At 32.3% G+C, this 72,089-nt stretch overlaps 3 long non-coding RNA genes across 12 annotated transcripts; 1 reads left to right on the top strand and 2 right to left on the bottom strand.

Moving 5' to 3' along the window:
• Positions 1-21,563: 21,563 nt before the first annotated feature.
• Positions 21,564-22,421, top strand: LOC149535441 (uncharacterized). The gene is made up of 2 exons (XR_016357198.1): positions 21,564-21,735; positions 22,067-22,421. It is a non-coding gene; the product is annotated as an uncharacterized LOC149535441 (long non-coding RNA).
• Positions 22,422-36,348: 13,927 nt separating this feature from the next.
• Positions 36,349-37,761, bottom strand: LOC149535440 (uncharacterized). The gene is made up of 3 exons (XR_016356962.1): positions 37,517-37,761; positions 37,034-37,187; positions 36,349-36,820 (listed from the first exon to the last, which is right to left on the bottom strand). It is a non-coding gene; the product is annotated as an uncharacterized LOC149535440 (long non-coding RNA).
• An 8,233-nt stretch (positions 37,762-45,994) lies between these two features.
• On the bottom strand, positions 45,995-50,476 carry LOC149535439 (uncharacterized). Of its 10 annotated transcripts, none has more exons than XR_016357361.1 (4): positions 50,246-50,449; positions 49,758-49,911; positions 47,884-48,037; positions 46,524-47,724 (listed from the first exon to the last, which is right to left on the bottom strand). It is a non-coding gene; the product is annotated as an uncharacterized LOC149535439 (long non-coding RNA). The 10 variants fall into 10 exon arrangements; XR_016357362.1 differs by having other exon boundaries at positions 47,884-48,042; positions 50,246-50,448; XR_016357363.1 differs by having other exon boundaries at positions 47,884-47,994; positions 50,246-50,445.
• Between the last annotated feature and the right edge of the window lie 21,613 nt (positions 50,477-72,089).

Below are 72,089 nucleotides of genomic sequence, written 5' to 3'. Positions count from 1 at the left end.
TATTTTGTGGAGGGGTTCTAGGGGCATATGTATGCCTTTTGATTCCTTTGTCATTACAAAACATCTCAAACTCATTTGATGTAAATTCTTGTCTTGTACCAGATCTCAAATACTTTAGAATTTTACTTGTTTCCTTCTCAACTCTTTCTAAGTACCACTTAAACATTTGGAAAGCATCAGATTTCTATTTTAGAAACATAACTATCATCATTCTAGAGTATTCATCAATAAGAAACATAATATGCTTATCTTCTTTGTAGCTTTGCACTTCATTTGGTCCACATAAGTTAGTATGAACAATCTCTAGTATTTCTTTTGAGGTATACACTTCATTTGGTCCACACAAGTTAGTATGAACAATCTCTAGTATTTCTTTTGAGGTATAAGCTTTACTCTTAAAGCTTGACTTTATTATTTTGCCTAACTAACATTATTTGCACATTATATTATCAGGCTTTTTTAACTTAGGAAAACCTCTAACCTTTCTCATGTTACTGATACTAACCAAGTTATCAAAATTAACATGACATAAAGTCTTGTGCCATAGCCACACATCATCAAATTTTACAATTAGAAAAGTAGCATCCTCTATGTCAAGATAGAACAAATTACTCCTAGTTTGATCACCCTTTCCAATCAGTTTTCCATTTATGTCATATATCTTAGCAATCTTGTTTTCAAACTCAACCTTACATCTCAAATTATTTAGTTGTGACACACTCAAGAGATTATAGTTAAGTCCTTCAACATAGTAAGAATTATCACATAAAATCTTATCTATGATTTTGATAGAACTTTTCCTTTTATCAAATATGATGCATCATTACTAAATTTTACACTATTTCCAACATAACAATTCAAGGTAATGAACTTACTTTTGTCTCCAATCATGTGATGTTAACATCCACTGTCAATGATTCATCTATCATTCTTGTTCACACAAGTCACAAGTGTAGTTGCCTCATCTTCATTAGATTCATCCTTCATTGCAACATATACCACTTCATCATCATGTTCATTAGATTCATCTTTTTTTCCCTCTTTAGAAATGTACCGTGACTTCTTGCCTTTGTCTTTGTAGTTCTTGTTGTCTTCACCTCTTCTACTTTTGTATTTGTCACCACCTCTATAGTTCTTCTTCTCTAGACATCTAGCAGCAATATGACCAACCTTATTGCAATTGAAACAAATGATAGGTAATTTACCTTTGAACTTGCCTTTACCTTTGTGGAATCTTCTTGCTAGTAGTGCTTCAAGTTGTTCTACATCCTCCTCATCTATATCACTTTCACTGGACACATAGTTTATTCTTTTTCTTCTTCTTCTTCTTCTTCTCATTAGGTTCTTTCAATGATGCATTAGCTTTGAAAGTAGATTCAATATTCTTAGGTTTGTAATTATCAAAATTAGATAGCTTAAAAGCTATGAGTCTACCTACCAAACCTTCAAGTGATAGATTATTCCTTGGTATGCATCTCAGTTCTTGGATTGTAGAAACTCTAATAGCAAAATAGGCAATAGTGTTCTCAAGACTTTTCTTAGCACAATATCATCATCTATTTTTCTATTAGCTCCTCTTATTGCATGAACAACTTATTTTATCCTTGCAACATATTGAGCAATTATTTCACCTTCTTCGATTCTCATATCATCAAACTTACCTCTGAGACTTTTAGCTTTGGCTCTTAGAACATTAGTGTCTCCTCCATAGATAGTGGTTAAGGCATCCCACATTTTCTTTTCACTATCAAGACCTTTGATATCATCAAATTTGACATAGCTTAGCGCAGAGGCAATCTCAAGCATTGTCTGGTTATGTTCTTTCTTCTTTTTCATATCCTCAGTAGTTGGTGCTCCAGCAAGATCATCATGCTCAGTGGTAATGGTAGATTGTGTGTGATCTCCAAGTCTTCCAAGATGTAGCTTCATCAAACTTTTCCATGTAGGAAAGTTATCTCTGTTAAGCTTGGGTACTTCTCTTTTTGACATCTTGATCTTTGTGCTTCTAGTACCTTCAAACTAGTCCTCTTAAGCAGATGGCTTTGATACCAATTTTTGGAATACTTTAGAATAACTAGGGGGTGGGGGTGAATTAGTTATCCAAGTTCTAGATGTATAAATAATTTTTTTCACAACTTAGCGAACCCATAAGACATTTATTATCATGCATGCATCCATAAGATTATGCAATCACTTAAAACTTGTAGGTTATTGTCAAATCAATTTGCAGAAATGAAAACTTGAATCTCAAAAAATTTAAAAACACATTTGACACAATGATTTATGTGGAAACCTAATTTGGTAAAAACTACTAGTAACATGCTACTCTTTCTCACTCTTTTGGAGTGATGCCCTATGAAAGGCAAACCCTGTTAAAGGTTACAATACACACTGTTAAATGTGACCCTGTTAAAGGATTTCAATCACCCTCTTAGGAGTGAGGCTTGTTAGAAGACTTCAGACCATTCACTTGGAATGTCACCTAGTTAAAGGATTTACAAATGACTATTAGGTTAACCTTAGTCTAAAGGATTTACCCTAGACTACTACAATTGTTAGAGAGTAATAGTAAGGCTTGATCTAATAACAACTTACAACTTCATTTATAGATTATAGATCTCTATTTCAATCCTCCATTCTACTTGGCCTTCATACATTTCAACTTTGATAGCTTGTTCACCTTTCAAGAATTTATACCCTTAAGCCTTCTTGCTTAACATGCCAATGTATACTCTTCTCTTAGGTCACTTGATGAACCAAAACCCTTGACTCCTTGTCTTCCTTAGGTTGTTGTGCATGGAAACCTTTTCTTCTAACTAGCCATTCCTATAAATAGGAAATTAAGATCTTTTTCTATTGATTCCCCATCATCTAATTTAGGGTTAGAATAGAATAGGTAGGATACAATGAATCTAACCCATATTTCATATCTCTTCTAAAAAATTCTCCTTGAATCCTCTTTGAATTTGCCTAAAAATGGTTTACCTTGAATCTTGTTCCATTAGCTCATCGATCTTGTCTTCCACCTAGTTCACGTAATCCAAGCAAAAAAACTTATTAGCTAAGATTCATCAAATTCATGATCTTTAAAATAATGTAGCCACTCAACATTATCTTACTTTTGATGCCCGACACATGCTATGTTGCTTGGCATCCTTTGTAAAATCACTCAGCATGAACTAAAGTTTACTAGTGCTTGACATCAACTAAAATTTACTTGGCACCCATTGTTCTACTCAAAATACACCAAAATAAACATTTACTCAGCTCCAACTAATTTTCTAGTTGGCTTGAACTGACTTTTCTTGGCTCCTACTATCCACTCGGTCAAGCTTTGCAGAGAAACTGTGTAACTTGTTCTTCTAAACTTGCTTAGTGAAACTAGCCTTTGTAACCTTAAGTAGATTATCAATACATCATGTTATCACTATCTTAATTGATCCTTGTACTTCTTTACATAATCATAACTCAACCTTTCCTTTAGGTTCTATTGTTACATCTTTTGAACAAATCATCTTCATCAATCAAATAAGTGATAGTACTTAAATCATATAAGAATTTTTCTTACCAACAAATAGTAGGATTAAAATCAATGACAAAACAATGACTTAAACATATATATTGATCATATTTATATCAATTTTCTCTCAACAATCCCCTTCTTCAACAATTTCCTTCAATCTATTCTCAACACCTAAAACACCAATCAACTCCCAACCGAAAAGTCCAAAGATACTTGCCTGAGAAGGTTTAAGCAAGAAATGAGATGACACTTTCTAATAGCTAGGCAATTTTTCTTACTTTAGCTAGGTGATACTTTTTTCCTAGGTGATACTTTTCACTATAGCTAGGTGATACTTCTCAGTATGGCTAGGTGATAATTCTTAGTATGGCTAGACGATACTTTACCAGTGTCATACAATATTTTAAACTATTATAGTGCAATACATTCCACTATCATAAGATCTTTCTCCTTAAGGCATGCAATACTCTTCTAGTATCACTCAATGTTGAACCACTATTGCCAAGGATTAAGAAAAAACAACTTGACAAACAATTAGAGGGGAAAAAGAGTTAAGACCTCCACACCGAGGAGTACTAGATCCACAATAATCAAGGCTTGGACACTCAAACACATGAAACATAGGACACCATGCAACATGAAGCAAAAAACATCTATCCATCTAATCTATAATAGCATATGAAGGAACATACGAAAAACAACATCTCAATGAACATACATGGTTCATAAACCAAACATCATATGAAGGAAAAGATAAATATCTAAGCACCAACACAATGGAAACTCATGCATGGTTCCTCCGAATCATAATAGCTTCATGAGACCTCAATGGCCCTAGCCATCCCTGGCACATAACATCCCAAACTGCCAACTAGATAATCAAAGCTATCTTATGAGGGTGTCACTACTACAAAAGTAACTAACATCATAAGAACAAGATCTAACATGCTAATCTAACACACATAGTTACTCCAATTAGTACTGAATCAAATCATCTAACCATGTGCCATAACATCATAATAAAGGAATGCATCAAATGAAAGCTAATATCATCTAAACATGATATCCATACATTCCAATAACAGCATAAATCACAAGGAAACATACTTTATAAAATGTGAAATACCAAGTGAACATCAAGCATCGGTCTCAACTTGAAATAAAGAATCTCTATACACTAGTTTCTAGCAGTGGTATAGGTAGCTATGCCTCCCAACCACGTGAAACCCATAGGTCTAATCCCATCTTTTTGATGGAGGTAATGATCCAACCGCAAACACACATAAAGAAAACATCCATAGCTAACACTCATGTTGAACAGTACTGAGTACTAAAACAAAAATCATGAGTCAATACAAGTACAACAGGTCATGATCAGACACTCTATGGGTCAACTATGTAGGGACTTGCTGGAGGGAAAGTCACTTGGCATCGGGTAGCCCAAGCTAGTATTGGCAACATTAACTCCCAAATGGAAGGTGCATATCTTGTGTCCTCAGACTTAACTTGGTGCTCACATATCAAGTATCCTCAAACTGAACTGGGTTCTCACTTTACCTTTTTCATTATCTTAGATTTATTACCCAATAATTTATTTACTTATCACTCAAAAAAGCCTTCTTCATGTCAATTTTGAGAAATAGTCACCAAGGTTGAGGTAGAAGCCCCTTGATGGTGTTACCCTACCCTACCCATGTCCATCCAATGATGAGTGCCTGTAGGCATGCATATTCCCAACCTAACCCCAATGAACATAACTCCATTGAATATAATTAGGAGTTCGAGCTTCGCAAATCACTTGACGAATGCACATGCACATGCTTGTGTGTGGGTGCACTACCATCATGAAGATCATAAAACAAGAGTTAGATGAGAAAACAAGAAAAATAACACTTAATTGAATATAAGTTTGGGAGTACAAATTCTACACAAATCCCAATAAACAATAAAACCACCAAGCACCATGAACTAAATCAACCAACCTCAATTTGGGAGTATAGATTCTACATGAATCCTAATAATGCAAAAAAAAAACCAAACATCATGAACTCACTCAATTGGCCTCAATTCAGGAGTATGGATTCTACACGAATCCTAGTGTCCATGAAATGACAACAAGGGTTCAACTAGAAACCATAACACTAGGTATAGAATCACTCAACCAAACACAAGGTTAGGAGTACAGATGTGGCACACATCCCAATGTAAACATTAAAGTGCAATAGTGATTTGATGAACATCCTACAGATAATCCAAGTCCATGACCAACATCATGCCAAGAAAGCTCGAGAAAACTAAGTGGCATGCAAATTGAGGTAAAAACCTCAAAACTCAAAAACTTCAAAATTAAAACCCATTTGGTCCGAGGGCACAAAAGCCATGAATATCAAACAAATTATGATTTTGGAGTCCATATGTAAAATTGACTAGCATAACGGTGCAAAACCCAAAATCCCCATACCAGAAAATAGGAAAATACTCATACTTGCCCAACCGAGTAGAGATAACATGTAGAAATGGAGGGGAACACTAGTTCTTAGCCTCCTAACAAATGGCTATCAAATATGGAAGTAGAAATGGAGTTGAAACAATAAAATAGGAGAGCCCTACCTTGCAGCCAAAATGACAAATGTGGAAACATGAGCAATAAAATAAAAACCCTATGTAAACTGCCAAAAGTCGTGGCAATCCAACGTCTCCCCAAGCTGAATCCAATGAGACTGATCTCACGATGATCCCACACCCATAGCTCCCACAAAAAACATAACAATATTTTCTCATGAAGAAGATTTGGAATTTTCTCTCAAATTTCTATTTCAAAAAGTGAGAAGTGAGGAAAAAAATTCCTTTTTGGATACTTATTCACTTTTCAAGTGAATAATCAATTAGGGTAAATAACTAGGTCACCTAGTTAAACTTTAAATTAACCCAAATGAAAATAGGCTATTCCAAGTAATTAGAATTCAACTATGACAAAGTTTTCAGGAATTAAATAAAATAAGATATAGCCCAAAATACCCTTAAACCAAAATCACAGAATTCCTTAATTACTTTCATGACAATTGTGAACATCTAAATGCACAAACATGCTCACAGGTCTAATCACATAATGTAAGTGAGTTTGGATTTATTAAATCAGAAGAAGGTTTAATTTAATCAATTAAATAAGATACATCAACCATAGAGTGATGACATTGGTTAAATATGAATAGCTAAATCACTAACTCCATGTGCCACTACCAAGGACATAAATCTTGCACACTAAACAACATGATCAAGTGCAATTACACATAATAATATAGAAAAAGTGATAAATGCATTAAATAACCTTATTTAACCATTTATTTAATTATACTGAAATAATACATTTACATCACTCATTTTCACATAAAGCATCACTAAGCAAGAATAAAGTAAATAACCATATCATTAAATCCAACATATAAACATAATTAGAGGATATGTCCAAATATCAAATAACCATCATAAAACATACTGTCATCTCGAAAAGGGCATCATCATACAGATATGATCAATTGAACAACATCGTAATCTAACATGGACAATTCATTTCTAATTATTTAAGCATTTAATAAGGGTTGTTAAACAACATTAAAAGACACTTAAAACACATAAGTGAACATGGTCAAATACATGACTAATCACTACTATAAGAACCTAGTATATTGTAGCTGGATAATAATTCATAGTACAACCTTTGCCTACATCTTAGGGTAACCATAGAACAACCTCATGATACCACATTAATCCTAGTATCCACTAGCTCAAACCTTAGTGAAACCATCTAACACATCATAATATCATAATTTTTTTATAAGAATAATCAAAGAAACTAATATAGTAACATAAATCCAATCACTGCAAGCGTTTAGACCACTCGTGGTCCCAATCATGATGACTCACTAAGAAAGATTGTCAAGGTTACATATATCAGGATGACTTACATAAATCAAATGGGAGAGGCACTACATGTTGTCTTTATTTCCAATGATTAGTTCTAGAGGGTGATTTGTTGTCAGATTCTTGTTAGGAGTAGGATTTACTATCTCAATTCTTATTTCTTCTCTTGGTTCAGATATTTGTTGTTCTATTTGCTCAATAATTTGTACATTATTCTCCAAGTCATTTTTAGTTACAAATAAAACTTCAACATTCTCATGGTTATCCTTTGGATCAACAATAGTTAGTAAAGCTAACTCTTCTTTTTCTTCCTCTTTCTTAACCAATTTAGGATCATTATCTTTATCATTATTATCATTCAAGACTTCATCATCATCATTATAAAGTAATTTCTTAGGAAATCTAGATAAAAGATGACCAAGTTCTTTACATGTCCAAAAACCAAATATTTTTATAACTTTTGACTGTCTTTTCATAAGAAGATCAATACCTTTGATTTTTTCTCTTTTTTGGATCTAGATTTTTCTTTACATGTGCAACAAAAGAATTTTGGATATGGAAAATCAATGCTTAGTTTTGTAGATAGTTCTAATATCTCACCAAGAAGCTCTATCTTTTGAATCTCAAAATTATCTTCATTTGGTTTAGGCCTTTCTTTTCTGAAGTGACTTGTCAATGATCTCCCAAAGCTACTAAGCTTTATCTTCAAGAATTTGATTCTATGATATCAATTATTAGAATATAAAGGCCACCGACATAACTAAGAGGGAGGGGGGTGTGAATTAGTTATACAACTATTAGACCAATTAACAACCTTATTAATCCTTAACCATATGAACAATATAATCAGCAACCATAACAAGAGACTCATTCACAATAACATTAGATATGTTAACTAGGGAAACCCTTGATTAGAGGCAAAACCTGGGTGGCAATGGTACCCACAAAATGATGTACTAATATAAATATTTCTTGTTCGAGGATAGACCTTGTTAGGAGTCAATAAAAACATTCAATACATATTTGTCTATATTAGGAGACTTTGAATGCCTATTAGGAGTTGTAGAAGGCATGTGGGCCCACTATCCAAAAAACTTTAGGAGCAAGACCAATGAATCCACTGTCCAAATGATCTCTATATTATTCCTTGAAGAATAATAGAAATGAACTGTACTTGAACTTCTTCTTCCTCTATCATGTCAACTAGACTACTCTTCTTCTTTAGATCTTGATACTAGATCAAAAACTTTGCATCCAATAATCCCTTGGATTGCTTACTTAAATTTACCAAATACTTTTCTCTTGTTCACATATCTCAATCAAAATTCATATCCACCATATATCATGAACAAGGAAAATGTCTTTCAATTATAATATGTCCTCAAAATAGTTCCTTGAGTTGGCCTTGAAGCTTTCCTAATTAACTATAGTAGGACTACATTAAGATAATTAATTATTTCTCAATCACAAACTATTGTTGGCTCACAATCTCTACAAATTCTCACATGTGTAACTCTAGATTTTGCACACTCACTGATGCCATCATTGGACTATCCTCTATCACTCTATAACTTCACATAACTTGATTCTATCTCTGCTAGGAGATACAATCCATTCATTAGAAACTACTTCTTAGGTACTCTGTCTCTATATAGCTCTCTATAAATCAAGCATATCTCTTGTGTGTCTTTGAATTACTTGACGTGCACTTAACCTTGTCACTAAGACACTATGTAGAACACATTTTCAACCGTGCTTGACCTAAAAATCAATTCTATATCCATATGACCTCAATTTCTATCTGTTATTCTGCCAATCTTTACAAAATTCATATTATGTTGTAATCAATGAAAAACATAGTCATGAATGCAACATATCAATTGACAATCATGCTACCAATCTCCATATACTCTAGAAATTCTTATGATACCCCCCCAAAGGAATACCATTAGCATTCATGTTAATAGTTTTAGTAGTATTTATGGCCCATTGACTGAAATAGTGAGTGGGGATAGGAAATTATTTAAATGGATTGTAGGAGTAGATAAGAGTGTTAATCTAAAGAAACATAAAGTTACACAGAAAAGTATTTTAGCACTTCTTGATTTTAAAAAGGTGTTTCAAGTAGACTATGATGCTAGTGGTACTACAATAGGATCTTTTTTGAGCCAAGAAGGTAGCCCTCTTGTTCATTTTAGTGAGAAGTTGAATGATGCTAAAAGAAAACATTTTATTTATGACCAGGAATTTTATGCTATATTACAAGCATTGAAGAAGTGGGGACACTATCTTCTTCCTAAGGAGCTTTTTTTTTACTGATTAAGCTTTGCAATATTTGAGTAGTCAAGGAAAATTAAACCAAAGGCATTTAAAATGGTTTGAGTTTTTGTAGAGTTATACATCTATTTTAAAACATAGGAGTGGAAAGTCTAATAGAGTTGTTGATGCTCTTAGTAGAAGATTATTTTTGTAGAGAAAGATGCAAATAAAGCTAGTTGTGTTCATAGAAATCAAGAATTTTTATCCAAAGGATCCTGATTTTGATGAATTTTGGAAAGCTTGTACATAACATGTTATACTTAAGAGGATGAGGTGGTTGGATTTCATAATCTAGGATGAAATTATTTTCATGAATGTCAATTGCAGAATCCTAGAAAGTCTAGGAGAGACAAATTCATCAAGGACAAGCATAGTGGAGGATTGGCTAGACATTTTGGTAGAGATTAAACCATTTCTTTTATTGCTAAGAATTATTATAGGCCATAGTTGCATAAAGATGTAAAGAAGTTTGTAAAGAGTTGTTGAGTATGTCAAATAGTGAAAGGATTAAATAAAAATATGGGGTTATATGAGCCATTGAATGCACCACAAAAGCCATGGGAGGATGTCAAAATGGATTTTATTCTTGGTTTACCAAGGACTTAACAAGGGCATAATTTGCTATTTGTGATGGATGAAAGAATTTTAAAGATGGGATATTTCATTCCCCACAATAATACTAGTGATGTTATTCATGTGGCCAAGTTATTTTTCAGAGAAGAGGTGACACTACATGGTCTACCAAAGAGCATAGTTTCATATCAGGATACTAATTTTGTTGGGTATTTATGGCATACATGACAGAAGAAATTGAAGATAGATTTAAAGATTAGTTCATCATATCATCCATAGACTAATGGGTAAACAAAAGTTGTGAATTAAAGTTTGGGGAATTTTTTGAGATATTTGATTGGAGATAAGCCAAAGGGCTAGGATCTAATTTTACCATATGCAAAATTTGTATACAATAATTCTATCAATAGAAGTACTGGTAAATCACCATTCCTAATTATATATGATATGAATGGATGACCTATTGGGGATTGATCATGGTTAAAGAGGGAGGAAGTTAAGGAGGAAGTTAGCTTCCTTGGTTTTCCTTTGAACACATGTGACAAGATAGGGCCACTTCTAAAATTACCCTAGGTGTTTGATGCAAGAGCATCTTAAGTGTAAGGGCAATCTTGCATCACCCAAATTTTTTTTTTCATTGTCAATAATGGATATTTCAATATAGAGTTACTAATAATGGAAACATACTATTTTTAATAAATGGCCATATGATCTTTGAATGTTTTTATTTCATATATGGAGCCTCATCTTAGTCATATCATATTGCTAGTGGAGTTTTATTATCATACCATATGTGTTGCAGAATTTATTGAGGTTTTTGGGTACAAAAACTTTAAGCTCAAAATTGAAGGCCTTAGATGCTACGAACCATGTTCATGCCTGGGATGATTGTAACTTGCACATGTCAGGCACTATAGTCTAGGAGCTGATGATTTTGAAAAGTACTTATAGTTGAAAATCAAATGTGTTGTTTTAATGTTATCATCTCAAGAAGTTTGGGTACTTAAAAACATAATTAGGGCTGACCTTATGTAATACATTAAGAAATAACTTTTAATTGGAGTTTTTTTAGCCTTAGGGGTTAGAGTTGCACCACATTAACATTTTAACCATGAATCATGATGTAATAACATATAATATCAAATGTACTATCTACTTACATGAATAAAACACATAAACATGTAATAAAGACATAACACAAGATTTGGTAATGTAGAAACCCTTCAAGGTGAAGGTAAAATTGTAGACAAGATGGCACCCAAAATATCCTCACTATTATAGCAATATAGTGCATGTTTGGGTTCAATTTGAGCACTTTTGATGGTCTACCCTTTGAGGGGTCTTCTCTATTAAGAGCTTACAAGACTCTTAAGTCTACCTTGACTAAAGATTTAAAATTCATAATTATGAAGAGATTTACAATAGGCCTATTAGGACTACTCTATTAAGAGATTCACCAGATACACTAGTTAGAATGTAGCAGTACTTTGATCCTTCAGTATGCACTAAAATATTGATAATAGATCTTCTCTATTCAAACTGTAATCACCTCTCCATCATAGATTTGCAATATCTCCTCACTACACTTCTTAGTCTCCTTACTTCTTCACAACACTTAACTCATGGATTCTCCTATAGCTTCACATTCATGTATTTCTTTTGCTCAGAAAAATAATTTCTATCTTGAAACCCTTTTTTTATAGCCATCTCATGAAGCTTCTAGATCATAATCAACGATCCACGTTCATCCTTTTTTCCACTTGACCTTTCCATTTTTTTGACTTGTTCATCACACTACATAGGGATTAATAATGCATAATCACAAGCATAATTACCTTCTTGATTAGCTCCTCAATTTTAGAAACATGATTCATGCTCAAAAAAAAGGTTTACATAAGTGTTTGTGTCATTCTAAACTCATTTGAAATTTTTTTATTACTCAACACATATACCTTCCCAATACTTGGTCATGCTTGGTTCTTCATGTTGTACTTTGGCATGAACTACACTTGGCTTACAATGATTTGATCCTCTAAACTACTTGGCTCAAGTGTATCACTCAGAAACAAATAGAATTCTTAGTGAATGTTGATGTGCTCGATAATTATGTTTTCCTCGACACACACTAACCTTGTATACTTCTACTTAATGTAGCTCAACCTTCATTGTGGCTCGGTCATAGTGTTGACCAACCAAGTCTTACTAGTAAATAACTAAGTGACTTGAAATAATAGACAATACTAAGATTTCCTTTAGGGTCAACAAAAAAAACTCATAGTAGGGTAAAAACATAAAAATTTGTGACCATTTATAAAGAAAAAGGACCACATGAGATAGACTATTCAACTCAAATGACATGAAAGTGGCATTTGTCTTTTGAATTTGAAGATGATTTAAACTAATGAAATGTGTAAAATTAGATGAATTTCATGCCTGCAAATTTTTTTACTTTTTTGAGAAAGAATTTATTTCAATTTTTGAAGTCCTTTTTTTAAGTGTAAAAGGTATAGGGTATACTTCACTTGAAACTAGCATATGCAAATAATTTTTTTTTAACCTTGATTTCAAAATACATTGTAGATAACATGTCTATTTTCTTTGTTACAAATACTCGAGGTTGACCTTATAAAAAATCAATGATTTTTTCTCTCGTTAAAACACCCTTACCAAATTTGACCTTTTTGAAAAAAAAAAAGATATTCTTGAAGAGGACTCTCTCCTCTAGTGCTAAATATAAATTTTAAACTTTTCTAATATGATTTTGTACTTTTTCCCTTTTTCAAAATAGCATATTCTCAAATGTTATAATATCTACTTATAATATATTTAAATTATAAAATATTATAACTAAGCAACACAATCCAAGATCTACAAAAGGGTATTTTTAGATTTTGAAAAAAGTTTAGTTTTGATAAATAAATGAGATTTGACCAAAAGAAGTTTAGAGGTCATAAAAGGTGACACACATCTATACTTTTACTCAGAAGATGTGAGATTTCTGAGGAAAGTTGTCTCATGTGCATGCATAGCAGTGGTGATTTTTTTCACATCGCTTGAAAGGACATTAGATATAATCAATAGAGAGGTGGACATTCAAAGGAAATGCATCTCATGCTTAATAAATAAGAAGGGATCAAACATGCTTAGAGGAGATGTGAAATTTTCAAAGAAGTATATCTCATTGTGCATCACATCACTTGAGAGGACATTAAACATAATCAAAGGTGTCTCATGTACAAAAACTAAGAAGGCATCACATGCACAGAGGAAATGCAATATACTGTATAAAATAGTTTCAAGTTTTGGGATTAAGAGATATACTTATGCGAATAGTTTAGTGTTCCTTCAGATTACAAGATCCATCATTGTAGTCAATTTATTGTTTCTTAAGTGAATGATGAAAATTAGTAAGGCACATCATCAAAGTTTCTAGAGGGTTAGGTTTAAAACTCTTGAAACTTCTACTCTTGTTCAAATTAATGTAATAAGAGGGACAAGGTTGGTCATATTTAGATTAGTTTTGAGTTAGTTTAGTTTAAGTAATATATTAAATAGTTATATAGTTAGATTGGAAGTTACATCTTGGTACATAGTTTTATAATGGAGAATTATGGCTTTAAATAGCCATCCAATGCAATTTAATTGAATCAAAATGAAGATCGTTCATTATTTCTTTCTTTCATCATTTTTTGAATTTGTAATTATATTCAAATACACATCCCTCTATTATTATTTTATTATAATGGTGAGAATTATATAAATCATATTTTTTTAACTTTTTTGTTTTATCAAATTTGGACACCAAAATAAAGAAGAAGAAATAATGTTTCCAAATGACTAGATGAGGTAATGAATGATACATATAATCTAGAGTTTGAAAGTAAGGTTAATTGAAATTTATTTATAATTTTATTATTTGAAATTAAATTGGACAAAGAGCTAGATGAAAAGTCTTGGCTGCAATTGTGAGCTTTTGTTTCACTTTCTATCATCAATTGTAAAATAGCAATCACAATGTGTTGTCCCTCAAAAATATTGCAACATGACTTTCTCTACTAGATGTCTTCTTCCACCACTGGACACCAATTTAGTTTTTCATCTGATTAAAAATTAGATTACTAAATAAAAATAAGTTGTAATTTCTTAAAACCAATGAAAATTTCAATTAGAACTGTTAGATTTTTAATCATCAATACAAATTTCCCTTGTTTTTGTTCATTTTCCTATTTTAGTATTAATTTCAAGGATAGCCTAATATTTTCATGTCCCCTTTTCAAATAATTAAAAATAATAATCTTTGCTAAGGCAGGCAGGCCCAAAAAGGTGAAGTTTTGGAAAAAGGGGATAATCTTTGGAAGCTAATGGACTAATAAATGAAGATTATTATTAAATATGTTTTATTAACCCCTCTTGGACGTGAGTTAGGGTTATGCCCTCTTTTAAAGGGTTTGGAGGCATTTTGGGTGGATTCCAGAACTTGATTTTTGCTCATTTCTTTGTTATTCTTCAGAGGCTGCCAAACCTGTGGAGAAGGAGACCCAAGAATGGGAGTTTGCAGGTTTCCAGGGAGACCCAAGAATGGGAGTTTTCAGGTTTTCAAGAAGGCTAAGGATAGGATTTTGAAGCCATTCCATGTGCATGCTCATGCAGAGTTTGCCTTTGTGCTGAACAGTGCAGATTTGTGAGTTTTCAGGTGTATTTTTGTAAGAGTTTGGTGTTTCCGGTTGAGTATTTCATATCAGTTTGGGTTGCTACTGTATATTAGACTTTTAAATGTTAAAATAGAGCTAAAAATATGTATTTGGATATGATTATACTTCTGTGATAGATTATTAAGTTTTTGTGGTGATTCCGGGCTATTTTGTGCTATTTTCGGGAGCCCGATGAGCATTGTTTTTGTCCTCCGTTTGGGAGCTATTGTGTGCATGTTATACATATCTGGAAATTTCATTTTATAGGCTGTTATGTTGCTCAAATTTTTGTAAAAATTTCCACTTTCAGATTTATTAATAATAGGTGAAGCTTTTGGCACTATTTTCGGTATACCCGATTTGGGGTTTCTTGAGAAATTTGGTGGATCTTTGTGATATTAGTTGTTTGGTTTTGAAAATCTGATTATAGGTTGGAAATATCATATAAAATCAGAGAAAGGGACATTTCAGGGGTATCAGAGCTATGATCTTGCCAGCCTGAGGGTTTGTAGAAGTTTGCATGTCAGTTTTGACAACTACCCAGATCTTGCATGTCAGTTTTGACAACTACCCAAATCTTGCATGTTAGTTTTGACAACTACCTAGATCTTGCATGTCAGTTTTGACAACTACCCAGATCTTGCATGTCATAATTTATGGTTGGATGTTGCTTCTAATCAGTTGCATGTCAAAATCTATGGTTGCATGCTATTTCTAATCATTTGCATGTTAGTTCTTGGTGAATTTGGTGGTTGCATGTTGCTTCTAATTAGCTGCCTGTCAAAATCTATGGTTGCATGCTACTTCTAATCAATTGCATGTTAGTTCTTAGTGTTTGAAGAAGTTATAACCTATTGGGGTTACACTCTACTTTATTCAGAATGGACAGGTATAGTACAGAGTCTCAGAGGACACGATCTTGGACAATTGATATCCAGAGATAGAACAGTAGAAAGGATGGTTATTTAGACATTCGAGATAAACTTAGGAAAATAAGCCATGACATGTCTGAACAGTAGGTTGAGCACCACCATATAATGAATGACATGTTGTCTGACCCAGCTAAGGTGGATAAGTTGACTGGATTTCTATTTGGCAAATTTTCTCACAGGGTAGATGACACAATTACCAAGAACTTGCATGAGGAGTTTGAGAAACTAGCTTATAGCCAGGCTGAGGTCTCAGATTCTACTCCGCCACAGGAGGTAGTGAGAAAGGATATTACGCAGATTGATAGTAATGGTCAACTTGATACTAAAATTGAGACAATTGTATACAGGTCGTTAAAGGGTGATATCACAGGTATTCAGGATGGTATAGTTACAATAGGTAGTGACTACAGTGTAGTGGGTTCAGATGATGATTATGAGGATGTTGTTGTACATGATGGTGAGATACCTGGTAGAGATGAGAAGACATTGAGCATTCATGACTTTGCTGAGAAAGAGTACCAGGCACAGTTAGATGCTTCGTCACATGAGGTTGAGGCTGGTAGTACTTCACACGATTTGTCCAACCAGTTGAAAGTGAACAAAGATAGTATTGTGACTTCATTATCTCATCATGACAGGTATGTGGAGTTAGTTGGTATTGGTCATATTACTCAAGTGAGGATTTTGCTTGAGTTACCAGCTGATTCTAGTTTACAGATATGGACTCAAGATTGTTATATTGGCATTTGGGATTCAGTTGACTAGAGATCTTTAACACTTTTTGGTAGCAGTGTTATTTTGGGTGCTATCATGGATTTGATTAGCAGATTGCACGGTGTTGTCTTTTCTTGTGCTAGCAGCTTGTTCGATGTTGGTATTAGTTTTTATACACCGGTGTTGGGCTTTGTTCATATATCCAGTCGACCATACTTACTAGAATGTGTTGATGATCTTTCATATTTGGCAGTGTGTACAGATGAGTCCCAGGATCATATTGGCATTGATGACATCCAGGAGGATGCAGTGGGCAGTTTTGAAGGCTTAGTTTCTTTGGGTACAAAGGAGTTGGATAGAAGTGCTACAGTTTTTGATACTCCGTTTGTTGATATGAGCTTTAGAGTTGATTCAGAGGATATGGATGTTAATAATCTAGAGACTATTAACTTTGAGGATACTTCTTTAGATAGTGCATCAGAGGAGATTTGTAGGAGACAGTCAAGCCAGTGCCATCATGTGTCTAATCAGTTGAGAGTTAGTGAGCGAGACATTGCTATCGCTTGCCAACATTTCGATGCTGCTCGTCAATTGTTAGCAGTTTATGGATGGATTTCTCCTACTAGTGATGAGCAGGGATGCAGTTATCTTTCCTTGACAGAGTTCCACTCTTTATGGGAGGCTATCCAGATTCTGAGATAGGATAATATGCAGTTGGTAGCCGAAAGAGATTATCTTATGGAGTGGGGCAGTACAACATATGATGCATTGTTGTCCAAGGAAGATGAGGTGAGTGAGCTTACTAAGCAGCTTGAGGTGACTTCTGAGATTCTTGAGAGTACACAGTTGGCTTTCAAGGAGTCACAATTTTATTTGGCTAAGGTGACCATGGAGTTAGAGAAACTATAGTCTTTACTAGATTCTGTACAGTCACAAGCTATGGTGTCTGATGATCCGAGGATGTCCATGGTCAAGATTGTCAAAGATAGTGGAGATGGGGATGCATCCATCCTTGATACTAACATTGGCATATTAGGTTCATCCCCACTAGAGTCAGGTTCAGTTGAGTTGGGTGCTGTAGCAGATTGTTGTGGTATGCCTAACATGGTGGTGACCTCTAGCACTAATGGCACGAAGACTAGAGATGCTGTATCAAAGACCATGTGTGATGTTGGTGAGCCGATAGTTGGCATGGTTCCTGCTAGTAATACTACTCCCTTGGTGATGACTTCAGAGGTAGTAGTCAGTTCCAACTTGGCTAGTGATCGATTGCAGTTAGTTACATCTGAATTGCAGTCTGAGCCACTGACTGAGATTGGCGCATTCTATCAGCATTACATTGTGAGGTATGCTCATCAATTTACCTTTGATGACCATGTTGATGAGATGATGATACAGAGATGTACTTTGGTTCCTAGTGCTTATCATCAATTATGGGATAGTTTGATGCCTCGGGATGAGAGTCGTGATGGGCACGACATGGTGATAGGTTCTACAGTTTACAGCTTGATAATACATGACTTAGAGCAAGAGTTTTGGAGTGATGCTTCAGCGGGTGTTGTTATTGATTCTACTCCTTTGGCTATGACATCTCCTGACTTAGCTGGTGATCAGTCACAGTGGGTTGTATCACTTGTTCATGGTGAGCTGTTGACTGAGTTTGGTTTTTTTTATCAACATTATATTGCAGGGTATGTACATCAGTTAGCATTTGATCCTTGTGTTGAGGAGTTGATGGCAGGAAAATTTGGTTTGGGTTCCATTTTTTGCTATTTATTTTGTAATGTCTTTTCACCATCAGCAGTGCATGGGAGTTATGGTTATGAGGCAGTGGTCGGTGATCTGCAGAGTTGTGTTGACTGCAAGGGTTGTATAGTGTGTGGATTCTCCATACATGGTACAGTTTCATTTAGGAGCATTCACCATTGTTGCATAGTTAGATTGTACAATTCATATAGGCCAGTGGGATACATTGATGGTATTTACTATGTTGGCAGTTTGATTTATCCACTTTACTTGGGTTATGATGTTCTAAGAGTTTGTGTCTCATGGGTTTCTGACTATGGTAGTGTTGACTTTGGAGTTTGGTTGAGCTATAATTGTTAGTTTGGTTATGGATTCCTCTTGGTTATATTGCAGAGGGTATTGCAGGAGCTTGTGTTAATTGGTAGTAGTATAGTTCATGACTACATTTGGGATCCAAGTGGATTGATTGGTTTATTGTTCAACCATTGCTTGACGACAAGAAATGTTTGGGAGGGGAGGACTTGTCATGTCCCCTTTTCAAATAATTAAAAATAATAATCTTTGCTAAGGTAGGCAAGCCCAAAAAGGTGAAGTTTTGAAAAAAGGGGATAATCTTTGGAAGCTAATGGACTAATAAATGAAGATTATTATTAAATATGTTTTATTAACCCCTCTTGGATGTGAGTTAGGGTTATGCCCTCTTTTAAAGGGTTTGGAGGCATTTTGGGTGGATTCCAGAACTTGATTTTTGCTCATTTCTTTGTTATTCTTCAGAGGTTGCCAAACCTGTGGAGAAGGAGACCCAAGAACGGGAGTTTGCAAGTTTTCAGGGAGACCCAAGAATAGGAGTTTGCAGGTTTCCAAGAAGGCTAAGAATGGAAGTTTGAAGCCATTCCATGTGCATGCTCATGCAGAGTTTGCCTTTGTGCTGAACAGTGCAGATTTGTGAGTTTTCGGGTGTATTTTTGTAAGAGTTTGGTGTTTTCGGTTGAGTATTTCATATCAGTTTGGGTTGCTGCTGTATATCAGACTTTTAAATGTTAAAATAGAGCTGAAAATATGTATTTGGATATGATTATACTTCTGTGATAGATTATTAAATTTTTGCGGTGATTCTGGGCTATTTTGTGCTATTTTCAGGAGCCCGATGAGCATTGTTTTTGTCCTCCATTTGGGAGCTATTGTGTGCATGTTATACAGATCTGAAAATTTCATTTTATAGGTTTTTATGTTGCTCAAATTTCTGTAAAAATGTCCACTTTCAGATTTATTAATAATAGGTGAAGTTGTGAAGCTTTTGGCACTATTTTCGGCATACCCGATTTGGGGTTTCTTGAGAAATTTGGTGGATCTTTGTGATATTAGTTGTTTGGTTTTGAAAATCTGATTAGAGGTTGAAAATATCATATAAAATCAGAGAAAGGGACATTTCAAATATGCATTTTGAACCACTGTTTCTCTATGAGATTATCTATGTCAATTGCACTGAAATTAGAATCCATTGTCATGGGACCCACACTATAGATGCCATACATGTTGGAAATTGAACATTGAGAGCCTGTAGGTTGTCCTCGAGCCCCACGCCCATTTACCCTATCAGTTTGCTTCCCGCAGGCATCCATGGACGACAGACATTTATTTTGGTAGGTGATTTTGAATTTTGAACGTTGAGAGGGAAAATGGAATATGAAAAATGGAATGTTTTCTACATTCATTCATTTTAGAGAGAGTTAGTTTAGTAGAGCAGAGAAAATAGAAGTTGCAGAGCAGAGCAAAGAAAAAGGAAAGAGATCAGCAGATCTAGTTGGCAAGTGTTTCCCTTATTCACTTTGTAAGTTTTCTATTGTTGGTTTTATCCTGTTGAAGCAGTGATTGCTCCAAGCACCATTGTATGCAGTCATTAGAGTTGCAAGTTTAAAGCTCATTGAAGTTTGAAGTTTTACCAGTTTAGGGTTATTTTAGAGTTTTCTGGTTGAAGCCGAATGCTCCTAGATTTTGTAATGTTTTTAATCAAAGTTGAATAGAAAGCAAGTAGGCATACTTGAATCCATTGTTCTTCTCCTATTCATTGCATTTGAGAAGTTTGTTTAGAAGCTTCAAGCTTTGGTTCTCTGGTTTTAAAGGTGGAAACATTCATGTTGAAATTTCTCTAAGTTAGAATTTTTCCAGTTTGAGCCAAGCTCACTCGGCATCCATTGTTGCCGAGCATTTCCCTTTGTGTGCTGAGCTTACTCGGCTCTTTCGTGTGCCGAGCTAACTCAGCACCTATTCCCTGTCACTCGGCACCTTCACGTGCCGAACTGCCACTCGGCTCCTTAAGGTGCCGAGCAAACTGGCACTTGACAATAGTTAGTGCCGAGCTAAGTTTTTTAAAGTTGTGATTTATTTCTCACAATACATGATAAGGGATGCTTTTGCGATGTTATTTTATGATTCAGGATAGAGAGCATTTACAGCTCTGAATATGTGGATAGAACAAGTATTTAAAAACTTGAATATTTGAACCAATATTCATTCTCTTGATGAGAACAAATTATCGAATTGAAAAGTGAGAGATATTGATATTTTTAATTTTTTTTCATAATCCAGCTGGAGGCACTTGAATTCATTTCTCCACGCTATCACCAAAACAATTACGTTTAGCTTTAAGATTCTAATTATTTCTAATCAAGGTCGAGTATTTGGGTTCCACCATAATTCTTCACGACTCGTAAGAAATTTTAAAAATAGCTAAAAGTTCATGTTTTATTTAATGTTGTGAAGTATTTGAAAAGCTACGGAACCATTGAAACTGCCCATCAAACAAATGGATCCGTAGAACATGGTGCAAAGAAACCCAATAGAATTGTATATCTATACAGGAAGCAGCTAAAAATTCATAATGGTGGACCTACCAGAGAACAACTATTTATATGTGGAATTACAGCAGTCTGCATCATTGTACCGTATCTAAAGAAAGTTCCTATGTCATATGATAGTTAATACATTATTTTTAAAGAAGAAAATAAATAAATAAATACAAGAGATGTAAACAAACCAAGACGCATCTACCATGGAGAACGCGTATTATGCGTGGCACACAGCTGTCCATGATCATTATCTCTATTATAAAGACATTCTATTGCTCTCTTACAAACTCCTCTCAGAAATGCTTCCAACAACTGTGTTTATTATGCTAAGTAAAATGGGTGACAGTGAAGAATGCCTGACTGAGGAGTTTGAATCTCTCCTAACATTCAAGGCCGAATTCATATCAGTTCATAGAAAATGTTACATCGACATCTCTAAGTCCACCACATTAAAGATCGGATTCGATGTGAGAAAAAAGGCCATTTCATTTTCTACCCATTAACAAGAATGTTTCCATATTACTCAATTTTGGTTTTTACCTTTTTGCAAACTTTGCTTATAGGAACTACTAGTTTTTAATATTGAATATGGTTCCTAGTATTGCTGACTCTCTTCTATGAATGTCTGGTCGTCTATTATTGAAGTAATCCTACTTTGTATGAATTTAAGGTTGCAGGTTATTTTTCATCATCTAAGGTTTTAGTTCATATTTCATGATTTGGGAAATATATCAATTCTACCCTCTATGCTAATATGATTGTAGAGAGTATACTTATATAATGCATGTGGGATTACAGGTGGAATTGAGGAAGCAAGCCGGCAAGACCTTGAATATTCACAACGTCTTTTCTAGAGAGCCTGGCTTGTTACTGTTTACACCGAGGGCTCTGGATGGACTTGGTCTTGAAGTCTAAAATGGCTAGATTTGCACTAAATGTTTTTCAAGCCAAGGTAATGAGCTCATGTCCTTGACTTCAACTTCGTATCAACAAGATCGATTCACTCTTAATAGAAAATGCCCTCACTTGGAACTTTGGATTCTTCATGGCTCATGCCCTCACTTGGTACTTTTAATATTTAATTCTTAATGGCACATGACCTTAATTTTGGATTTATTAGCATAAGAACAAACGTGATATTTTTCTTTCTTAATGGCATATGCTGTTACTTGTACTTTGGAGTTTGTAATACCATATGGCCTCACTTGGTACCCTCCATTTTTAATTCCATATGCCCATGGTATTTTGAAGCTTGTATCAGCGAATTCTGAAGAAAGACATCTGAGTTCAGGAACTCAAAGAAATGATCCTTTAATACCACCATAAAACAAACATGGAAAAGTACAATTTAGATTGTAAATGAATTCGCCTTCTGCTTCAAAATCATGTCATTCCCCCTTCAACCCATGAACAATGCTTTTCTAGATGGACATTTAAGACCCCATTTCTGACCTTGATTTAGAATAAATGTTACAAACGTATGAATTTCACAACAAACAGAGATTTGCTCGCATACTTGTAAGTGGTTAACCATTATATTCTAATATAATCTCATACCGTAAAATTTATTTAACGAAAAGGTAAAAGAAGGTTCTTCACTCTTTGAGGATGCCCAGAAACTCTAATTTGTTATGGTTTGGTCTATAAATAATTTGAACAGTGGCTCTACTATTGTCAAGATGACTATTTAAGTACACAAAAAGAAACATGCATTGAGGACAACTGACTGTCCATGGACAATATTAAATATAGCAATTTGCTGACAGATTTTCGAGGATAAAAAATGTATCAATTGCATCATGTTGAAAATTTTAACATTTTTGAAGTGACAACACTTACAATAGCTTTTTGCAATGGCACATGTACTTGATTGATTATTTTTTTGTGCAAATTCCAATGTTTCCCTCGTGAATACTCGTGTTGAACAGTAATATTGTGAATCAAGTCTATTCCACATTACACTTTTAGACTGAAAAGATCTTTGACAGGCAAGGAAATCGATCTGCATCCATTATTAGAATGAGAAAACTCCTTTAACGGGCATACAAATTTGCTTCCAAAATTTGCTTCTGATGACAATGCAATAGAAATCATTTTGGCATTTCAGTTTCTATGATACGAATGAATCCATTTCTCCTCTATTTATATAGCTGTACTTTGAATCTTTTGCACAGACTTCTTTTGTTTTCAAAGTTACTGATATGATTGAATTGAAAAATTCTAGAAACGGGATTTGTATTTTACTTGATTTACTAGCCAACAGTTCTGATTCTACAACTTCAGTTTATAAACAAAATAAAAAATTAAGATTAGTAAATGTTGTTAAATTTTGAAATTGGACTTATTATCACAGTTATTAAGATAGAAGTAAAGAATTTCAGAGATCAAATTCGTTTCATAGATTAGATAGAAAAGAGTTATGACCTCATAATTTCAGTACCTATTTAAAGATCAATACAAAATAGAAATGAAATTTGTGACACGAACACTAGTTAGTGCTTGACAGGAAGTTGTCTTGTTATTGCTTGTACATATTGTTAGAAATATTAATTTCTATTGTTAAAACTTATTGGATCATATTTGTCATTAGATGTTTCTAACATTTTAGGTTTAGGTTTAGGTTTAGGTTGTGTCATCTGTAGTAGTTTCCAGCACTCTATAGATAATTGTCTTGTTGGCAAATGTCAGATATTTCTAGAGTATTATAAACTTCCCTATAAAAGGGAGTGCTATGTATCCATTTTTGTTAATAAAAAAAGTAATCAAATATTGTGTTGTAGCACATTGCATTTCATATTTTATTTTTGTGTGCCTCTGTCCACCCATCAAAGCTTGGTTAAGAAGAGGAGTTTGAAGGATTGTGCATGAGGAGGATTGCAGCAGAGAAAGGGGATACAAAGCTATTGTGAGATCTGTAAGTTTCTTTTATTGCCCTATTTAGGGTTTTTTATATCTGTGAATTTTGTTTATAAGTTTCTATCCGACATGGCTTTAGGGAGTTTTTAGACTTCAATTCCAATGTTTTCTGGAAAGAATTATGATGATTGGGCTTTTAGAATGAAGATTATATTTGATTCTTATGAGTTATTAGATATAATCTTGAGTGGTTATGATGAACCTGTAGATGAGTCTACTTTAAATGCTAATCAAAAGAAAAAGCTTGATGAAAATAGGCAGAAGAGTTAAAAAGCTTTGCAGATTATTGGATAAGCTCTGGATGATTTAGTTCTTGGAAAAATTAACGTAGCTGTTACAACCAAGCAAGCTTGGGACATTCTTGAGATTGCATATCAAGGTACAAGTAAGGTAAGGACTGTTAAATTGCAAGCACTTGGAAGAGAATTTGAGAATTTACAAATGAAGGATTCTGACTCTATAGAGAAATTTTCAAATCATGTTATGAATGTGGTTAATCAAGTAAGGATGAATAGTGATGAGCTTTCTGACCAGAAAGTTGTAGAAAATATTTTAAGAAGTTTGCCTCCTAAATTTGATAATATTGTGGTTGCAATTGAAGCATCTAAGGATTTAACAAAATTATCTATAGATGAGCTATTTGGATCTTTATATAATCATGAATACATATTGAACAAGCATACCAACTCTTCACTAGAGAATGCATTTAAAGCAAAAATGACATTTGGCAGAGGTAGAGGAAGAGGAAGTGCTAGATTTAGAGGAAGAGCAAGAGGCAGAAATAATTTTCAAAAAGAAGAAAGGAGTCCAGATTCAAGAGGAAGAAGAAATCAATACTCCTATTCAAGGGGAAGCTATAACAACCAAATATCACAAAGGTATGATAAATCAAATATTCAATGCTATTACTGCAAGAAGTTTGGACATTTTACAAATGAGTGTTGGAAAAAACAAGCTGATATGGGTTAGCAAAATGTAAATTTTTCTGAGAGTAATTCTGAGACAATGTTCATTACTTGCAATGTAGCTCAAGAGAGTACAAATGATTTTTATTTTCTAGATAGTGGTTGCAGCAATCATATGATAGGTAATAAAGAGTTTTTTGAAAGTTTGGATAGATCAATTAAATCAGAAGTGAAGTTGGGTAATAATGAGATAGTGGAAGTGAGTGGAAAAGGAACAATCAATATTATAAAAAAGCATGGTAAGAAATCTATTTCTGATGTATACTTTGTCCTTAGTTTGAAACATAATCTTATAAGTGTGGGGTAGCTTAGTCAAAAAGATTATAGAGTTATTTTTGAGAAAAATTTGTGCACTATATTTGATATGCCTCCTAGTCACATGGTGATTGCAAGGGTAGAAATGAAAAATAACAGAATGTTTCCACTTTGGATGAAGAGCAATATGATCGATAAAGTTGCAACAAGTTTTAAGGTAGCAAGCCAAGATCAAACATGGATATAATACTTGAGGTATGGTCATCTAAATCTCAAAGGATTACCCCCAATTGAAGCATCATCAAGTCCTTATGAAAGGTGTATTTTGGCCAAACATCATAGAGAGATTTTTCCAAAAGGGATGTCATATAGAGCAAGGGCACCTTTAGAAATTGTGCATTCGGATATATGTGGTCCAATAAAAACACCATCATTAGGGGGGAGCATTTATTGATGACTTTAGTAGAAAGATATGAGTTTACTTTCTTAAATACAAATCTGTTGGCAAATTTAAAGAATTCAAGGCTTTTGTTGAGAAACAAAGTGGTTTAGCTATTAAGGTATTGAGATCTGATAGAGGAGGAGAGTATAAGTCAAATGAGTTTTTAGATTATTGTAGGGATCATGGAATCAAAAAGAAATTTACTACCAATTACACACTACAAAAAAATGGTGTTGTAGAGAGAAAGAACGAGACAATAATGGAGATGGCAAGTGCATGTTGAAAGGTAAGAATCTTCCTAATGAGTATTAGGCTGAAGCAAATTCTTGTGTTGTTTATATCTTGAGTAGGAGTCCAACAAAGATTGTGAGGGACATGGTTCTACAACAAGCATGGAATGGTAAGATTCATAGTGTTTCTCATCTCAAAGTATTTGGTGGTATTGCATGCACATGTTCCTAAAGAAACTAGAAGTAAGTTAGATGATAAGAGTTAGAAATACATTTTTGTTGGCTATGATGAGCAATCTAAGGCATGTAGGTTGTTTAATCCTATCACCAGAAAAGTCATTGTGATTAGGGATGTTGTATTTAAAGAGGATGAATCTTGGGATCAAAATATAGATACAAATGTTATAGGTGCTACAATACAAATGTTATAGGTGCTACAACAATACCATATGATGAGAAGGATAAAAAGGATCATGAAGATCAAGAGGATCAACCAAGTGACCAAGAAGGAACTCCACCACAAAGTCCACAAGGAGATCACTTAGAAAATAAAGTTAAGCTTGGAGAATCTTCAAATTCACAAGTAAGTAATAATTCAAATCGTATACTTGCATAGTTGAGATCAAGGATTACAAGCAAGAAAATTAGAAGCTTGAATGAGATTTATAATCAAGGAAGTAAAATAGATTTGCAATCAAATTTTTCTTTATTTGCTTAAGATCCTATATATTTTGAAGATGCAATTAAGGAAGAACATTATATTAATGCAATGAATGATGAAATAGAATCCATTGAGAGAAATGATACATGGGAATTAGTTGATTTTCCATAGAACAATGATTGCATTAGTGTAAAATGGGTTTATAAGACTAAGTTTAAAGCTAATGGAGATGTAGAAAAATATAAGGCAAGGTAGGTTGCTAAGGGATTTTTACAAGTATATGGGGTTGACTATAATGAGATATTTGCACTTATGCCAAGACTTGATACTATTAAAATAGTATTAGCTATTGCAGCTCAAAACAAATGGATGGTTCACCAAATAGATGTGAAATTAGCATTTTTGAATGGATATTTGGAAGAAGAATTCTATGTGCAACAACCACTAGGATATGAAATAAGAGGACATGAAGACAAATTTTATAAGTTGAAGAAGGTGCTCTATGGATTGAAGCAAGCTCCAAGAGCCTGGTACAACAAAATAGATTCATACACAATGGAGAATTGATTCAAGAGAAGCTTTAGTGAACCTAAATTATATACCAAGATCAATGAACAAGGTCAGATTTTGATTATTTGTTTATATGTTGATGATTTGATCTTCACAAGTAATTGATTTATTGACATGTTTAAATTAGCAATGAAAAGAGAATTTGGAATGATAGATCTAGGATTGATGAAATATTTTCTTGGAATTGAAGTTACTCAAAATGATAAAAAAAATTTCATTTGCCAAAGTATATATGCAAAATATATTTTGAAAAGATTTAGATTGATAAATTGCAGTCTAGTATCTACACCTATGGTAGTAGGCACCAAACTAAATAGAGAAGATATTGAGAAAGGTTTTGACTCAACTATATTCAAAAGATTGGTTGAAATTTTGATGTATCTCACTACTATTAGACTATATATTATGTATGGAGTGAGTTTAATCTCTAGATTCATGGAATAACCAAAGAACTCACATTGGTAGGCAAGAAAAAGGATTTTGAGATATATTGTAGGAACTATGAATCATGGCATTTTGTATTCTACTTTAGATGATTTTCAATTAGTTGGATATATCGATAGTGATTTTGTAGGGAATACTAAGGATAAAAGGATCACATCTAGATATGCATTTCATCTTGGGATAGGTGTTGTAGCCTAGGCATCAAAGAAGCAACCTAGAGCAACTCTCTCATCAGCTGAAGTAGAATATGTAGCATGAACAACAACAACATGTCAAGTAGTATGGATGTGAAGGATTTTGAAAGACTTAATGCAAGCTCAAGATGGACCTACTACAATCTATTGTGATAACAAGTCTGCTATTTCACTTTCAAAGAACCATGTGTTTCACAAGAGGACAAAGCACATTGACACAAGGTATCACTTCATTAGAGAGCTAGTTAATGCTAGAGAAATTAATCTATAGCATTGCAGATCAGAGGAGCAACTTGCAAATATCTTCACCAAGGCCTTACCACAAGTATAGTTTGAAATTTTGAAGGAGGCTCTGACAGTTGTAAATATTAAAGAAGTTTATAATAGTAAATAGTAGAAATTAAGGGGAGTGTTAGAAATATTAATTTTTACTCCTAAAACTTATTTGATCATGTCCGTCATTAGATGTTTCTAGCATTTTAGGTTGTGTCGGCTGTAGTAGTTTCTAGAACTCTGTAGATAATTGTCTTGTCGAAAAATGTTAGATATTTCTAGAGTATTGTAAACTTACCTATAACAAGGAGTTCTATGTATCCATTTTTGTCGATAAAAAAAGTAATCAAATATTGTGTCATAGCACATTGCCTTTCATATTTATTTTTGTGTGCCTCTGTCCTGAAGATTGGTAGATCGATAGTTTGAAAAAGAAGAAGTTTTGAGTTGAACTTATATTATTTTTATTGGTGAAAGGTATTTTATCATATTTTATTATTTTTAATATTATACAGATGTCTCTTATAAATAAATCTTTGAGAAGATATTCTTTAATAGATAATATACGAATACAACAATTTCTAAAATATGAATATGATTACAATGAAAAAATTATCTATTGAATTAAAATGAATATCATAATACATTTTATCATGTCCTATTGCTGCTTCATCTAATTGGTGCTTGGCTGGTGTCTTTATCTTTAACATTTGTCAAATATTTTGACTACATCTGATGCTAGAAACTCCTTTTAATGAAGAATCTACAACCAATAGATTGAACACTATGTTTATAACCTACCCAAGATGATAAAATTATGTACCTTACTAAGCATGTCGATAAGGATGATAAATTTTTAATGATTTATTTTTATATATCATAAATTTATGCATGCTTTTAAAAATTGTTACACACACACACACACACACACACACACACACACACACACACACACACACACACACACACACACACACACACACACACACACACACACACACATGAAAGAGTGTAAGAACCTTCTACTTAAAAAATGTCACATCATGAAATTGCGAAAAAAGTGGAAAATAAACAATTTGAAAAGTCATAACATGATGGGGATGATCAATTAAATTTCATTTGATATCACTAATTAAATTTACTATGAATATTTTCTATCAACAAAAGATCTCAGCATACTATCCCAAGTGTTGTTTCATATTCTAAATGACCATAAGACTAAGTTGCTAATCCAATCATCCATCAGTCATCACATTTTAAGTACGATGATCCCATGTACAACAAGTTTTTTGTAATTACATTATAAATTTACAAGGTTACATCACAAGATCCATCTTTTAGATAAATGTAAAAAATAAGAATAAGATATTAGATAGAATTCACAAAACTTGCGGTGTGTCCCTTTGTGTAACCCAGTCTCCAAAGCCATCAAATGCCATCCATCTTCTATCTAAGATAGGAGTGTGGCCTAGGCTCTTTTACCTTTCCAACCAAGGACTATTTGCTCCCCTGGGATTCTTCCTAATATTTTAATGCCCTGCTAGGGAACCCAAAAGAAATTAACCTAAAGTTTCACTAAGTTTGCCAAACTTTTTTTTTTGAAAAATAATAACTTAACAACAAAAAATATAATATAGTGGAAACAATAACATACACATAAACACATATCATAAAATAGATTACATTTCCTAAGGGTCCCATGGTGTTGAATCATATTTAAGTTTAATTAATACTAAAACCAATATATAACAATTCAACATTAAAGAATAACTACAAGTACAAATCCATTTAAGTAATATACAATTATTTTGAATGCCACTTGACAATAATCAGAATGCACAATCATCCACTATACAAGTCACAGGATATGAAAGGCTAAAATAATATACATCATGAAGTAGATTACATCATCTTGTAAGATCTATGAATCAAATATAGTGCAATAGAATACAACCATCCATCATAGTACACAAGAACATAATGATAGATAATACAGAATAGGGAACTCTAGCCATGGCATCAATTTGTCAAATCTGAATGGTAAAAGTAAAAAGCACTACCCCTTGACCTAGTGAAACCTAAATGGTTCACTCCCACTATGCTGAGGAGATAGCCTCAAGTTCCAAACAAGATAACAATCCCAAAAGTTAAATCCAACATCTAGGTCAAGGAAATCCTAAAAATAATCTAACTCAAGGTACCAAGACATAATTGATAGGTAATAATGACACATAAAAAATCTACTATGTAAGTGGTAAAGTGTCATCACATGAGCCAACTCTAAGGTTACCCTAGCAAACTCACTGTCCTCTGGCCCCCTAGTGACTCTATACAACACTTTTATCCTTTCATACTTATACCATATCCTCAAAATAATTCCTTGAATCAACTTTGAGGCTTTCCCAATTAATTATAATAGGACCACATTAAGATATTACAAAACATTACATATATTCATAATTACAAATCATTGTAGGCTCAAAGTCTTTACAACTTCTCACATGTGCGACCTCAAACCTTGTGTACTCACTAACGTCATCATTAGGTTGTCTACTATCACTATCTAGCTATATGTTTTATGATTCTATCTCTGTTAGAAGATGTAATCCAAACATCAAAAATTACTTCTCAAGTATTTTGTTTGTAAACTATCCTCTATAAATCAAACATATCTTCTACATGTATTTGAATCTCTCTATATGCGCACTTAAAAACTTCATCAAGACATAGTTTAGAACATTTCCTTAACTCTGCGAATCTTTACAAAAATAATGTTATGTTGACATCAATGTCAAATGCAATCATGAATGCAACATGTCAATCATGCTAAAAATATACTCAATGCTTATGATACTCCACCAAAGGAATACCATCAGCATTCATGCTAACAAAATCTTATAACATGCTCTCTTTATAGAGGAATTTTCATGTTTTTGTTAAAACCCTAGTGCAAACTGCCTCACAACCAGTGATCTATCTACACACTCAATCAAAACCACGATCCTAGTGTAACTGCCTCATAGTTGGAAATATATTTAAATAGTTGAGAAATCCTTCTCTAATACCACTTGATGAAGGTTTCTCCCCTTAATACAACATAAACATAACTAAAATATAGAAACAACAACAATTGAAAAGAACTAAAAATGGGCCCTTTATTATCGCTGCAAATGCAAAATTACAGAGTTTTGAAATATAATATGAAAATACACACATGAATTTCTTTATAGTACTCTTCAACATAGATCCATAAAATACCACCCAGGACTTCCTAAACATCACTATAGACCTTCCTTATATAAGCAACATTTCATCACCCAAGAAGGTTCTAGACATTAACCCTAACTCTTAAGGTTGACAAACTCCAATTAAAAATTATTTTCTAATTTATTTGATGAAGGGTACTCCCCTTAATATTGAAAACACATAATAGAAATAAAGAAATAACAATAATCTATGAAAAAATAAATGGGCTCCTTATTATTACCACAAATGTAAAATTATAGAACCTTGAAATACAATATGAAAACCTATATAGGCACCTTCCTCACAATATATGGGCATTTCTTATATAGACATTTTTACACTACCTGAGAAGTTTCTACGCATCAAACCCTAACCCTTGAGACCAACTAACCCTAAAATAACATATAGAGTTGTGCTGAAACACATTTGACACTTATTCTAGAAATTTTGGTTGGTCCAAATTTGAAAAGCCATAAATTTTGAATTGTTTCTTTGATTGGCTATTATAACCCCTTTTTGAAATCTTTATCTTTTGATCTACATGGTTAAACATGCGCACTCTTTGGTCAACCCCATTTCAGAGCCCCTTTGGGGCCTCTAAGGCCTTTAAAACCTAACATGAAGTTTTTATACCAAAATTGCACATAAAATTTCTGCGATAACCTTATGAATACTCATGATGTGGCATTGAGCCTTAATTGGTAGGCTATTATATCTAAGATAAATATCCACCTCAAAAATTAGGATATTATGAGCTTGTATGACTAACTTTGTAAGTAGAAAGGCTCTAGAAACAAAACAATCTACACTTAGACAACCCTTATTCAATAGAAAAAGGAAATATTTTTGGGTGATGCAAGATTTCTCTTATGATGAGGATGCTCCTGCATGAGATACCTAGGGTAATTTGAGAAGTGACCCTGTCATGTCTCAGTTGTGTAGAGGAGAACTAAGATGGTTAACCTCCTCTCTTGCTAGCCATGATGAATATTCTACTGTTCTCCTTTTTCTATTTGACCAGGTACTCTTCATAATTTTTTTCACTTGTACTTTTGCCAACATGAATATCCAATATCTCCTCAATCTCCTTTGTACTCAAACTAGCTGTTAGAATACTCCATTGTGTTTCTGGAATGTCATCTCTATCACCTCCTTCATGATATTCTATTAGATCTTAAATATTAAATATTGGTGAAATATTCAATTCATTAGGCAACTCTACCTCATAGCTATTTCCAGAATCATGCATTTTCATGAACTTGCATAGTCCAAACTTCTTCATTTTCAACTTTTTATATGTACCCACTAGAAAATGCTCCTTTCTCAAATGAACCATGACTTCATCACCAATCTCAAATTCCTTATACCTCCTTTTCCATATGCATTTTCCTTATACAGTGTATTCATCTTAATAATGTGCTTCCTCACCTCCTTGTGGATGTTCTTCAAATTTTCATCAAAATCTTCCGCTTCAGCATACTTATTTCACCTTTATCTAACTGTCTTAATTTAGAAGAATTTTTGGGACTACTCCCATATACAATTTGTAGTGGTGATTTACCAATACTCCTATTGACACAATTATTGTATACAAATTCTTCTTGTGGTAAAATAAAATCCTATCCCTTTGGTTTATCTCCAACCAAGCATCTCAACAAACTCCTCTAAGTCCAATTTAGAACTTTGGTTAGTCCATCATTCTGTGGGTAATACGATGAACTAGTCTTCAAATCCATCTTCAATATATTCCATAATGTATGCTAAAAATACCTTAAAAAATTGATATCTTGATAAGAAACTATGCTATTTGGTAGACCATATAGTCTCACAACTTCTCTAAAAACAACTACACCACATGAACAACAACATTAATCTTCTTCCAGGAAATAAAATGTGTCATTTAAAAAAATCTATCAACCACCACAGATATGGAATCATTCCCTCACTATTTCTTTGATAAACCACGAAAAAAATCCATGGTGACATCCTTCCATGACTTCTTTGGTACAAGCAATCACTCATACAACCCATTATTCTGCTTCACTCCTTTTGCCATATGACAAACTCTGCAACTCTACACAAACTTCTTCATGTCTTTTAACAACAAAAGCTAATCTAACAAAAATAAAATAAAATAAACCAAGAACCAAAACTTAAACCAACTAAAGAAAGCATTGAGTATTCCAAGGTGTGTTCGTATCTTACTTCTTCTAGAATATCAAAGAGGCCTATTGTTTTCCTAAGACCTATCTTCCCTGCCAACCTCTCACAACCTTCCCATTAAGAATGTGGATGAAGTTGAGAGCATCTTCTTCCACAATTATTTTCCATGGAAAATTGTGACACCCTAAAAAAGTGCAAATATTTGGCCAATTAATTCTTAAAGTTTCATATTTTCATATTTATTATTTATACATAAATTTTAATTAATTTTTTTACAAGGAAAAAATCTTTATCTAAAAGAATAAATGTTAGAATAAATTTTTTAAGTTCCTAAATGCTTATCCAATCAACATATCTAAAGTAAACATCACGCTTAAGCATATGTCAATTGAGGGGAAATATTTAGATTTATTTAATTCTTATAAAATAGGTTTTTAATTTCAAATTTATTGAGTAGTGAAAATGAATGTCTAAAGTATATAGAAAATAATTGGGACTATTTTATTATATTATTTGATTTTTTCAATTTTTAAGATATAATATAAATCGAATTTGATTAGAAGGAAAGATTTAAAAAAGATAGTTATTAAATATGATTAGATACAATGATTAATTACTCTTTAAAGAAATACACACTAAAATAAAGTTATTAGTTAATAATAAACTATAAGTAAATAATAGTACTATAAATAAAATGAAGAAAGAAAATGTGTGAAAACTAGTTTTTGTGTGGGTGTAAAGCATAATTTTCAGGTGGTCTTAAAGCTTGGTAGTGGGCTTTTGATTTTATTTTTTATGGTTTTAAGGCGATAATTTCTATTGGCCTCTATTCCAATGTAATTGAACTTCTTACAATTTTGAACCCCAAGTGAAAGTACCTAGAGTAATCATTTGTATCTTATGAATATGATGAATATCATATAAACTATAATTATTGATGCCCAATCTTATTTAAAAATCTTTCATTTAAATTAGAACTACTTTAGAACTACTTCCTTAACGGTGTTGTCTTGACTAATAACAATTGAAAGATATTATATTCTTTCTTTCATTATAAAGAAAATAGGATTGTAATAAATTGAAATTATAGTACATGAAGGTGATATATATGCACACACACACACACACACATATATAAATATATGTACATATATATATACAATATATATATGTACATATGTGTGTGTGTGTGTGTGTGTGTGTGTGTACATAACACACACACACAAATTTATGAAATAATTTTAACAAGCATACATAAATTTATGATAATAATATAATAAATATAGTAAGAAGGGACATCCTTATGACATGCTTGGAAAGATGGATAATTTTATCATCTTCAGTTATGTTATAAACATAGTGTTCAATATATTGATTGATTTTTTATTAGAAAGAATTTCTAACATCAGATTTTAGTCAAAATTTTTGGGGTATGCTAAAGATAAAGACATCAGCCAAACAACTAACATGAAGCAGCAATAGGACATGATAAAATGTATAATGATAATCATTTTAATTCAATAGATAAAATTTTCATTATAATCATATTCTTATTTAAGAAATTGTTGTATTAGATATATCATCTATTCAAGAATGTCCTCTCAAAGATTCATTTAGTTATAAGAGACATTTGTAGTTTCTGTAGACCAGAGTACAATAAGATTATATAAAATATTAAAATTAACAAAATATAACAAAATACCTTTCATCAATAAAAAAACTATAATATAATAAATATACAAATTCAATTCAAAACTTTTTTCTTTTCAAACTACCCATTTGCAAATCTTCATTAATTGAGGTAGTGACAACTGTGTACAGGCAATAGCAAGACAGCTTCAATCTTGTCAAGCACTAGTTAGTGTTCGTGTTCAACTGAATTGTTGAAATAATATGATAATACCACACATGCGGAAGAATATGTAATAACATCAATATAGCCAAAAAAATTCATTTCAATTTTGTCTTTTAAATACATACTGCATGAGGTCATAACTCTTTTCTATCTAACCTATGAAATGAACTTGAACTCTGAAATTCTTTACTGCTATCTTAATAACTGTATAATAAGTCTAAGTTCAAAATTTAAAAACATTTACTGAACTTAATATTTTTCCACTTTACAACCTGAAGTGGTGAAATCAGTACCGTTTGCTAGTAAATCAAGCAAAATACAAATCCCATTTCTAGAATTCCTCAATTCAATCATATCAATAACTTTAAGACGTGCAAAAGATTCAAAGTACAGCTAAATAAAGAGAGAGAAATGGATTAACTTCTTTAACCTGACTTATATACTTCACATTAAGCTAAGTACAATTACTTTATTCATTCGTATCATAGAATCTGAGATGCCAAAACGATTTCTATTGCATTGTCATCTGAAGCAAATTTGTATGCCTTTTAAAGGAGTTTTCTCATTCTGATAATGGATGCAGATCGATTTCCGTGCCTGTCAAAATCTTTTCATTCCAAAGGTGTAATGTGGAATAGACAGCTTGATTCACAATATTACTGTTCAACACGAGTAATCACGAGGGAAACATTGGAATTCGCCCAAAAAAACTCATCAATCAAGTACATGTGCAATTGCAAAAAGCTATTGGAAGCGTCGTCACTTCAAAAAGGCTGAAAATTTCAACATGATTCACTTGATACATTTTTTATCTGCAAAAATCTGTCAACAAATTTCTATATTTAATATTGTCCATGGACAGTCAGTTGTCGTCAATGCCTGCTTCTTTATTTTAATATTCTTTCTATTTAAATAGTCATCTTGACAACAGTAGAACAACTGTTCAAATTATGTATAGACCAAACCATTAACAAATTAGGGTTTCTGGGCATCCCGAAAGAGCAAAGAACCTTCTATTCCCTTTTCCTTAAATCAATTTTATGGTATGATATCATATTGGAATATAATGTTTAATCTTTCACAGATATGCGAACACATCTCTGCTTCCTGTGAAATCTGTACATTAGTAACATTTATCTAAATCAAGGTCAGAAATGGGGTCTTAAATGTCCATCTAGAAAAGCATTGTTCATGGGTTAAAGGGGGAATGGCATGACTTTGAAGCAGAAGGCGAATTCAATGAGAATCCAGCTTGTACTTATCAATGTTTGTCCTATGGTGGTATAAAAGGATCACTTCTTTGAATTCCTGAACTCAGATGTCTTTCTTCAGAATTCGCTGATATAAGATTCAAAATACCAAAGGAATGTGCTATTAAAGTTCAAGAGTACCAAGTAAGGCCATATGCTATTAAAAACTCCAAAGTACAAGTAAGGGCATATGCCATTAAGAATGCAAAATACCATATTAGTTCTTATGCTGTTAAATCCAAAATTAAGGTCACATGCCACTGAGAATTAAAAATACGAAGTGAGGACACAAGCTCATTACCTTGGCTTGAAAAACATTTAGTGCGAATCTAGCCTTTTTCGAATTCAAGACCAAGTCCATCCAGAGCCCTCTGTGTAAACAGTAACAAGCGAGGCTCTCTAGAAAAGACCATGTGAATATTCAAGATCTTGCCGGCTTGCTTCCTCAATCCCACCTGCAATCCCACATACATTCTATAAGTATACTTTCTACAATCATATTAGCATAGAGGGCAGAATTGATATATTTCCCAGATCATGAAATATGAACTGAACCCTGAGATGATAAAAAAACTCCCGCACCCTTAATTCATACAAAATAAGAGTACTTCAATAATAGACGATCAGACATTAATAGCAGAGAGTCAACAATGCTAGGACCATATTCAATAAAAACTAGTAGTTCCTATAATCAAAGTTTGCAAATAGGAAAAAATCAAAGTTGAGTAATAATATGGAAACTCTCTTGTTAATGGGTAGAAAATGAAATTGGCATTCTTCTCACATCTAATCTGATCTTTGATGTGGTGGACTTAGAGATGTTGATGGAATATTTTCTATGAACTGATATCAATTCGGCCTTGAATGTTAGGAGAGATACAAACTCCTCAATCAGACATTCTTCACTGTCACCCATTTTACTTAGCATAATAAACGCAATTGTTGGAGGCATTTCTGAAGAGTCGAGTATGTAAGATTGGAATAGAATGCCTTTATAATAGAGATAATGATCATGGACAGCTGTGTGCCACGCATAATACGCGTTCTCCATAGGAGGTGCGTATTTGGTTTATTTACATCTCTTGTATTTTTCAATTCTTTTCATCTTTAATAATAATGTATTCACTCTCATATGACATAGGATCTTTCTTTAGATACGATAAAATGATGAAGACTACTATAATTCCACATATAAAATGTTGTTCTCTTGTAGGTCCACCATTATGAATTTTTAGCTGCGTCCTGTATAGATATACAGTTCTATTAGGTTTCCTTGCACCATGTTCCATATATCAATTTTGTTTGATGGGCAGATTCAATGGCTCTGTGGCTTTTCAAATGCTTTACAAAATTAAAAGAAACATGAACTTTTCCCTATTTTAAAAATTTATCATCAGTCATGGAAAATTGTAGTGGAACCCAAATACTAGATCTTGATTACGAATAATTGGAATCTTAAAGCTAAACGTAACAGCTGTTTTGTTGACGGCGTGGGGAAATGAATTAAAGTGCTTGCAGCTGGATTATAAATAAAATAATTAAATCAATATCTATCTCATGTCGAAGTGATAATTTGTACTCATCCAAAGAGTGAATATTATCTCAAACATTCTAACTTTTTAAATACTTGGCCTATCCAAATATTTAGAGAGAAACAATGGCTTAACATCATATTAGTTAGTATTTTTTAAGCATATTTTCAGCTAACCATGCAGTTAATACTAAAACATGGAAAGGGACAAAAATAAGAGAAATATGAATGATTAAAAACCTAAAATCTGTAATTGAATTTTTAATTGGTTTTAAGAAATTATAACTAATTTTTATTTAGCAATCTATTTATAATTAGAAGGAAAAAAATTAGTGCAGAGTGTGCAAGTATGGTAAAAAGAAACCATCTAGTTGGAAAAAGTGAAATAGTAGGCACTCAGAAGAAAAAGCCATGTTGTGATGTTTTTAGGGACAACACATCCTAATTGCTATTGTAAAATTGACAACAAAAAGTTAAGACTAAATTTTACAATCATATTTTCTCATTAAGTTCTTTGTTTAATTTTATTTTAAATAATGTATTATAAATAAAATTAAGCTGAACTTTGCATCAAAATTCAAGATTATATACCATTTGTTTCCTCATCTAGTCATTTTCATAGATTACTTTTCCTTCTCTCTTGTCAATACTTATAACAACACAAATTGAAAATAACATGATTTATATAATATTCAACATTATGATAAAATAATAATAGAGGGACTTGTGTATTTGATTACAATTACAAATTTTGAAAATGATGAAAGAAAAAAATAATAATAAATCTTCATTTGATTCAATCAAATTGCATTGGATGTTTTATAATTCAATAGGTTTTCTATTTAAAACCATGATTCCTAACTATCAAACTATCTATGAAAATGTAACTTCCAATCTAACTATATAGCGAAAAAGCATTTTTAGGGGATTTTCACTAAACATCAATTACATCTATCACCCTATTCACAAGTGGCCTGATTAGAGGTCTTAGTACATTCTTTAGAATGCAACCTTACAAAGGATTTATGGATAGAACTACTAAAACCACTCTATCACAAGAATTTTTTTTTCTACAATTGTTATAGAGTGATAGTGAAATGCTTGTTCAAATCTTATTACTTCTCTAATCTCTTCTTCAAACTCTTCTTTACTTGGTAGATCAACACACACTTTATAACTTTTTTACTTTTCTTTTCCAAATTTGTACTTTCCTCTACTCATTGTACCCTTTTATTCTTTTTTTGGCTATCAACAACCATCATCACCTTCCTCAATTTGTTTATTCCTTATACAGATAACGTTTTTCTACTTAATCACATTCATTAGGTTTTCTGTGAATTTTTCTCATCCATTCGATCACATCTCAATTTTCATTCATTGAATCTAATGCTAGGTAAAATTCTTTATGCATCATGTCATCTATAATATACCTTGGAACTTGAAATTTTCTTGGATTGCAAACTTTTCCTCAAATCTCTTCCATCTAATCTTACCTAATCCATTTCATCCATAGATTTCACTAGAAAAAATCTTGCCTTCCTTAGCATCTTCTAGAACAATCTATATAGTTGTTTGATGTCATCCCATAATTGGTTTAATTAATACTATTCTCATTTAATGACTTGTGTTCTTCATTTGTCAAACATCATCGCCTTTTCTATTAACACTAATTTTCTCGGTGACACTTTCTCACTTAGTATACACACATCTTTAATACTTGTTTGGTAAACATTATATGAAAATGTATTGTTTCTTACTGACCAACATTTCTAGTTGAATAGCACACACTAATTCATCTTTTCACTTCACCACTTCTTTCTTCATTACCTTGTTAAAGACTAATTCATAAATTGCGCTTTTGATCTCATACACTTAAACATTATTACTTCATCTTCTAAAATTTACTCAACAATTTATCATCTCAACACCACATTCTTTAGATGATTTGAAAAATTACATAAATTAGTATTGTCAATTAGCTTGAAATCACTGACAAAATAAAAAATGATCAAATTCTCCTACATCCTTTCATAACTCAAAAAAGTAACCTTTCAGCATTATTAGGATTAGTATAACTGTATAAGTTGGTATAACAATCTATCCCTTCAACATTAATGACAACATCTAAAATATATCGTCCAATAGGAGTAAACCCAAACTTGAAACTTGGTTGTGAAACATCTCATCTTCATATTCTCATTTCCATATTGACCGACTTTAGGATAATCTTCTTTCCTAATCACTATATATCTTCTTTACTTCATGTAGTCATCTTATCATCCTCTCTTTGACAATTTCTTATATGATTCTCTCTTCTTTTATTTACTTTATCCCATTCATTCCTTATTGTACTAAATCTCTCACTTTCTCTACTCATCTCTCATTTCAGTAATTCTCTCCCCCTTTTACAATAATGGGAAATGTATCTATAAACCTTTACTTTCTATGTATTTGTACCTTGTACCTTGCTTGGACCAATTGCTTCTATTTTCTTACATCTTTCTCTTTTTGCACAACTTTAGGTAGCTACTAAAGAGTGAACATCCACATTTACTCAAAAGAAGATATTTTGATAAAACATTGCTTGATGCAACATGCATCTTCCACTAATGAATATTAGATTAGGAGAAGGACCACTAGTTTACCTTTGAGGTAAAAAAAAAGTATCCTTAGGTAATGACTTTACCAAAATATCACCAATCATTTCCTTAGACTTCACATATTCCAACAATACATGTTTCTCTTGAACTTATTCTCTCAAGTAGTGATACTTGATAGATATATGCTTTATCCTTTAATTCATCATAAGACTCTTTAATATGTTTATAGCACTTGCATTATCATAATAAACAGTCACATGAACAACTACTTCCTTTGTATTCCTTCAAGTAAGTGTTTGATCTACACAATACTAAGATGAATTGATTGCAACAACATATTCATCTTTACCATTGGAATGTGAGATACAAATTTTCTTTTTACTTATCCATGTCACTAGCCTTTCTCCTAAGAAGAAAGCATCCAGACTTCTACTTTTCATATTAGCAAAATTTCCAACCTAATAAACATTAGTATAAACATTTATTTTAAAATTTCCATCCTTCTTTTACCATAAATCATAGACCTTGAATCCTTTCATATTTCTAAAGATTTTTTTCATAGAATTCATATGTTACAAGGGCTTAACCACCTTGAGTGATTGTATTGGGCATTGATAGATATATCTTTTAGTGCAAGGGCAATCCACTCTAACAAGTGGTATCAAAGATTGGTCACAAGTTTGAATCCTTAGACCTTCGGGTAACTCTAAAGGGGAGATTGTTGGAAAAAATAGAACTTCCCTATGAATTTGTGACAAGGGCTTAATTGCCTCCTATGTATTATAAGTTGAGTGGTTGTATTAAGAATTCATGGGTCAATTGTTTGGTACAATGGCAGCCCCACTTTACCAAGTGGTATAAAAGCTTTGTCATAAGAGATGCACACACACGCAGCGCGCGCGCGCGCGCGCACACACACACACACACACACACACACACACACACACACACACACACACACACACACACACACACACACACACACACACACACGTATAGATATATAGATACGAAGTCCATAAAATTATTATGAAATAATGTTAAAACACATACATGAATTTTTGATATATAAAATAAATCATTAAAAATATAATAATAATCATATAATAAATATAATAAAATATGACATCCTTATCCACATGCTTAAGAAGGTGGATAATTTCATCATCTTTGAGTATGCTATAACCACAATGATTAATATATTGGTTGTAGATTTTCCATTAAAATGAGTTTCTAACATCAGATCTTAGTTAAAATATTTGAAAAATTATAAAGATAAATAGATTAGCTAAGCAACAAGATGAAGCAACAATAGGACATGATACAATGTATTATGATATTCATTTCAATTCAATAGAACAATTTTTCATTGTAATTGTATTCCCATTTAAGAAATTATTGTATTAAGATATATTATTTACTAGCTTTATACATATTATATATTTATATAATATATATAGAGAAAGCAGAGAGATATCAAGTCTTTAATTTTTTAATATGAATATACATTTTTGTGTAAATATGTTATATAAATATATAATATGTATATAACTAGAAGCATCGAAAAGGGATGTTAAATGAATACAATTCTTATATTTATTATATGATATTATATTACTACTAAAATTTTGTAATATGAAATTGTATAATTCTATTATGTATAAGACAAATTATTGAATTTGACAAATAGGCCTAATTTAATGCAAGATTGGGGTTGTAGTTGCTTAGTTTAATACTTAAAAATTTCAAGGATTCTAAGTAGGATTAGAGTTTGATTTTATTGAGGTTTATAGTTAGGGTTAAAATTATTTTAGTGTTAAGGATATGGTTTTTAGTTGATTTAGTATTATATTTGGGATTCATTATCATTTATAGTTTTATTAGGTTTAAGGTTATGATTCAATTTGGGTCAACATTTAATCATTGCTCACTTTTAGCTAGGGACCTCCCTCCCTCCATTTTCATTTACAATTATGATTTTAACTCAACTTTGTGTAGGAAAATGTTGAATAAAGTTTAGAATTAGGGTATGCTTGGGTTTAGGACTAAATTTCAAATTTGTTTAATGTTATGAACTCTTATTCAATCTACTCTACTATTAATGTTAATACTTTTTATTTTTATTTTTACAAAGGTAGGTTTATAATGCATTATGAATAGGTTTTAATTTTGTTAATTGTTATGAGTTTTATTTTTATTTTATTAGTTTTGTATACAATAGAGCTTAATCTAGGGTTATGTTTAACTTTTCATTAAGTCTAGAGAAAGGTTTCATTTTAGTACTTAAGAGTAATTGGATTTGCACATAAAAGTGAATTGGGTCAAGATTAAGCTTTGGTTATTATCATAATTATTCCTATTAATGCTAGGGATCTATTTATATTGAATGCATGATTTGAACAAACCAATCATAGTTGTTATCATACCCTCTAGCCATTTCTTGCACCACCCCCTGCATTGACCCTATATATATACCTACCCCTCCTCTATTATAGTTTATTATGTCCTTTATTATGTCCTCTTTTATTCTCTTTCTCTTCATTTTTAAGGTTTTCATCTCACCCTCTCTCTCTACCATCTCTTCCCCCTACTAAATATCTATTAATATCTCTCCCTTCTAATGACTCTGACACTCTCCATCCCTCTCCTTTTACCATCTCTCTCTCTCTCTCTCTCTCTCTCTCTCCATATTATCACATACTCACTCTACCTCTCTCATGTATCTTTATTTTATGTCATATTCATTTTATTTTTTTCTATACCTCATCTATCTTCCCATTAGTGATATTTTATCTTATGATACCTTGTATTTTCATAACTACCCTTTGACACTTTGTCTGGGTCTAAATATTGTCACTATTTCTTCTCCCATTTAATCTCATGTACGCATATCTCTCTTCCAACAAATTTCATTTTCTCCTCTACCCCATGTCACTATCTCTTCTCCCCTGCCCCCCCTCTTCTCTCTCTCCCTCCCACCCACATTATCACATACTTACTCCTCCTCCTCTCTAATGTATCTTTATTTTATGTCATATTCATTTTCTTTTTTTTCTATACCTCATCTATATTCCCATTAGTGATATTTTATCTTATGATACCTTGTATTTTCCTAATTACCCTCTGACACTTTGTTTGGGCCTAACTATTGTCACTATTTCTTCTCCCATTTAATCTCATGTGCATGTGTCTCTCTTCCAACAAATTTGATTTTCTCCTCTACCTCATGTCACTATCTCTTCCCCACCCCCCTCTCTCTCCTCTATCTAATGTCACTATCTCTTACCCCCCACTCCCCCCCTCCTGCCCCCCCCACCCCCCCCTCTCTCTCTCTCCCCCCCCCCCCAGTCCCTTGATATTATCACATAATCTCTCTACCTCTCTCTAATCTATACTTATTTCTAATCCCCTCTTTTAGTATCTAACTTTTGTCTCAACTTCAGCCCCCCCTCTCTACATATCACCACATCTATCTATTTTATGTCATATTCATTTTCTTTTTTGCTCTACCTCATCTATCTTCCCATTAGTGATATTTTATTTTCTAATACACTGTGTTTTCCTAATACCCCCTGACACGTTGTCCACTACATATTGTCACTATTTCTTCTCCCATTTAATTTTATGTGTGTGTCTCTCTTCCAACTAATTATTGTCTCTCATTCTCTCCTTTACCTCATCTCACTATCTCTTACCCCTTATTTATCCAACATATTTACCTCTCTCTCTCTCTCTCTCTCTCACACACACACACACACACACACACACACACACACACACACACACACACACACACACACATCTCTATATATACCCTATTTTTTTCTCCCATTTATTCTCATGTGTGTGTCTCTCTCCAACTATTCACACCTCTACCTCATCTCACTATCTCTTACCCCTTATTTACCCAACATTGAAGAGTAAAAAAAATATTTCTAAATAATTTTAATAGTTGATATGTATATAAATTCAGATGAACAATTTTATAGCTCTTTTAATATTGTGGAAAATGTGTGTAGTATATAAAGTATAGATGGTTTTAAGGTAGTTTGGAGGTACATATTGTCTCGATCATGGAAATTTCTATAGGTCATTTATATTAGGACAATGCATTATAATATACTACTAAAGATGTAATCTAGTATACATATTATACAAAAATTTTTATAACTAAAATATTAAAAATATATATAAATTTAATCATAATTTGAGAATAAAATAAAATAAAATACATGTAATTCAACATGCAAGGAAGAAATCATCAACATTGAATTATTTTACTCATTTTATTGTCTTATGTAAAAATAAGCTCTCCATGATAACATAGAGTCGTGCCCTTATTTTCCAAATAGAATGAAGATAATTGTAAAGATACATCTATGTCTATAAATGAGATTGAATGATTTAAAACTACATAGTTTTGGTAGAAAGACATTAGAGAAATTTTAACAAATGTGATCAACACATATAAGTTCTCCCACTTATTATTCTTAATACTTAAATTTTCTATAATAACCTTAATAATTATTATTTGTGTATGAACTACTATTAAAATAACAATGTGAAATATTATGTCAATACATCAATTCTCAAAAATAGTGTAGTAAATATTTTTGGATTCAATTAGATTGTATTATCCTTTAAATTTAAATATTTATTTATATAATAGAAAGTAACTAAATAATCCTATATTTCATATCATAATTATTTTAATTTAATTATAATAATTGTCAACTAAAAATTAAATAAATTAAATAAAATTAAAGTTCATTTAAAGTAAATCAAAATTATGAATCATAACTTTAAAACATATAAAAAATAAAATAATCTTTTTTAATAAGTAAATTTAATTTTTCGCTATCTATAGTGTATACATAGATTGGTTATTGTATAAAGGGGAAAACTATTAGATAAGAAACTTCTATTTTTCAATTATGATTTAGAATGAACTAAAAACAATGTACAACAAATAAAAAAAAATTGATCACACAAAAATAGAAATCAAGTGATCTATTCACTATTATATACATATCCATCAACTATCATCAATATATAAATGTTAATATACATATTTATAACTATAATCAATTTAAATTCATAATTTACTACTCGAAAAGAACTTGTTCTGATCTACACTAAAAATATGTTTAAGAATATGTAGTTAAAAACAAAGCCAAATTTCATATATTACATACACATTTATTGAAACTAGTAAGAAATTGTTGTTGTCAAACTCTTCCTCGGATCGCTTAATCTTTCTTCCTTCCAGCCACCAGTGCCTCCGATGCCATTCCGACATTCTGGCAAATGGTATTTAATTCCCTTTCTTTTCCCCCAAATCTTGTAACTAACCCAATTTTGAGCATAACGGTACATTTTAATGGTAGCTGTTGTCATAGGAATGTGTTTGTGTTTAACTATTTTCAGCCTAATATTCTTAATACCTTATACTTTTACATCAATAGCCAAAGTAGCCTTTCCTTTCCTCTACGGTCAGTCAAACGCCATGATCACAGGATTGAAATTAATATTGCTACAACCATCTTGCAATAAGTTATTATTTACTCAAATTAGTGGAAATGAAAAGAACAACAGATTTAACATTATGAATGCTTGAACAAGAAAGCAATAGATCAACGGAACAACCTATAACAAGTATGTTTATACACCATGAATGCTGTAATGATAACAGCAGTACAGTAAACATCATGATTGCTGGATATGTAAGTAATATCTAAAACAGTCTTCAACAGTATTCTGAAACAATGAATGCTGGAGTATCAAACCATCTACAGCAGCAACTTAAACAATGAAGGCTAGATTATCAAACAATTGCATACATTAATGAATTTGAAGTCTACAGCCAGACCAATAATCCAACAATGGCATACGTTAATGAATTTGAAGTCTACGGCAGATATGTAATCCAGATTACATCAATTGAATTATACTGAACATCATCGTTAAGATGAAGATACAAAAGAAGTTTCTCCAAGTCTTACAGCATGTAGAATTAACATGATCCTACTTCTATGTTGTGGTTCATCATTCTTAAAAAAAAGCAGTCAACATAGCATGAAATGTCTTTGAAGCAAAATTTGCTTGGACTTCAGCAACTGAAGAGTTATTCATATGGTTATTTCCTCTATTTCACATCCTTCCCAAGCAAACATGGATAAAAAGAAAACAACAGATGGAAAATATTTAATTCTACTTCACAGTTCATTTCCAGCTGCTATGTTAGGTCTGGCGTTTCCACTTAATTTAATGGAATGGAGATTTCAAAAATCACAGCCAAATTTTAAAACGTGTAAAGTCTGATTTCAATCATGACGAGATATGATTCTAAGAAAACCTAATGGTGATACAACAAACAGTTTGTAATTGCTTCCACCATTCTGGAGAATCGGTTATATTATGTGCTTTACCTATCCGTAGTCGTTCTCGGTTTGCTAGCTGTTGTAATGCTTTTATAGGTATTTGCCATTTAAATCGAAATTATTTCAGAAGTGTTGTTATACAATTTGTAATGAAACCCCATGATTTATTGAGAAGTCACAAACCAAATAGCAACATTTCTAAATCCAATCCGTGAAATGGAACTATACCCACCATTCATTCCAGCAAGGAAATAATGACAAGTACAGCTACACATTAAATAACAATGAAAACGTTACAATTAACCCAATTCAGCCCATTATTTAAGTGCGGCAAATAACGACAGATTTAAACACAAGGGAAACCGTTTGGACTGGCAATGAAATAGCCAAAAGGAAGTCTGAACCTAGTCACCATTCCAGAAGTGTACCTATGTCATCATGTTTTAAACAAAAAATGTAATAATTCCATCTTTTCAGACCACTGTAAAATCCGGAAGTTTAAGTCAATAGTTTGGTAGTTTCAATTGACGAAGATGGAATATAAAAATGGCAACTAAAAGTTAAAGAGGTTTCGTAAATTGAATGGCTTCACTCATACGATTAAACTGTGGATTTAAGACAAATTTCCCTTACAACTGACCTAATGCATGGAAGTATGTATAAAGCCAAGCTTTCACCATTCAAACTTCCATCGAAGCTAAAAATCAGTCTTCCCTCCAGATCGAACCTTTCCTTCCAGCCGCCGCCGCCCCTACCATTGCGTAACTGATTCTCCTTAAAATTCCCATTCGTAACTGACCTAACAGTTACAATATACAAATTCAACTCAAAACTCTTTTTTTCATCTTTCAAACTACAGATTTACCAATCTTCATTAATTGAGGCTTGTGACAACTGTATACAGCTAATAGCAAGACATTTTCAATCTTGTCGAGCACTAATTTGTCAAGCACTAATTAGTGTTCGTGTTCAACTGAATTATACCAAACATGTAGAAGAATATGTAATAAGATCAATATAGTCACAAATTTCACAAATTTCATTTCTATTTTGTGTTGATCTTTATATACATACTGAAATTATGAGGCATAACTCTTTTCTACCTAATTTGATCTCTGAAATTCTTTACTTCTATCTCAATAATAGATGTGGTAATAAGTCTAACTTAAAATTTAAAAACATTACTGATCTTAATTTTTTAATTTTTTTATAAACTGAAGTTGTGAAACCAGAACCGTTTGCTAGTAAGTCAAGTAAACTACAAATCCCATTACTAGAATTCTTCAAATTCAATCATATCATAACTTTTTAAACCAAAGAAGTCTGCGCAAAAGATTCACAGTACAGCTAAATAAAGAGAGAAAAATGGATTAGCTTCTTTAAGTTGACTTATATACTTCACATTAAGCTAAGTAGCAGTACCTTATTCATTCGTATCATAGATACTGAGATGCCAATAATATTTCTATTGCATTGTCATCAGAAGCAAATTTTGGAAGCAAACTTGTATGCCTGTTAAAGGAGTTTTCTCATTCTAATAATGGATGTAGATCGATTTCCTTGCCAGTCAAAGATTGTTTCATTCTAAAGGTGTACTGTGGAATAGATTTGATTAGCAATATTACTGTTCAACACGAGTATTCACGAGGGAAACATTGGAATTTGCACAAAAAATCATCAATTAATTACATGTGCCATTGAAAAAAGATCTTGGAAGTGTCGTCATTTCAAAAAGGCTAAAACTTTCAGCATGACATTTTTTATCAGCAAAAATCTATCAACAAATTGCTATATTTAATATTGTCCATGGAAAGTCAATTTTCGTCAATGCATGCTTCTTTTTTTCTATTTAAATAGTCATCTTGCCAACAGTAGAATCACTGTACAAATTACTTATAGACCCAACCAGAACAAATTAGGGTTACTTGGCACCTGAAAGAGCAAAGAACCTTATTTTGCCTTGTTCTTTAATAAAGTTTACGGTATGACATCATATTTGAATATAATGGTTAATCTTTCACAAATATGCGAGCAAATCTGTGTTTTCTGTGAATCCATACATTTGTAGCATTTATTCTAAATCAACGTCAGAAATGGGGTCTTAAATGTCCATCTAGAAAAGCATCGGTTATGGGTTGTAGGGCGTATACCATGATTTTAAAGCAGAATGAGAATTCCTTGAGAATCCAACTTTTACTTTTCCATGTTTGTTGTATGGCGCTATAAAAGTATTGCTTCTTTGAATTCCTCAACTGAGATATCTTTTTTCATAATTTGCTGTTACGAGACTCAGAATATCAAGGGCATATGTTACTAAAAATCCACAGTACCAAGTGAGGCCATTTGCTATTAAGAACTCCAAAACACAGGTAAGGGCATATGCCATTAAGAATTACAAATACAAAGTGAGGGCATGAGCCATGAAAAATCCAAAGTGCCAAGTGAGGGCATTTTCTATGAGAGTGGATCGATCTTATTGATACGAAGTTGAAGTCAAGGGCATAAGCTAATTACCTTGGCTTGAAAAACATTTAGTGCACATCTAGCCATTTTAGACTTCAAGACCAAGTCCATCCAGAGCTCTCAGTGTAAACAGTAACAAGCCAGGTTCTCTACTAAAGACCATGTGAATATTCAAGGTCTTGCCGGCTTGCTTCCTCAATTCCACCTGCAATCCCACATAGATTCTATTAGTATACATTCTACAATCATATTAGCATAGATGATAGAATTGATATATTTCCCAAATCATGAAATATGAACTAAAACCTTAGATAAGGAAAAAAATCCTGCACCCTTAAATTCTTACAAATTAAGATTACTTCAATAATAGACGACCAAACATTCATAGCAGAGAATTAACAGTACTAGGAACCATTTTCAATAAAAATAATAACTAGTAGTTCCTATAAGCAAAGTTTGCAAAAAGAAAAAAAAGAAAGTTGAGCAATATGGAAACTTTCTTGTTAATGGGTAGAAAATGAAATGGGCATTCTTCTCACATCTAATCTGATCTTTAATGTGGTGGAGTTGGAGATTTAGCTGGAACATTTTCTATGAACTGATATGAATTCGGCCTTGAATGTTAGGAGAGATCCAATCTCCTCAGTCAGACATTCTTCAGAATCAACCTTTTTACTTAGCATAATAAACGCAATTTTCGGAGGCATTTCTGAAGAGATGAGTTTCTAAGAGAGCAATAAAATGTCTTTATAATAGAGTAATGATCATGGACAGCTGTGTACCACGCATAATACGCGTTCTTTGTGGGGGGTACGTACTTGGCTTGTTTATCTCTTGTATTTTTTAATTTATTTTCATCTTTAATAATAGTGTATTCACTATCGTATGACATAGGATCATTCTTTAGATACGATACAATGATGTAGACTACTGTAATTCCACATAGAAAAAGATGTTCTCTTGTAGGTCCACCTGCTTATATAGACAACTCTATTAGGTTTCCTTGCACCATATTCCATAGATTAATAGTTTTGATGGGCAGTTTCAATTGTTGTGTGCTTTCTAAATACTTCACAAAATTAAATGAAACATGAACTTTTCCTTGTATTCAGAAGTGCTAACAACAAATAAATTTAATTTAAGAGGATGGGTTATCTTAGTCTTAGTAGACGTCCTTTATGTGAAAATGAGGAGAAATCCATTGACCACCAGTTCTTGAATTGTTCTTTTTCTAATTTGTTTTGGAAATGCTTGAGTTCTCAATTAGGATGGACCTCGGTCTTTCCAAATGCAATCTTGGAAATGATCTTGGCATGGATATTCTTCAAGAATTATACTATCTATGGTAATTTATGGGTCTCAATCCCATAAATTATCCTTTGGAAATTGTGCAAAGAATGCAACAAAAAGATTGTCCAAGACAAACAGATGGATGTTGAGAAATCTATTAACAAGATTGGGTCTTTTTCATTGAACTAACCAACAAAAGTATCATGAACTATTGTTTGATATAAATAGTGATGTCACATTGGAATGAGAAAAAGAGATGGTTGGTGCTTCTAATGTTCCCACTAGCTAGGACAAGAATATTTGCAAAAACAAAATGTTAGAATTTAAACAATAATAAATTAATCTATACTATTCTAACCTCTATCCTAAACCCAACATTAAAAATACCTTCATATCAGGATCGATAACCCTCTTGAGGATCCTTGGGTCCTCTTTACTTGTCTTGCTTCTATGAAGTGCTCCCTTAAAGGTCCTTCCTAGTATAGATATTCCCTATCTAGGGAGCTTATCACATATGCATATGTAATAAGGGCCCTAGATAGAGAATATATATTCTAGGAAGGACCTTGAAGGGAGTTGAGGACCTAGGGATCCTCAAGAGGATCCCAAAACGGAGCATCATTAAGGTTGGGTTTAGGATAGAGGGTAGAATAGTATAATTGAATTTATTATTGTTTAAATTCTTACATTTTTTGTGTAGGCATTCTTGTCCTAGCTAGTAGGAACATTACAGTGGGTAGGGTAAAAAGAAAATAAAAATAAAACCAAGATAGTAAATATAAATAGATGTATACCTAAAATAATCAATGGGAACTTATTATATGAATTAACATCATATAAACATAAGGTTGGAAAATCTAATAATCACCATTAAGCTATGATTTATAATTTTTATCTTAAGTTGAGCTGACCACTTTGAAAGTCAGGAGAGGTGAACTATCATAACCTTATTTCCACACCCAAATTCAGTTTTTCAACACCATTATGGGATAAACTTTAAAAGATTAGAGTAAAATTGTCTTACAATTTGACTATCAAATCATAAGTTATATATTTGCTTGAGGATAAGCAAATTTAACAAGGGAAAACTATCAATAACCACATATTGACATATGAATAATATGATTCTTTAAAATAAATATAATTTTTTAAATGTACATATAGTCATTATTTATATTTATGAATATTTAAATAAATATCATAACTAGATAATAATATACTAAATATAATATAAATAATATCATTCAAATAATAATGTCTACAATTATTAATTAAATAGTTTTAAATAACAATAACATAAATTACAAGATCAATAACTAATAGTTAATACCATTTAACATGGTGAAGGGTTTCGGTCAAGAGGAAAAGTCACACCGTTTTAATCTTGAGAAAAAAACATCATTCATCCATCGGAAAGAATGGAGGAAATAATACACAAAAGCCACCGAACAAGGAGCATAAAATCTCAAACTTATAAGGGTTGGGAAAAAGAAAGATTATGACTTTTTCATTGTGGAAGGTTTTTAGAGGGAAGAAAAAACCTAGTGCATATGTGTAATTCAAACTTAATCAGTTATAGTTTAAAAAAAAAAAAAAAAATTCATACTTTTTAGTGACGATTTAAAAATTTAAGGATTGGTATGTTATAGTGAAAGTGTTTGTATGAAAATAGAGTAGCTTATAAATATCTAATATATTAGAAAATTATTTCAATAATCATATTTTAAAAAATAATTGTAGAACTACTTTAGAATTTTTATAATATTATTTAAACTGGTATATTTGTTTAAAATTAAATTAGATTAAATTAAAAGAATATGTTATAAACTAATAGTAGGAGAAGGATTATTAATGTGAGAAGGGTTACAAACAATGTTTTATAGTATCACAATAATATGCTTTCGATATTTTTCTAAGAGTTGATATTGGTGCACTCTAAAATATTGCCTCACAAATAAGGTAGTGTTTCTCCCCTCACATAACACTCAAATAGCTGTGAAGCATAGTACTATTGTAATGAATTTCGAATTCTACTAGTTAACAAGTGAACCAATTATAAGTAAGTTTTATTTTTAGTTGTCAAATTTATTTTATTATTTTAAAATTGCATGTTATTTAAGTTTTTAAATTCTAAAAAATATTTAACTTCATTATGATTGGTTATTATATTTGAGGTGTTATATTTTTAAGAATGATTGAATATTATATTGTATTGTCACCAATTTTATTCTTTTCATGTTCTTTATTGAAAGGGGTAATTGTTTTAAGAATAGATTATATATTTTTAATTATTTTTTCCAAATAGTATACATAAACATGAATTTAATATCTATTTTATGTATTTTAAAAAATAAAATAATAAAAGAATATGTTGTATTGTATTCTAGTTAATTTTAATTTATATTTTAATCATAAATTTTATTATTGTAAATAATAATTAATATACTTAATGAGTTGTCCTTTTTATTTTTACATTTCAATATCAAACATATGAAAATTATACAAATTATATATATGTTTTGAATTTTTATATTTAAATTATATATTTGTAATTAATTTAAAAAAAAAAAAAAAAAATACTTTACATATAAATTAGCATTAGAATTAATTATTATTCAAATTTAATATTTTTATAATTTAAAATTACATATTTAACTAGTTCAATCTATCAACAATAAAGAATTATTTATTTATTTATTTTAAATATACTTATCAATCTAAATTACAACTAATTATGTAACTAAAGACAATTACTTGGCAACTATGTGGCACTTGTTGTACTGGGTTTGTTATATTACTTTATAAATTCAATATTTATAAATTTTTAATAATTATGTATAAAAACATTATACTTAAAAATTTATATAACTCAAATACTATTGGTTGAATAGGTTTTGTGTTATAGGGACCTTTCTTTGGAGGCCATTGAATTGTTAATAGTAATATAATACTTTAATTGATTCTAAATTCTTTCAAAAACTAATTTTAATTAATTTTTACAATTTTGTAGGTTAGTTGAAAAGTTATCCTATTCACTATATATTTATTATAAATTTATTAAATTATTTGAATTGCATATAAATGATTACTAATTTAATATTTCATTAATTTTAATTATATTTTTACTATAGAAAACTTTCACTAAATTAATTAAGCTAACCATCTTTATAATAATATTTTATAAATAATATAAAATAAACAACTAATTATATGGTGATAAATAAAATGATCCTTAATTAAATATAAATACTTTTTAAAATGTAAAATATTAAAATTTTATTGAGAAACTATTGAACTTAAAATTTATATTAAAGTTAAAATGTACAATGTAAATAGTTTCTGTTATTTATTTGTAAATATGAATAATATAATACACTATTAAAAATCAAAATACAATTATGTTTATTTCTACTAACTATTTCTTTATTTTATCATTTTAAATTTTGACTTAAATATTATTTGATATATTTTTATTGAGCAAGCTAATAATAATTATTTTTAAAAATAATTTTTATATTGATCTATCATATTAATAAGACTATATTAATTCAATCAATTTTGTTTCTATTAACCACAAGTACTGTTCACTAGTGGCACTTGCTATTATTAGGTCAAAAGATGAATTTAGTAAAGAATACTAAATTTAAATGAACACAAGATAATATAAGAAAGTAAATAAGATAAATATAATAATTTTTTATTTTGGTCTTCATTTTTATAAATAGTAAAAATGATTTTCGAGCGTGAGTTCAATATAAGTGAGTTAAGATATATTAAGTGGAATTCTTTAGTGATTGATCAACATAGAGCTACATGAACCAAGCATACAAGATGGTAAAAGAGGTATGTTATGATATATGTTTATAAAATGATATAATGTTATAAAATATGCTTATCGATAATGTATACAAGTACATATATATAAATGTCTATGTAAAGGTAAATTTTTAAGTGAATAATATACATGGTTTAATGGTTAAAGGCTTAATATCAAGAGAGTCCTTTTGGGAAGAGATGTTTATCAATAATGTATACAAGTACATATATATATAGATGTAAAAAAAAGAGGTAAAATTTTAAGTGAATAATATACAAGGTTTAATGGTTAAAGGCTTAAGATCAAGAGAATCCTTTTGAGAAGAGAGTGATCTTAATGGCTTATGATCAAGAGAGTCCCTTTGGGAAGTTAGTGATCTTAATATGGTTATAAGGTAAGAATATTGAGTTGAAGTTAACATATACATATGTGGTAACGGCTCTAGGTAGAGAATATCTATTATAGGAAGGACCTTGAAGGGATAACTTCAAAGAAGATAGAGAAGTAACTGATGACCTAGGGATCCTCAAGAGGATTATCAATCCCAATATGAAGATTTCTTTAACTTTGAGGTTAGGATAGAGGGTAGAATAGTATAGTTGAATTTATTACTATTTAAATTTTGACATTTGTTTTGAAGATATTCTTGTCCTATCTAGTGGGGACATTATAGTGCCTTTAGAGGTAATCAAGGAAAAATGAGTATCGGATGTAGTATTCAAGATTTAGAGGGTTTGGAGGAATCAAATATAGCTAAATCGATAAGAGAAAAATCTAGGTAGAATTATTGGTTCTCATGGAAGGTTTAGCATTGTGTAAAATATTAGGTTGTAGGCAAATTGAAGGAGAATCAATGGTTATTAACAGTTCCCTTAAAAAAGAATCCTTTACAAATTGAAAATTAGATTCAATCCTAGCAAAATATCTTTACATTTACTAGTCCTTTGACAACACCACTATGAACCATATTTACAAAGAGGTGAACACTATAACTAATGAATTAACCAATCAAGGTATAGACACTTTCCCCTCTATAGAATTCCCTAGGTGGCCACACTATCTAAGCATTACTTGTTTAGTGATTTATCGCCATCTATCTATAGACATACATGTTAGCATGATATATTATTTTAAAGTTGGTGCCTAGTCCTTTCTTTGCATTCACTTATATGTCCTAGTTCTTTGTTATCAATTTTAACATTTTTTTCTCATAATTCTTATCTTCGAGCTATTTTCACAATAAATTTGGACAACTAGGAATTGACTTCTCAATAACACATCCTTTGTTTTGTGGGACTATGAATTGTATCATACTACAAGGGAATTAATTTCCTCATCTATATTGAAAGATTTGACATTTCATAGTATTTAATATGGTTAAAGTTTAATAAGTTATTCTAATAAGGCTACATCATTTTAATTATTTTACATAAAATTTTATACAGAAATTATTCTAGTCGATATTATAGGTTTCAATATTCTTTCTTACTCTATAGGTGCTCTTTTTCTAGATGATGATTAGTAAGGGTAGATAGAAAATAAGCACAAAAGGATCTATTTGGAGATTACCAATGGAATAAATATCGCTCTTACTTTTATAATGTTTTTCTATTAAGATAGTTTAAACATTTACAAGTATATCCAAGAGTTTGAGATAAAATAGAAGATCACACCCCGAATTAGATATACACTTACAAAAAATTTGTGGGGTGATATCAAAACTTAAAAGATCACAACACTATCAGATTTTACATTTCCATTCATTAATTACAAGTTTTTACATATTTATCATAACAAAAATTAAACTGAAGAAAAAAACTAGCTCTAGCCATCATTATGGATGTCATGATCAGGTTGAGCCACTGGAACTTCATTAAAGTTATGAGTCACATCAGCAGTTGCCTCCTCTTGACTGGCTAAACTATATCCTTGAAACACATTACTTTCATTGTTCAAATTTTTTGCCTCTAAATGAGCTAACAAACTCTGGTACTCAATAATATAATTTTCTGAATGCACATTATCCTTATTGATCAGTAGGCTGCCTTCTCGCATAAGGATCATGAAATCACTCCTGGAGATATGTAACACCAAAGCAACCTAAGACATAATGTGAAAATCTTACTTTTATAATTTCAAGATTTATTACATTTAATAAACTAATGGACTAACTTATAAATAAGATAGACTATTGGCTTCTTATTTTAGAAGGATTATTGGTGCTTTTTAGGTAGCACGAGCTAGTGAAGGGGTCTAAATAAATAAATTTCATCTTTAGATAAGATTTTTTTAATAATTTATGGTGTCATAAATATTCATTGGGAAAAACTAAAGGACTACTACCCATCATGTCTTGTCAATGCCCTTTCAAGTCTAGAGTGCACCATTTCTAGTTATTAATAGAGTTTTGACATCAGCCTCTTGCTTATAAAAAAAATAACTTTATTATAAAAGTAGATCCTTAAGTTGAATTAAGTGGCTTAACTAAGGAAATTAATTATTGAATTATTGTTTTTTTTTTTTTGCATAATTGATTCTCTCAGTTTTGAAATGAGTCTTTTATATTAGAGGGTTTTGAGGTTTTTCTTCCATTACATTTATTGAGTTTTGGAGCTCATCTAGAATTTGATAGATTAAAAATTTAATTCAAAAGTTGCAATTCATTTTTGTGGATTAACTTGTCCAATTGTTGAAGATTTTTGTTTCTAATATTTAATAGTTTGAGTCTAAAAGACTTTTAGATTTTTTTAAATATAGAAATAGTTGTTAAGGCTTATAGTTTGAGTTGGTAGTATATTTCTTTGTATAAAATTTAATATTTAAAAATATATATAAAATATTACATTTATTTATTTTTAATAATGGAGTACAATTTGCTGATGTTCAACAAGGATAGTCTCATCATGACATACTTGATAATGGCTATTAGCATGACTACTAATTCTTTAGTTTGTTTGGTGGGCCATTTCTTGATGGCGCTAAGTTTAGAGGAGGCCTTTATGTTGATAAAAAATGTGGTATTACTTTCAATGAAAAGTTAATAATCATTACTTGTGATGGGAATTGGAAAGTTGGTATTCAATGCAATATTTGGGATGATATTTTACATAATCCAAGATGGATTTCTAAATCTTGAGTCTAGGTTTCAAACAAAAATCAAGGAAGTATTATGATCTAGAAACTTAAGAAGAATTATTATCCTAACTTTAAAGATATGAAACCTAAATGACCTTTTTCACTTGGGATTTTCATAATTTTAAACTTCATTGTTTGGTGTGTGAGGATTCAACTCTAGTTTTTCTAAACAGTTGGTTGACATGGGTGAAGAATCTAGCATAGTCAAACTTAAGGAGGGGGCAAAAGATGTCATTGTGGACCTTGAAGGAGACAAAGTGATTGAGGGAGAGAATGTGAGAATTGAACCATTAAGAATTAAGAGAGTTGTTAGGAAATATAGAGCTACATGGAGGAAGGAAAATTCATCCCTTTCATGGAGAGCATCAAGGGCCATGACAAGATGGTCACTTGGCAGTTCATGGAATCATGGAAGAAGTGTTGGGTTAATATTAATGGGATCTATTTTGAGGTCACTGAAGAACTGAGAGCTAACACAAATGGTCTACCTATGGAAGTAAAATAATGGAGGAAGTAGGCTATAGTGGCATATTAGATGAGCCTCAGAAAGTTATTTTTCTCGAATTAAGCCCCTGTCCATTTCCATGGTGGTTTTATGCAGGGAACACTTCAAGAACTATTGCATATGGTGTGATATGTCATAATGTGATATGCTACTATGGAGGATAAAGTCAATGTCTATTATTACTATCTCTTTCCTATTCTTAACCATTTTTAGAACAAGGATTGTATTTCCTTCCCTTTTCTCTTGTTACATTCTATAGAATAATCTCCATGGAATATTAGGAAGAAACATGAGGAAGGAAAAAATTACTATGTTTATCATCAAGCACTAATTTTGTCTCTTTAAATTTTACAAAGGACTTTACCCTCAAATCTTGAGCCTAAGCACTTCACCCTTGAAAATTACTAGTCAACGTCTTCCCCCACAACCAAACCCAAGAATTATGAGGACCCCACTTCCTTGGATAGGAAAATAAACAAGGAAAAAATTAAAATCCTAGATGTTGAGAATATTTGTACCACCTCTAGGAAGGGAATTAATTGGGTGAGGAAAAGGCTAAGAGATAAAAACCCCATGACAACACCTAGAATGTCTAAACCAGACAACTTTGGAAATAATTTTGGCCCTAGCCCTAAATGTATAACCACTAGAAGGAATTATAGGGAGCATGATGAAGGAGAAAATGATAATGAGGGTAAGAATGAGGATGTAATCGAGGAGGGTCAGAATAGTCCCTTGCCCTCTAAGGTTCAAATACTTTAAAAAATGATACCCAAACCCCCTTATTCTAGGAAAGATGAGAATTTTGAAAAATAGGGAAGGTTGCTTTGCCAATTAGGATGAGTAACTTGGGCAGCCATACCCAACTGAAGGTCACTTGGAAAGATGAGGACCAAAAGGGTAAGGAGTTGGGGGAGATCATACTCAAAAGAATTAATACATGCCGTGGTGAAAATGGATGACAAAGTCAAGGGAAATCTAGAGGTGGAGAAGTTAGAAAGGTCTATTCCTAACCTAGTAAAAAAGAATGTGGACCTGAAGGATAAGATCGATAAGGTTTCCAATTTCTCAATTCATGTTATGTACTCAGTAGCCACTATTGTCTATCTTATGTAGACTAACAAAGATGATGCAAAAAATCACAAGGAGGTGGAGCTTGCTCGCTCTCTATATGGCTTCCTGGCCAATGATTGGCTTCACCTACTTGTGGAGAACCCAAAGAACTAGTAATTGGTTACCTCCTATTGGTGTACTTTCTATTTTTCTTTTCTTATGGTTGTTAGTTACTTGTAAGCCTTTGGTCTCTTTTGAGTTTTTTTATGTTGGACCCGTTTAATGGCTAGCTTGTATACAATGACCAAGTTTATGTATAGTGTTAATAATTTTGTGGCTTGTAGTAGTAGCTATTTTACTTTCATGCTTATGTGTGGGTTTTTTATATTCCAAATGAGGTTTGGGTAATCTCATGGAAATGACTTCCAACTGATATCTAGTCTATTTTTTCTCTGTTATGGGTCATCCTCCATTTTGGCTGTTTCTTAATTTTAAAAAAATATTACATATATATTATTATTATTTTTTGGTGAATGTCACATCTCACTATGTAATATATAAGTAAAATAAACAATGGTTCAAGGTTCATGGGGGAAAGAACTAGTGAGAAAATCCCCAAACCCTACCAAATAAAAAAAAAGTAAACTACATTGTTTGAAATACCACTAAGATTACCTCAAATTAAAGGGAATCAAATGATATTTTGGAAATAAATTATCCACATTAACTATCCATCAAGATGGTCATGAAAATAAGTGTACCATAGTTTTAAAGCAACCTTATCTGACTTACAATTTATCAATGGCCACAAATACAATAACACATATACAATACCAAGTAATAAACATTGTGATGTTGTGCAAGGTAGGAGAATCCCCAATGGAGATGTCCTAGCCCCCAACAAATAACCACATAATGAAAACACAACAATAATGTAAGATCTTATACCAATTCACAAATCTTTATTCATAAAATAATTATTTACATGTAATGTGTTGGGATGTAAGGACTTCTCAGTTATGATCAAATACAATAGCAATTACAATAACAGTTATGCAAGATCCCTCAAGATCCAACCCAAACACTAGCTAGTCCAGATCCACACTCTAGTAGAAACCTACAAGGAAGATCTAAACTTGTGCTCGCAATCCAACCAAGTAATCTCCTTGTTTCCCAAGCCTCATATACTATCACTTCTCAAACTTTACTGAAGATACAGGTATAAACTTCCTCACATTTGATACTCTGTCCACACACTTAGGAGATCTTTACTCACTTAGCTAATCCATCTTCTCCATGTTGGATCCCAAACTAAATGACTCACTCCACTAAATGAATTCCTAGAGACTCTATAAGACCTCCTTCTACCCAACTAAGCCACAAGTTGGCCTAGTATCTTACAAATTAAATAAAACCTTACATTAAATGGCCATGCAATCCACAAGTTGGTTGCAACACATATTAAAAGACCTACAATCCAAATTAAATTCTCAAGTCAACTCACAAACAACTCAATTAATGCAAAACCAAGACCAAATCAAGCATCAAAGAAAGCACACCGAGTATCACCATTTCACCAAGAATATTCAAGATCCCATAGTATATGCTGAGAAACACCTTCATAGACTAAGTTCCTCTAGCAATATAACTCCTTCAAAAAATGAGTAACTCAAGCAACACTATAATCAAGCTTCACTAGGATTCCAATGTGTTGAGTTCTTACAAGCATTGTCGAGCACCTTTGATGACCGAGTGCCCCAAGCTATGTCGAGATCCTTTGGCAACTGAGCACCTCTAGGATTTCCAAGTCCATTCATCCACTGAGTTCTCAACCAAGAACTACCAAGAGATGATCAATTAACCTCTATTGGTCAATTTCTTCTTCTTCAACCAAGAAGACATCTTAGAAAGCCTCTTCTCCACCACATCATGGAGATTATCAATCATCCAAGGGTCTAATCTTCTCGAAAAAATATTCAAAGGTCCTTACAAATCCTCTGTAACAAATCCTTCTCATGCACCTAGTGACAAACTCAAATTATTTGCAAGTTAGATCGCAACCTACCACATCACATTAACAACTAGAAACAAATAACAAGTCTAGAATATAGATCTGTAATACACATCACACAAAATCTCTTTGATCATATCCAACAAGATCAACCTTCCATCTTTGAATCCATGCATCCATATACAAGTCCTTTGCAATAACAAGTCAAAATCATGCTCTGCCACCTCACAACCAAGTTACCTAGGACCCCAAAATGAACAATCCACCACAAGATAAATATTTTCTTAGATCAACTTCTCTTAACCCAAGGGCCTAGTACAAATTGCCTCATCTTTGGCAATTTTTCTACATGCTTAGGAACAACCCTACTCTGATACCAACTAATGTAGTGCAAGGTAGGAGAGTCTCCAAAGGAAATTTCCTAGCCCCCAATAAATAACCACATGTTGGAAATACAACAACAATGTGATATCTTATACCGATTTACAACTCTTTATTCATAAAATAACTATTTACATGCAATGTGTTAGGTTGTAAGGGCTTCCTGGTTCGACCAAATACACTAGAAATTACAATAACAGTTTTGTAAGATCCCTCAAGATCCAACCCAAACACTAGCTAGTCTAGATGCACTCTTTGGTAGAAACCCCCAAGGAATATCTAAACTTGTTCTCCCAAGTCCACCAAGAAATCTCCTTGTTTCTTGAGCCTCAACTACTAGCCCTTCTAAAACTTTACCCAAGATCTAGGTGTAAACTGCCTCACATTCAATGCTCTATCCACACACTTAGGAAAACTTTGCTCACTTAGCTACTCCATTTCCTTCATGTTGGATCCCACACTAAAATAACTAACTCCACTTAATGAATGCCTAAAGATCCACAAGACCCCCTTATTTATACCCAACTAAGCCACAAGTTAGCCTAGTATGTTATCAAATAAATAAACCCTTACATTAAATGGCCATGCAATCTACAAGTTGGCTGCAACACATATTAAATACCTACAACCAAAATTGAATTCTCAAGTTAGCCTACAAAAAAATTGGTTAACACAGAACTAACACCAAACCAAGCATCAGAGAAACCACGTCGAGTATTATCATTTCACCAAGAATAATTGAGCTCCCATAGTATATGCTAAGAAACACCTTCACAGACCAAGTTCCTCTAGCAACCCAACTCCATCAAATAATGAGAAACTTGGGCAATACTGTAACCAAGCTTTCCCAGGCTCCCGTTGTGTGTTGAGATCCTGTAAGCATCACTGAGTGCCTTTGATGATCGAGTACCCCAAGCTATGTTGACCTCCTTTGACAACCAAGCACCTCTAGGATTTCCAAGTCTATTCATCCACCGATTTCTCAACCAAGAATTTCCAAGAGATGATAGAGTAACCTGTACCAAGCACCTCTTCTTCAACCGAGTACCAATCCAAGCACCCTCCAATGAAATTACTGAGCTTGCTCCCATGAGATCCAAAGTAGCCACCAAACCAACCCAAGATGTTCTTACATCACATAGAATAAAAATTTGTATTATGATTCATACACATAATATATACATTTAGTATAGACTTTATATTAAAATTTCACCATTGATGATTGTTCTTTCATCACTACGAAGCAACTTTTTCCTAGCCAGCTATATGGAAAATGGGTTTGGTCTAAACTCTTGACACTCGTTATATACCCCTTCAAACCAATTACACCATTTCCTTGACTATCACATTATGAATTCTCCTTACCCATATATTCTATTGATGTAATTATCTCCTCTTTCATATAACACAATCAAACTAGAGACTTCCCAAGCTTCTTTGATGTTATCGCTATTGATACTACTCCACTGCACTGAAGAAATTTGAATGATATGGAAAAAATATTATCGACTCGACTATATTTATCAACCAAAAAAGCCCTTTCTTGTCTTCATGGTCAAACGAGCACCTTCCCACCACCAAAAGATACTCCACAATGTTGTCAAAAAAAAAAAAAAAAAAACTCCCAACTCATTCTTTTATAGGTCCAGGGAGTGACTCCCCGTCTCATTATTTTATAGGTCAAGGGAGTGACTCCTCATCCAATGAGAGAGCCCTCAAGTATGTTTCAATGTCTCCCAAATCTTAATTACCCACTAACACCACTATCAACTTTCCTTGGACAACTTCTTGGTCATTACCGTTTGCAAAAATTAGCCTCACAAAACTTGGAGGCTCGAAAAAAACTAGGGCTTTGATTTACCACATTTGGACCACTTGTCGATGGTAACCAAGGACTTACTATGCAAGGAATCACCCCAAAACTAGTATGATCAAGTATAGCCTAAATGATGCAAACTCTGCTAAATATTTGACTGACAATTTTTGCATTAATCTTGTCCTTGAGCCTATATGCTACCTCTCAAAATGGTTGGATATTCTCTAACTTGAGGGATTCCCTAATTCCATTAATAACTTTGACAAAATCCCATTTTTTTATTTGAACAATTCTCTCACCAATATACCCCCAAATGGAGTGACACTTGAGCACAAATCATAATTCTACAACACGAGAACAATTTTCTCATCTCCAATCATATTTTGGCCTATGATTTTAAAAACAACTTCTTCAAACTTCAAAGCAATTGGCATGAAGTAGACCATATTGGATAGAAAAATCAACACTAAATGAGATATAAATATAAATCAATTCTCTTGTTTGAAGAAAATATCCATACCAAGCAATTCTGATACTGCAAGCATAGTAAGCACATTGCATCTTGAAAGCTAAATTCAACATATCATCTAAGAGAAACCCATCAAATGGTCTTTCCCAAAATATTACCGAAATATGTATTCTGTAAATTTTAGGCTTGTATTCCATGTTTAAACACACTCTCACAAACTCTAGAAACTAAAGATAGATATTGAAGCTTGAATAAAACATGGCAAAAAGAGTGCTGTATTTAAAACCACAAAGCACTCATTCCTAGATAAGACATAACATCTATGTACTCATAGACTTTGACATAAAATCCCCAAATATGATCTAGTTTGATGCAAATATTCCTTCCTCACAAAACTAAGTACACCATGACTAATAGTAACTACCCAAGATCCAACTCATAATTGTCTATATATGGTGAATGGTACGACCTGTGTGATTAATCCCAAATAAAATCTGAAAATAATTTGTTTACTTCCACCAAATTATTGCCAAATCCCCATTGCATACCACAACTATTAATGATAACCTTAGTACACCAATTACGATTTAACACACTGAAATGACAAGAGCATTTTGAAGTGAAAGAATTTAAATCCTCAATTACATTTTCTAGAGTACTTTGAATTTACTACTTAGAGTCCAATGTGGCACCTACATCTCATATATCACGTTTGGAATCAACTTTATCATTTTTGATGGCTAATTGGAGGTAAGGACACTTAACCAAGTCATCATGAAATGATTTAAAATCTAAAGAAATACCACCACACCCAATGTTGGACAATGTATCAACAACATAATTGTCCTCCCACAAAGTGTGAGAGAGGGAATAACTTGAAATTGAGTCAATAATGCTCCAAAAATGATTTAGATTATAAGCATTTTTTCAATTACCAATATTATTTAATACGCACATTAATTACCACCATCAATTCCTCTTCAATTATAATGTTACTGATATTCAATTCATTTTCCATTCTGAGTCCATGACGTAGTGCAAGTGCTTCTGCTACATTGTTACTGCTCTAGGGTATAGGTTGGGCCAATTATGAGACAACATTACCTTTATGATCTCATAGACATACACCAATCCTAGAGACTCAAGGATTCCCATGGGAGCACCCATCAAAGTTGAGTTTAATATGATGAATATCTCGGGTTATCCATTTAACTTTAATCCTATCCATAGAAGCTTTTGGAAGACTCACATAACATAAAATGAAGGGGATGGTAAGGAGTCACAATGATTTTCCACTAAAATATTCTAGGGTGTAATAAGGAGATGCTCAATTGTATGCCTCATATATGTTGAAGCCACCTCAACAATAGAAAGCTTCATGTTTTTAAGCACTGATTCCACTGTGGAAGATATCTATTTTAAAATTCATTGATTATGTTCCCACAAAATTAACCATAGCACTATATCCATGGAACACCTCCAATAATAATAATAATGTGAATTAATACTAGGAAAATCATAGAAGAGATCCCAAAGAGTTCTTGGAAGGGGCATGCATATCAATGATTTTTGAAGGATATGACTCCAACACTATTGTGCGAACTTGTAATGTAATAAAAGATGATCAATCTCCTCTTCTTCCTCTTGGAAAAGAACACAATTCAAAGATTAAGCAATATTAAGCTTTTTCAACTTGTCCCTTTTTAATACTCTCCTTTTTGGGGCCAACAATGCAAAACATCCTACCTTAGGAAGTATTGATGCACTCCAATAGAAAGAAAAGGATCTTGCCTTAGATTTTTTTTCCACCATGCATCTAGGAACCTTATAAACCATTTTAATTGAATATTTCTTGTTTATCTATAGAGCATATATTACTATATCTAGCTGATTTGAAATGAATACTTCCTTGACACCTAGCAATTTTTTGAATGCAATTTTAGCATAATAAGAAATAGGAATGTTTCTAGGATATTTCCATTCAAGTTGCTCTATAAAGACATATAATAACTTAACACAATCCACTTCTACTCTCTCCCAATGATTTTTGAAGATCAAAATGCAATCACCCCCAAAAAAAATAGAAATAAAGCAGGTGAAATCATTCCATAAATCTTCCCAAAATAAATCCTTCTCTCCATTATTTACTATCCAAGCGATGAAATTAGTGGAAATGCCTTGAGAATCCATCTTGAAATTCTAGATAGCTAATTACTTCAAAGTATTAAGAGAAGAAACAATCTTTGTAGGATCTTGAGAATCCAAATATTTTGCCTACATAACTTGATACCATCTATTATTAGGTCTCTAATACACCTGCCATAAAAATTTCCCACCAAATGCTTTATTTCTTTTTCTAAGGTCTTGAACATTACTCCCTCCCTCAAGCTTATCAAAAGACATCTCCTACAAGGATATAAGAGGAACCATTTTTTCCCAAGTCATATTGTTAGACCGAACAAAACCCCTTATAATTTTTTAAATTTGTTTGATCACACCACTTAGAGATTGTAGGAGAGAAAATAAATAGTTCTAGGTGTGGATTGTTGACATTAAGTTCAATCTATCTATTAGTGACTTAACACATAGTCGGTTGGTCACATTTCTACTGAGCTTATCATTCATCTAGCAATGTTAACCAAGCATTTTAGTTGCTATCAAGCTAAACAATCAAATGCAGTTCATGTTGAGCTTCACAATGTCTACAAAGCATTTGGGATAGTTTACATTATCTCTTGATGTAGTATAGTCTACCAAGCTATCCAGTAGAAGTAAAGAATATCTTAGTGTTAACCAAGCTTTGTAGTGTTAACTAAGTTCTATAGTGTCTATTGAGCTCATAGTGTTAATGAAGAGAATTCAATGTTGACCGAGTCATGCAATGTTAATCGAGTGATTCAATATTTACCGAGTTCCTCAATGTTCACTAAGTCATACGAAGATGACTAAGTTCCAGCTATGCAAAGTGATTAGCATGGACCAAGATTTAACTTCAACTGAGATCCAGAGTTCGTCGAGTGTTGATAGTGTTTTGCACATGTCATAACATCACCGAGTTGACTTCAAAACCCAAGTTACAGCAATGGGCCAAATTTTTTAATTATTATTAATTTGGTATTGTAGCTGAATCCAGAATGTAATTAATTAGATTGATATATATGTAATGCATTATATCATATCCAAGATGTAGTTGAGTATGATTATGTGAAGAAGTAAGAAGCAGATGAGTGTGAGTTGAAGAAGGCTACAACCAGTGTAAGGTTCAATAGAGACTTATCTATCATAGTCAGGTGATCATTGCAATTCAAGGAATCTCATTTAGAAAATTAAAGTTGCAAATCAGAGATCAGCCACTAATTCATTCTAATAGGTGCATCAATCAAATCCCTTAACCAAGTGCATTTAACAGTGTTTTGCTAAATCTGCTAATAGAGTGCATACTTCACTATATGTTTGTAAATCCTTTAATAAGGTGAACCTAATGGTCCTTATTGCTCCTAATAGGGAAGATGGTCAATTGTAAGCCTTAATAGGAAAACTTTATACTACAATACTAAAGCTTGTGGATATCATCCCCACCCCAATTTTAATTTCTATTTGGAAGGTTTTTGGATCACCATATCTTGTGTCAAAGTATTATGAATGTTATTGCTTTCATTCTTTCATGCATGAAATTAGATCAAAGTAATATATGAAGGATTAATAGGTGAAGTGAGTTAAAGTTTTATTGCTTCCTGATTCACTTCTCCCTTCTCAGTAACCTAGCCAACCTTATATTCCCCACAATTGGTATTAGAGCTTTTGGTTCTCATATCTTGAGAAAAGGTGAGAGGCAATGAAGATGTATAGGCTAGAAAAGGCTATTGAGAATTGAAGTTGGATGTGGAATTGGATATTGGACATCTCAAGAATGAAAAGGAGCATCTCTATCAACCCTTGTAAAGAAGGAAAGATCTTAGAGCTCAAATAGATGACAACCTCTACATTGAAGAAAGAATTGAAGACTTATGCCTAAAAAGAATTTCAAATGAAGTTGATGCAAAAATCGTAGACCTACGCTAAAGGAATCTCATTCTTCAACAAGTTAGAAAGTTGAAAAGAGAACAAGAAATTCAATTAGTCAAATTATGTGTAGTCATGGAAAAAAAGAACAAAGAAAAAGTAGAGACAGAAGAAAAGGAAAATTAAATTTAACAACTATCCCTTTAGAAAAAAGACTTTATTGATTAGTTCAATAATGCAAATCAAGAGCTTATCAATCTAAGGATAGAGAATCAAAGACTGCAAAATGATCTTAACATGGAAAAGCAAACCAATGAGAGAACAATGAAATCTTAGGAAAACATGAATCAATTAAATGAGAAAAGTCAATATAGATACAAAGGAAAAGCTAGATTAGGATATATAGATGAAGGTGAATCATCTCAGGAAGGAGCTCAAAAGAATAAAAGACCTACTTGCAATCATTGTGGTAAGGTAGGTCGTACATCAAATAAGTGTTGGAGAAATGAAAAATCAAAATTCAATGGAAAGTGTTATAATAGTAATAAGCATGGCCATAGAGCAAGTGAACTCACAAAGAAACCTAAGTTTGAAAGGAAGTGTCACAATTGAAGGAAACAAAGACACAAATCTTCAGAGTGCAAGACCAAGAAGTGAAACCCAATAGAGAAATTTGTGAAAGAAATATTTGGTTGGGATTACAACACATGGTGTAGATGTCACTATTGTGGTGATTTTGGGAAAAATGGAGAAAATTGTGTAAGACATCATATGAGGAAAATAGACATTAAAAAGAGATGTTTTGTTTATATCGAACTTGGACATATCACCAAGAATTGTATGAATAGAGGCAGAGTAGAAGATGAAAAGAAAGCTAAAGCTGACAACATAAGAAAATAAACAAGGCAACAATGGATGCAGAAATCTCTAGAGAATGCAAGCCAAAGTAATGAACTTGTTGACACCCAAGTTAATGAGTTGGGTGACTCAACCATTTCAACTTAGTTCCCTATGGAGATCACTAGAATTGTGATTTAGAAGAAGTCATCTAAAAATAGTTCTAGCTAGCAAGTAGAAAGATCCATATTAACATTCAAGATGCATGAGGATCACCAAGTGATGGAAATTCAAGACCTTACTGAGCAAGGTCGGATTGTATGACCTTATTGAGCAAGGTTAGGTTGCAAATCTTTTTTGGATGCAAATATCAAGTTGGTGACTCTATCAAGTACTGAGTTCAGTCCAAGTGATGGTAACCTTATCATGTTGAAGGTGTCTTCTTAGAATTAAAGACCAAACCAAGTGGAGGACAACCTATCACCAAGTGAGCATTTGCATGAAGCATTAATGGAGATCAAAAAGACAAAATTTGTTAAAAGGAGGAAATTGAATGTATTGTTCCACCATAATTTTTTAGATCTCAGAGAAAAGAGTGAATTAAAAGCCCCTAAGCTATTTAAGCAATTTTTGTTGAAGATTTTTTCCATGCTTGAAACCCCACTGAGCGATGGAATCTTCTAGCAGAAAGATTAAGAAATTTTTTGAGATGTTGGTTCATGGAGTTGATTGCAAGGCTCTCACATTCAAATTGGCACCAGTAATTACAGAGGCTCTCAACCCTTCTGGAGTGCAATCCCAGATTCCACTTAAGGTACTCCTTGTTCATGACATTTTATCATTTTATCACTATTCTATTGAAGATTTGGGAACTCTAGAGATGAATGTGGTATACAATGAACTAGGTGTGGATGGTGTTCTAAGACTTGAACATACACATTTGGAGACAAAGGGTTTGACTCATATTTTACATATGCTGAGGGATTTTCAAGTGAAGTGGATTAGATTCATCTTGAGCCATGTTCATAACATGTAGTTATGGTTAGATCATCCTATTTTGATAACCAAGAAGATGATACACAAGACTACTGGATTATCCATGTTGAACAAAGAAAAGACCACAAAAACCCTAGGTTGGTTTGAATTGGGAAAATTGACGCTTGTTAAATGGGATGGAAGAGGCATGAAACTAAGTGGAGCAACTAACATGGAATTGAAGTTTGGTATCCATGTGATGGATCACAAAATCTATAGCTCAAACCAGTTGAATAACATATAGTGCGTAGAAGTTAACCAGGCATACAAGGTGGTTAAGAACAAGTTATCCTTTGAACTTTTTGAGTTGCTACTAAATTAGTTGAGTAAGATCATGGAGAGTATTCGAGTCTCCAAGAAAAATCGATATAATTTTGGTTCTCTCTTGAAATGTTTATTCTTCTATGTTCAATTTTTTTTACCTTCTAAAGAATTATAGTATGGAACAAACATTATCTAGTATTGTATCAAATCAATAAATTTATAGTCAAGATGGGAGAAAAATTTGATAGTATTATGGATAATTATTTTGAGAAATTTAAGGAGAAAATGCAAAGTGGGCATATGATACTAAGGAAACTAGTAGATGATTATGAGCAGGATATCTATTTTTTGGTTGACTGTGACAAGGTCTACACCCAAGTAGTCAGGCCTAGAGTGGCATGGGTTAAACCTCTAGAATATGAGGTTAACATAGATGAAACCAAGGATATCATTGAGGATCTACCAAATGAACCTTTGGATTCTAACGCAACATATTTTGGAACATATGAAGAGGCTAATGCTAGAATTGATCTTGAGATTAAGTTACCCCAAGCAATGAACAAAGGAAGGAAAATGATAGAGAAAATAATGAAGAACACTAAGAAATCAAGTTCTCCTCTCTTTCTTACTGAAGGTAAGGGAGATGACTTAGTTGAAGATGAAGATGAAGAAGAGAATGTAGAGGAAGTGGAACATGAGGAAGAGGAACCTCCCAATAAGAAAGGAAAGGTGATAATAAAAAACCTACAAAATCTTCCCCTACCATGTTCACAAGAAGATCTACCAAATCCAAGAGGAAACTAAAGTTGGGTGAAGAGGATGAAGCTAAAAAGATTATATTTCAAAGGTCTTCCTCTACCCTTCAATAAAAATTCAAAGAAATTGGAATAGGGAATAGGTATGACATGTTTCAAGTCTCTCAAGTGTGAGACTAGGAGCCAAGAGAACAAAAAGTAAATTGAGGATGGCCTTGTGGTAAAATTGGGTAAATGGAAGTACTCATCTGATGAATTAGCACAACAAGTTCCTAATGAAATTCTGAAAGAAGCCAAATATCAATAGGATAATACATTGAAAGTTGCTAAAGACATCAATAAACAAACCTTGAGACATCTTATGCCAAGTCTCAATGAAAAAGAGGTGAACGATGCTGGCATTAAGTTATGTTTGTCATTAGTGACAACACTTATTCATAGTTATGTATGGTTACCGAGTTCATCATTTAGTTTCTAGTATTTACTGAGCATTCAGTGGTTTCCAAGTGAGTTCAGCAATTTGCACTGAGCATTCTAGAGGTTACCGAGTGAAAACAAGTAGTGTGAAGTCCAATAGTTATCACCAAGCAGTCAGTGGTTATGTTGCTTCACAGTGTCTACTGAGTCATCAAATTTTATGATGTGAAGCTAGTGTCAATCGAGTGATGGATGAACAATGTTTACTGAGTGCAAGCAAGGTAAAAATAGTATTTAGTTTTTATTGAGTTACACTATATCCACTGAGTCTCCAATGTTCATTAAGTTTGAAGCTACATTGAGTGATTAGTATGAACTGAGCCTCTACTTCTACCGAATGCATGACAATGCTGAGTAATGTAGTGGACGCTGAGTATCAGAAGGTCACCAAGTCAGCTTACAAAACTCGAGTTTCTACATTTGGGCCAACTCAGTAATATTTTTGTTAACTTGTGTTTTAGCTGACCTTGTAATTATGAGAATTGGGATGGTATATATGTAATGTATTGTATCATACCCAAGAATGATAATGAAAT

The sequence above is a fragment of the Cupressus sempervirens genome, chromosome 10 (genome assembly GCF_028749045.1).
Source record: "Cupressus sempervirens isolate cs-2001-9-10 chromosome 10, ASM2874904v1, whole genome shotgun sequence".
Lineage (NCBI taxonomy): Eukaryota > Viridiplantae > Streptophyta > Pinopsida > Cupressales > Cupressaceae > Cupressus > Cupressus sempervirens.
This window is presented reverse-complemented; position numbering and strand designations above follow the sequence as displayed.